The sequence below is a fragment of the Momordica charantia genome (assembly GCF_013281855.1).
Source record: "Momordica charantia cultivar OHB3-1 chromosome 9 unlocalized genomic scaffold, Mcharantia_2.0 BLBB01000009.1, whole genome shotgun sequence".
In the NCBI taxonomy this organism is placed as follows: Eukaryota; Viridiplantae; Streptophyta; class Magnoliopsida; order Cucurbitales; family Cucurbitaceae; genus Momordica; species Momordica charantia.
The window spans coordinates 20729981-20802069 of record NW_028275167.1 but is presented as its reverse complement, the minus strand read 5'-3'; the positions used below and the strand labels follow the sequence as shown (position 1 = coordinate 20802069).

The following is a 72089-nucleotide window of genomic DNA, read 5'->3' as shown; positions in this document are numbered from 1 at the left end:
TTTCCTTCTTCTTTACTATTGGTGGGAATTGTCAAAGGAAATTGTTGTTTTTTCGTATGAATCTCATATCATTGGTTTAAGTTCATATTTAAAAAGAATCTTGCTCTTGTCCTTTTGTTACATTATAATATTATAATATAATAGTAGTTCATGACTTTTAAAAAGCGCCTATAATAAATTTCTGAACTTGTAACTTATTTAATAATTAAAGGTAAAATACATTTTTAGTCCTTAAATTTAAAAATAGGTTTTTATTGGATGCCTAATAAATGTGGAGTTGGGAGTATTTATGATCTCCACCGAACTCCCCATTTGCTAGCTCCATACTTCAAACCACAACTCCCTCCTGAGTTCACGCTTCATAATCCACCAAGCGTTTTCATTCGGCTAGTCGGGCTTAAATTAGAAAATACAGTTAATAATTAATTACAATAACCCACCTTCATTGTTGAATAGAGTTGAAGCAGTCAAAACTTGGACGTGGATGAAATCCAACCTCCACCCTCAAATTGAAGCTTGGTATAAAGGTGTTGGGAATTTCCAACTTATGCTAACAACGCCTACTTCAGAAAATATATAATATATACTAAGTTTCAATAATAAATTTAACGAAGTAAATGAGTAAGAGAGAAGAAATGACACACTGATTTAGAGTGGCCATTTGATCAACATGATCTACATCCTGTGACGACCCATTCATTCCATTCATATCACCAAGAACAACAACAAAATGGGTAGTCAAAGCTAATATTTGACATCCATTTGCTTGAGGTAAGGATTAAAGTGGGTAGTCAAAGCTATTATCCCCCTTATCATGTCTGAAAACTTGTGAGAATATTTCATTATAATCTTCTCCGATTGAGTTACCGAAAAGGAAAGTGCACCTTGTTAGTATATGTGGTGACTATCAATTCTTTTAAGCATTTCTTAAACATTGTCCCATGATCTCAGGATCTCTCTCATTCAGATGTAGTATCGGTTCATTCATGTACCCCTTCTATCTACTCGAACGTTACACGAGGTCTACTTTACCATACTTCGTCTGTGGTCTAATGGTCTTTCTCACCTTGTCTCTAACGAGGTTATAATCACTCAAATCAATCTGCTCAGTCCCCTGTGCTTCTGATTCCTGATCACTGCCATCATCCTCATCAATAGGCCCAGTACTAACTTCTGGTTCAGTACTTGTTGATGTGCTTAGTATGTTGTTAGAAGTGACTTGCCTTTGAATTGAAATGAGCTCTACCTCAATCTCAGATGTATCTAAGCCTTGAGATGTTTCCTCTATTGATATGTCTTAGATTATGAGTATGCATACTCCATTCATCAAACTTAACATCTTTGCTTATTATACATTTGCTTATATTCGGTTACAAACACCAAAGTTTGTAGCCCGTTACTCCTTCTAGATAGCGTATAAAGATACATTTTAAAGCTCTAGGTTCAAGTTTGCCTAGATTTATGTGAACATATGCAGTACATCCAAAAGCTATGAAGTGAGAAATGTCTGGTTTTACTCCAGACCACATTTCCTCAGGCGTTTTGATTTCAACAGTTGATGAATGCGTTTTATTTATCAAATAACACGTTGTGGTTGTTGCTTCTCCCTAAAACAACTTGGGTAAGTTTGATTGAGATAGGAAGCACCTTGCCATTTCCAAAATGGTCCTATTTATGCGTTCAACAAGGCCATTTTGTTGCAGTGTATAACCAACTGTTAAGTATCTAGCAATACTATGCTTCAAGAAAAGTTCATCAAACTCTCAATTCACAAACTCAAATCTTCTATCAGTCCTAATTTTCTTCACTTTCTTCCCATTCTGATTCTGAATAAGCCAATCCCTGAACTTCAACACTTTCTCACTTTTATGCTTTAAGAAATAAAGTCACAATTTTATGCTATAATCATCCACAATAGGTAGAAGTACTTGGCTCCTCTACGAGTACTCACATTTGCTGGCCCCCACAAGTCTTCAGGAATATAATCAAACTTTTCTCTCGTGCAATGTGTTCCCTTTGTGAATTTTACCCCTTGTACTTGCCAAAGATGCAATGTTCACAAATAGGAAAATCACTGATTAGCTTCAAGTTTAAAATCTATTAATTATTAAGTTCTTTCATGCCTTGCTCACTAACATGCCCAAATGTGTATGTTAGAGTTTTGTAGCTCTAATATTTCTATCCATATCATCTGAGACAAGTGAGAGATTTCCTGACACCGTCGGACTACTCAACACATAAAGCTCATTTTTTAGCTTTCCCTTTAGCTTCAATTGTGAGCCTCTGTATATTTTCATCTTATCATTTGCTATCTTGCTAGTATAGCTAAGCTTATCTAAAGTTCCAAACGAGATAAGATTTCCTTTCAAGTCAGAGACATACCTCACATCAGTCAAAATTTTCACAAATTATCATGAAGTCTCGTCTCACCGTGCCAATATCTTTGATCTCACAGATCTGATTGTTAACGAAATAAACTTTTCTAGCTTGTAGTGGTTTAAAGTCACTCAAGTATTCCCTGGAAGGCATCATATGAAAAGTACAACTTGAGTGCAAACCCCAATCATCTGACCATTCATTTTCTGAAACCAACAAAACCTCAACTGATCATAACCATCCAATATATTTGCTAAACTCTCTCACTCTCGACCTTTTTTTGGTTAGATTGTTTGGTTAGACTGTTTGTTCTTTCTCACTCTCTTAAAATGTCATTCTTTCTAACAATTGTAACACTTCTTATGTTTGACTCTCGATTTTGACTGTGATTTCCCTCTTTGCTTGCTATAATTTTTCTTCTATGATCTACCCTGAGTATACAGTGGTTCACTATCCTTCTTCTCTAGCTTGATCTCAAGTTCTTTTGACTTTTAAACATTTAGAATTATCTCAATATCTAAGTTGTCCCTACCGCACTTAATTAATTATTGTCTTGATTTCTCTATACAAATCAGACAATGAATTCAACAAAATTACCACGTGATTTTATTCAGACATTTTCTCTTCAATGTTGGCTAAATCAAGAACAATTTTGTTAAACTGATCTAAATTTGCATCTAATGGCTTTGAAGGATCCATCCTAAAAAAATAAAAAAAATCTCCTTGAGATATATCTTATTCGACAAACACTTGTAAGATATAACTTATCCATTTTTTCCCATATCTCTAAGGTTTTGGTGGCATCATCAACCTGTCGTAAGACATTATCCGACAAGTAAAAAATCATTGTACTAAACGTCATCTCAAGTATTTGTTCCTTCTCTTCTTCCATCATTTCAGCTGGGTATTTTTTTGGATCATCAATAAATTTCTCTAATTGAAACTTAGTAGTCATTTTCAAGATTCACCAATAAAAATCTTTCCAAATTTTATGATAAAAGCTTGCTGTAAAAAATGCTCAAACAAAGTTCTGATACCATTTGTTGAGAATTTCCCACTTATGCTAACAGCACCAACATTTCAGAAAATAAATAATCACAACTAACTAAGTTTCAAAAATAAATTTAACAAAGTAAACAAGTAAGAGAGAAGAAATGACACACTAATTTATAGTGGTTCAATCAACATGATCTACTCGACCACTGTGACGACCCATCCATCTCATTCATATCACCAAGAGAACAACAAAATACATGGAGTCTTTTCAACAACAACGAGCAGAAAAATTACAACAGAAAAATCTCAATATAACTCACTAAAACTATCAATCCACCTTCACCAAGATGAATACCATTAGTGAGAAATATATCCAAAAGTTTCTACTATTCACAAACTAACCGGCGGCTCATTCTCTCACCAATGACCCTCTTTGTTTTTCTTTTCTAGCTTGCTAGAATAAGGAGAAAAACCCAGCCCTCAAATTTCTCTTCTGCTCTTCACAAAAAGAAAAGAAGCTACCTTAGGCACGTGTTGTCTTTAATAAAAAAAAAAAAGAGCAACCAGAGGAGTAGCTATATTAAATAATTCGATTTGAGGAATGACCAAAAGAATCAGATATCATAAAAATGGCTAAAAGTCGGTTAGGGTTGAACTGTAGAATTTTATGTGGACAAATATACCCTCCCATCAAAATAGGTAAAATTATCCTGACATTACCCTACAAATTTGTGATGAAAATAACCTTAAAACAAATCTTTAGTATACCTTAATTTTAAGAAACAAGATAGTGAATCAAAATTATAAAGTTCAAAATTTTAAAATAACACCTAGATCTAGAAATTTTGAAATTTGTAAGATAAAATCTGTTAAAAATGCATACTTTCAAATAAAAAAATATTAAGATTGAATCAAAATGTAAAATGGACTAACAAAAATATCAAATAAATTTCAAAAAGCGGAAAATGAATAAAAAAAAGATTGAAAATTCGAAAGTAGTGTTTTTAAAATATGGATGTGGTAATAGCATTGGAGAATATGAAAATTAATACAATGACAGGTTCGATTATGGAGGGGAAAGCAACCGAAAAGACTCCTTCTTCCGATTTTCATTTTATTTCACTCTCCTTTTCATATGCCCTGACTTCATTGATGTAGCAACATTTGAACCCACACGCCACACGCCTTTGAAACTTGCATATCGCACGCCTGCATACAAGCGTAAACTGTAAAGCTTCGCCTCCAAACCTCAAGCTCCATTCGAACGACAGTATGTACTCCATTCTATCTCAAGGTCCAAATTTTTCCAACTGCATGTCTTCGATTCTTCCCCCAAAATTTACTTCGATAATAGATTTGCGATTTTATTCGAACGACTCTGTACTGAATGTTCCAAGTTTAAATAATAGACTGTTTAAGTATATGTTCCTTTAAATAAATGTCGATTTGTACTGAATATTTCTTAATATGTTAACAACCTCCTATTTTGAGGGAATTTTGTTGGACACAACTGATTTTGTAGGACACTGTGTAGATATGGTCGCTTGGGGGGAGACTTGCGATTTTATCGTTAAGATTAGATTGCAATAAATTACTATTAAAGTTAGATTGTCGAATACCGTATTGCTCCCTTTATAATATTGATGAGTAAATTTTTATGCCTTTTTTGTTGGCTACTGTTTTTGAGTTGCAGGATCAAGAAGTTACTACTTGCTGTAACTTTCTTTATGCTTTCTTTTGAAAATGGGGTAACTACATACTTATACTATGTATCTACAATTTAATCCTATATCTGGTTGCATTTTATAATCAGAGATAGAATTCTCTTATGTTGATTTCACCTGCTTCCCTTTTCACCATGGAGTAGCTATATATATATATATATATATATATATATATATATATATATACTGTTTAGTTTAATACTATGTTATCAAAATGCAACTTATATAATGTAATTATTTGTAACGACCCTATCCGACCTCCAAATTGGTGATGGTGTAATTGTTGACTGGAAAATAAATAATAAAATAACTCTCACTATTTATTATAAAAAAGACAGTAAAGTTTACAAATAAATAAACAAATCATTGTCAGAGTGTGTTTTTACACTATCTCAGATTGTGTCCTAACCAACCACATCTACCACACTTTACTGTCGATCTCTTTTCAACAAGAGCAACAAGTCTCTTTTTTAGTGTCCTACCAACAGAGCGCTTTACATTTGGAGGGAGGATGTTTAACTCGTCTTAACCAAATGTTGAGGCAATGTTGTAAGTCTGACCAATTGAATGTATGTCGCCTGGTATACTAATTGCAATGTTGACATTTGATAGAAATCATGAACAGACGTATTTAAATACAACCCTCTCCGACCAATTGCAAGACATGCATGTGGGCATGAGATCAAGTCTAAGTCCCACCGTCTACATGTACATGTACGATTAAGAACATTAACTTCATAGTGGTTGCTCCATACTTGGATTTCGAACTGATGATCATTGACAGGGTATATCTATAAAATAACATATGAAATATATCAATACAAAACAAGAAGAAAATACATAATTAGTGGATAAAATGACGTGGAATTAAATCTTACATCCATTGTGCGACTCTCCTCCAAGGATGAACGTAGCGCTTTCACAACTCATGGGGTGATATCAACTCGTTGAAAATTAGAAAACGACCTTCGCTGACAAAACCACTTTTGCAAAAGATCTCTTATACTTTCTAAAAGAGATATAACTAGCAACTCGCGAGCTTCTTTTAATTGTTGTCATCAAAACATACCAGTTCTTCACTGAGAATGAACGAGCCCACTTACGATAGCCTATTTCTTGAAGCTCCCGTCTAATAGATGGTACTATCTGTTCTAATTGTCTCATATAAAATTTAAAAACGTCAGATGTATATGACTTCACACACTTATGAAATAATCGGTCAATAGGTTTACATATGTGTTGTTGTTTAAGGTTTTTTAATAAATGAGATACACCGATACCATAGTGTCCTTAGGATTGATGAAACTTGTGTAAGAATATTTAAGAGACACAATATTTAAAATGGTGATTGCAGTTACTAACTAATTAGTTAGGTTTGTTAAAAATTAGATTTTATTGGAGACAAATGGTTAATATTTTAAAATAGTTCGAATGATATAGATAGATTTGGTAGTTTGATTGAGTAGAGAACTTGCTGGTTTGGTTATGGAGAGATTTTAGGGATCTCGTGCTTTAATCATGTGATTTCTCGGATGTGGGTCGCTGAAAACATGTAGGGGAAAATGAAGAAAGGATGCAAGGGCAATATGGGCATCAAATGTGTCGAGGGGTAAATATAGAATTCTACCCCTCTCCTAAATTTCGAAAAATCAAATGTGGTCATGATATGCAATTTACGAAAACTTTGGCCATTTTTCCTAATGGTATCTTGTACGTAGTCATTCCTAAGGATTTCCCAAAAAAACCCCATATATACATACTAGTGCTAGCCCAATCAAACATAATTTTCAGCATATATTAATTAAGTCCAAAGTTGACCCACGACCCAACAAAAGGGTTGTTAGAAATGACCTCGTTGGGTGAAGATAGAGCTTGACTCGAGGGTAAGAAGAATCACAATTGAGATTGAATCATTTTCCATCGATGTTGTTAAATATAGAGGAATAATTGCAATTGAGAGCATGGGTCGAATTTTGAGTAATTTTTTTCAATGAAGTTTCTTGGAAATGGGAAAATAAATGGGGAAAGGTGTTAGAAAGAGGTAACTATGAGGTGAAGTGGAAAATGGAAAGAGAGTTAAACGAAAGGAGGTGAAAAATTAACAAAAGAATAAGGTTGCGTGTATCATGTACCTATATTGTCTCCATGCAGTTTTAGTTCTTTAGCATACTCCTTTGCATAGATCCTATATTAAAGTTTTTTGTTTTCCAACAAGGGGTATGAGAGCTAAGTTTTGCATGGTTGTTTGCTAAATATTTAATTGCTGTTTATGAATAAATTTGTTGGTTGTTTCCTTAGTCAAATTTATTATGAAACAACATGAAATCTGAATTATTAGAACTATTTGGATTGATCCGACAATTTTAAATTATTTAATTTGGAAATTGTTTGAATTGATTGTCGATTGATTTGATAAAGGTTAGATATATGTTCTTCCTAATTTTATCAATTCGATCATACCACAATCCAATTAGTTACTGTTTAAAAGAAAATAAAGTGGCCTGAAGTGCTGCATTTAAAGAATCTGTTATTGTTAAAAAAAAAAAAAAAGTTTGCGGCACTCCATGAAGAATCTGTTATTGTTAAAAAAATAATAATAAAAACAAATAAAGTTTGCAGCACTCCTGGAGTGCCCCATAAGGTTACTCACCCTAGCACATAACAATTGTTGCAGTGGGCTAACTTAAGGTTATTTATTTTGTTTTTGTTTTTGTTTTTTTGTTTTTTTTTTCCTGTTTTTTATTAGTATTTTATATATTTATAATATGTTATTAATATTTTGGGCATAAAAGGTATGGAGGACTGTTTATTTTTCCCTTTTAAATTGTGCTAATTAAAGGTTGACTACTATGGTCAATAAATTTATATTTCCTTTATTAGTAGCACAATTTATCTAATTTCTTTGAATATTTTGATGTGTGAAATATGCTACCAAAGTAGTCTCTATTCTATAAATTGAAACATTTAAAGTTCTTAGATGTAGTGTATTTGTTGTTTATGCGGATTGTGATTGGCTCAAAGGAAGGTTGCAATTTTGCCAAACAACAAACACACATGCAATAATAAATATGGATAACATAAGGTTGTGTCCTTGAAGTTGTTAGTCGGCCCAAAGGAAGGCTATCATCTAAAAGGAATGAGATATTAATGTTTTATTATTGTACTGAGAATATCACTAGCAAATTAACATTTTTTGTTCAAAGACTAAATGTAAATATTGCATTAGGTATCTCACTTGTCCTCATAAAGTTTATTTAGAATGACATGAATATTTATATATATCTGTGTGACATTACTTACTATATTGAGCTTGTTTTCTTTATACAGTTAAGGTTGCTAATTTTGATAATATGTCCACTCAAGTCAACAACATTCCTAGACTGAATGAGGCTAATTTTAAGGACTAGAAAGAAGACATCCAGATAGTACTTAGGTGTATGAATTTTGACCTTGCATTAAGGGTATACCGTCCTACTTCAACTGAGGAAAATCTTAATAAGGTTGAAATTGAGAACTGGGATTGGTCTAATCGCATGTGTCTAGTGATCATGAAGCGCTCAATTCCAGAAACATTTAGAGGCTCTATTGTTGAGGGAACGAATGCCAAAGGCTTTCTAAAGGAAATGGAGTAGTACTTTACCAAAAACGATAAGACAGAGGCGAGTACCCCTATGGCAAAACTCACATTTTCAAGATACGTTGGTAAAGGAAACATAAGGGTATACATAATGCAAATGTCAAATGTTGCAACAAAACTTAAGGCATTGAAGTTGTAAGTTTCTGAAGACTTTTTAGTGCATTTGGTTTTGAACTCTCTTCCAGCAGAGTATAGCCACTTCAGGGTAAGTTACAACACTCAGAAGGATAAATGGTCCCTGAATGAGCTAATCTCCCACTGTGTTCAAGAGGAAGAGAGGATGCAACAAGAGAAGACAGAAAGTGTTCACATGGCTTCTACCTCAAAGAGTGTAAAGAGAAAGAGGGTGAATAATGCTACAGAATTTTCTAAGCAGATAAAGGAAAAGAAATAGGATTCAGGACCTATTTGTTTCTTCTGTAAGAAGACTAGGCACATGAAAAATAATGTGCCAAATATGCTGCGTGACTATTGAAGAAGGGTATGTTTCTCTCCCTTGATTGTTCTGAGATTAATCTAGCTTCTGTACCTATGCATACGTGGTGGGTAGATTCAGGTGCTACTATTCACAGAAGTGTATCAATGCATGGTTGCATTTGGAGCTGACCGCCAAGTGATGCTGAGGTTTTCATTTACGTGGCTGATGGCAATAGGGCAAAAGTATAAGCAATAAGAACATTTAGATTATCTTTAGAACTGGTTTTCATTTGGATTTGTTTGAGACTTTTGTTGTTCCGTCATTTAGACGAAATTTAATTTCTATTTCTTCATTGGACAAATTTGGTTATTCTTGTTCATTTGGAAATAACAAACTATGTCTTTTGCATAATTCAAATATTATTGGTACTGGTTCATTGATTGATAATTTATATATGCTTGATAATGTTCCTTTTGATAATGAAACCTTGCATGTTTCATCATGCAGTACAAAGCGAAAATTAAATGAAAATTCTGGTACATTATGGCACAAACGATTAGAACATATCTCTAACACTGAATTAAGAGACTCGTGGATGAAGGAATTCTTGATTCACTTGACCGAACAAATCTTCAGGTTTGTGTTAATTGTATCAAAGGAAAAGAAACAAACAAGAGAATATAGGTGCTGAAAGAGCTAAAGAAGTCATAGAACTGATACATACTGACATATGTGGACCATTCCCTACGGTTTCATGGAATGGATAATAGTATTTTATCACGTTCATCAACGATTATTCAAGATACTGCTACTTATATTTAATTCATGAGAAATCTCAAGCTCTGTACATGTTCAAATCTTTTAAAGTAGAAGTTGAACTTCAACTTAACAGGAAGATTATAACCATTAGATATGACCGTGGAAGAGAATATTATGGTCGATATGATGGATCAGGTGAACAATGTTGAGGACCCTTTGTGCTTTTCCTTGAACAATGTGGCATAGTTCCTCAGTACACGATGCCTGTGAAACCTAGCATGAATGAAGTTGCTAACAGGCGAAATAAGACTCTTAAAGATATGGTAAGAAGTATGATTGCTCATTCTTCTTTGCCAGAGTCTCTTTGGGGAGAAGCATTAAAAACCGCAGTCTACATACTTAACAGAGTGCCTAGCAAAGTAGTAAATAAAACCCCATATGAGCTGTGGATAGGAAAAAGACCCAGCCTAAGGCATTTACATATTTGGGGATGTCCAGCGGAAGCAAGGCCTTATAAGCCAAATGAAAAGAAACTAGACTCAAGAACCATAAGTTGATACTTTGTTGTGTATGCTGAGCGCTCTCGGGGCTTTAAGTTCTATAATCCCACTTCATGAACCTTTTTCGAGATGGGAAATGCTCGATTTCATGAGAATATTGAGTTTGAGGGGAGAAATAAAAGTAAAGATGTTGTCTTTGAAGAAGAAAATGCTACTATCAGGAATGATGTGGTTACTTTACCTACGATTGTCAGTAAAGTAGTTTTAGATAATGACACTCAAGATGAAGTTCCAATGTTTGATGTCATTACCTCTCAAGACAACACTGAGGACACATCACCCTTCCCTATAGATCAACCTCAACATACTCAATAAGTGTCATTGAGAAGATCCATTAGAGAAAGAAGAAGTGCGACACCAGATGATTATATTGTATTTCTTCAAGAACATGAGGATAGCATTGGCCTTACAGAAAATGATCCTATCAATTTTCAACAGACAATGAAAAGTTCGAAGGTCGATAAGTGGATTGAGGCTATGCAAGATGAGATGAAATCCATGAGTGACAATGGCATCTGGGATCTAGTTGAGTTGCCTACAGGAAAGAAACCTATTGGTTGTAAATGGATATTTAAAACCAAAAAGGATTCAAAAGGCAACATTGAAAGATATAAAGTACGTCTTGTTGCAAAAGGTTTCACTCAAAAGGAAGACATAGATTATAAAGAGACTTTCTCTCAAGTTTCCTTGAAAGACTCTTTTAGAATTATTATGGTACTGGTAGCACATTTTGACTTAAAGTTACATAAGAATGTTAAGACGGCTTTTCTCAATGGAGACATTGTTGAAACCATTTACATGGAGCAACCAGAGAACTTTGAATCAGGAAATCCAAAGTCAATGGTTTGCAGACTAAAAAAATCCACAAATGTCATTACTTCTTTTGGTTTTGAAGCTAATGTAGTTGATGAATGTGTGTATCACAAGAATAGTGAGAGTAAATATATCTTCCTAGTATTATATGTAGATGACATCTTATTGGCTTGCAGCGATTTAAACCTGCTACAAGAAACCAAGAACTTTCTGACAAAGCATTTTGAGATGAAAGATCTTGGCAATGCCTCTTTTATCTTGGGTATACAGATACTGTGAGATCGTTCTCAAGGTATCTTAGGGATATCACAAAAGAGTTACATTGATAAAGTATTGAGTAGGTATGACATGAATGGATGTCAGCTAGGAGATATACACGTAGCTAAAGGAGACAAATTCAGTTTCAATCAAAGCCCTAAAAGTGATCATGAAAGGAGTGAGATGCAAAAGATTCCATACTCATCAGCCGTAGGGAGTCTTATGTACGCTCAAGTTTGCACCCAGCCTGATATAGCTTTTATAGTGGGAATGCTAGGCAGATATCTGAGCAATCCAGGTATGCAACACTGGAAAGCAGTCAAGAGGGTTATGAGATATTTGCAAAGAACGAAAGATCACATGCTCACATATTGGAGATAAGATAATATCGAGATCTTTGGCTTCTTTGACTCTGATTTTGCTAGATGCCAAGATAGCAACCGGTCCACATTTGGGTATATCTACATGATGGCAGGAGGAGCCATTTCATGGAAAAGTGTCAAGCAATCACTTGTAGCTCCTCAAACAATGACAGTAGAGTTTGTGGCGTGCTATGAGGTGTCGAATCATGGAATATGGCTTAGGAATTTTGTCACAGCACTTAAGATAATTGACAGTATTGAAAGACCATTGAAAATTTACTGTGACAATAATTCAGCAGTGTTATATTCCAATCACAACAGGAGCTTGACAAAGTCAAAACATATGGACATAAAGTATCTTGTTGTTAAGGAAAGAGTTTAAAATAATTTGATAGCTATAGAATACATAGGAACACATAACATGCTAGCAGATACACTTACCAAAGGCTTAGTACCTAAGGTCTTTCATGATCATGTAGCCCGTATGGGTGTCATTTCAGTAGATAATGCCTTGGTTGAGTGGGAGTAATTTTAATTACAGTTATGTTGTTCTATAATTTTTCTGCAGAATAAAGATGATGGTTTATTTGAACTCACAATGAATATGTATTTAATACATGTGTTTATTGCGTTGATCTCTATAAAGTATGAATGTAATTCTCATGCTGCTCTTCCATACTTGATCTATGTTATCAAGTATATTTGGTGTGGTGATCATTGAAGGTTGAGTTGCGCTTTTACATGTGACAAAAGCCGTTTTGGTCCCACATTGGTATACAAGATGGACCACATTGTAATTAAAGGAAGTTTTTTTGAATAATATTTGGTTGTGCAAAAGTTGAAACTTATATGATTTGTCGTAGAATTCTGTTACCCAAGTGGGAGATTGTTGGAATTAATTTAATTAATTCCATTAAATGGGTAACAATTTATGATAAATTACATGTACTACTATTCATGGGAAAAATAAGTGGTCAAATTAGGGCCCATAAACTTCCTACATGTGGTGTGGCTCGCTGGACAGATACCAGCCCGTTGATCCTAGGGGATTATGGGAAACCCTAGAATCAACTTATAAATACAGGGTTATGGTCCCCAATATACTATGCTCCTTTTGGTCTTCTTTTCCCCATCTAATAGAGAGTATTGCCCATCTTTGGTCTAAAGTTGCATAGTTGAGGAAGACCCAAACCACGCAGATATTGCTACAGGAATTTGGAATCTCTACTCATGGATCCAAGTAATTTGAAATAAATTATTCTTTAGCCTACTCTCATGCATAGATTCTATATTAAAGTTTTTGTTTGCTAACAAGAATCTCACTATCTTAAGTCGTCTTTCACCTTCGTTCATCATCGTTCACCATCGTTCGTCGCCGTTCCATTTGTTCGTTGTCGTTTCCCTTTGTTCGCTGTCGTTCGCCTCTATTTGCCTTTGTTTGTCTCTATTCGCTTATGTTCATCGTCGTTCACTTTCGTTCGCTGCCGTTTACCTCTATTCGCCGCCTTTCGTATTTCGCTGTCGTTTGTCTCTCGCCACCCTTCGTCTCTCTTCGTTGTTTGCCTCTCGCCGCTGCTGCCACCATTCCCTTCTGTCTACAGTCGTTCGCCGCTCATCCCATCCCAACCCTTGTTTGAAAAGGAAAATAGAAAGTAAAGTAACCAGAGGACCCAACCGACCCAACCCAATAAATATAGGGTTGGGTTGGGTTGAGTTTGCTAGTATAGTCGATTTCATTGGTTCCCTTACCTGTCCAACCCGAATTTTCGGGTTGATCCAAAAAAAGTCCCTGAACTCGACCCAACCCAACCCATGATCACCCCTAGCCTATAGAGTTAATATAGTCATTCATTTTTTGGGAAATTAAGTAATTTGTTCATAGATTCAATAGGGAAAATCAATTCCGTAGGACCTTTCCTCCCATTAATTTTATCTTTTCTATTGCATGTTTGTTTACTTTCATATATATTCTCTCATTCGATTTTGATTCTCTAAATAAAATTAACGATTGTATCTATAGTACTTGAGTGAGCTAGAAACCCAATCCAGATGACGATATTAGTATTAACTTACCACTTATATTAAAACTTGATATGTACACTTGCGGTAAGCAATTTCTGCAACTATGGGAATGAAAAAATCATTGGTATCTAGCTCTAATCGTAGGGTGTAGTAAAAAGTATATGAAAAAATTAGCAAACAGAAACTCAAGTTACACAACTCCAAATTTAGTAACATATTGCCTTAAACAGAAACTTCATAACTCCAGCATAAACAACTCTGCAACCCAAGCACAGATTAAACAACTCCAGATTAATTAACTCCTTAGATTACTCTCCAAATTAAACAACTCCATACTTAATAACTCCACTCATTCCCCCAAACACCCTTAAATTTTAAAAAGCAATAGTTTTGACATCTGGTTTTTAGAAAATAGTTCTTAAATGTTATTGGAGTCAAACTTCTATTAGTGTCACTAACGGAATGCTGACGTGGCATTGGTATGTTTAATATTTAAGCATTTATATTATTTTAAACTTAGGTGTCTTTTAAAAAATCTTTCGTCCCCTCCTCTTCCTCTTGCCTTTTTTTTCTCTCTTTTCTATCGTACTTCTTCACTACTCCTCTGGCAGTTGAAATAGTTGAAATTAAAATCCTCACTAAGATAATGAATTTTGTTCCTTTCATTGTCACTGTCCTGCGTTATTAAGAATTACAGCAATGTTGAGGTTCACTACTTCAATTGAGGTTTTTCTTAACCGAAAAAACGTCGGGAAAGCACACTTTTCCAGACTTTTTCTCAAGATGTCGAGAAAAATCCCAACGTTATAGTAAGCATCGGGAAAGAGGCGTTTTCCCGACAACTTACGAGACGTCGGGAAAACTTCACTTCCTTGACATTAGGTAAAAGGTCGATAAACGTGCGTTTTCCTAACATTTTTTTATAAAAGTTGGTAACTTTTTTTTTAATTCCTTTTCTATTGACAACGTTTATATATAATATTGTACCTAAAATTTTTATATTCAAGACTAAGGGATGCATTACACAAGAAAATCGATCAATTACGAAAAAACAAATGTCCCAAACATGTTACACATTGAAAACCAAATATTTCTACACAAAAAAAGAACATGTCCTAGAAAAACCAACTCATAAAACTAGACTATTACAATTATTTTCTTAGGTAGAAAATAGAAAAATATTAAATAATACAACATTAATACTCATGAAACATTTGATATTTCAAAAATAATATATCCTCAAAATTAGTTATCAACGATCTTTACACATGTAAGCATGTAAAATACATTACCCCTAAAGAACTTCTTTTTCATAATTTAACAAATGTTATAGAGAACAAAAACGACCCGAAATGAGACAATAGTTTGAAGCCCAAGATCATCGACTAGGGAAGACCGGCCCATGATGTAACAGACTGGCCAATACCATAAGACAACCCGACGCCTCGGCGTCGACCCCACCTCGGCGTCGAGGCGCCGGCTTCTCACCTTGGCCTACGAGCAAAGGTACAATTCGACTTCCTCCGCTCAAATCTAACATCAAGAGGTTAAAACACACCTGTTCGGGGCTGAGCCTAACATCCACCCTCTTTTGTAGATTAACACTCGTTGGGCCTTGCAACTCCGAATTAGGGCTCGATTACAGAAGGTTCTGAAACCACCCTCATAGTTATAAATAGAAGTGCAGCCTAACCCTGAGGAGACAAGTAACATACTCGAAACTCACTATTTATTAACTTCTCTTTGCTAACTTTGGCATCGAAGCCCGTGTGACTAAGGTCACACCGGCTTAGATCAGTTTGGTTTTTCAGGTATCAGTTCTCGTATCATCGAGTTAGGTGTGTGCGAGGAGGAAAATTGGAGGGTCGAAATCCACACATCAACAATTGGTGTCGTCTGTGGGGACCAATACATCAAAGCAAGCTTAGTCGAAACGAAATCTCAATCCGAGGTGAAATCCCGATCCGAGGCGTGTAGAGCGGAGCAAGACGACATGAATCCTGGTGAGAGCCAACAGTGTTTCGAAAAGAAGAGCCTGAATGAAGTGACCGACCACTCGGGTGAGGCGAGACCGAGCCCTGGTCATCGACTTAATTCGACCACCCTCGACAGGGGAAAACAGGCTGAGGAGGTAGAATCTGTCCTTCTGACAGCCGAAGATCGACGAGTCAACATTGGAACCAGATTTGGGAATGACAAAAGAGAAAGCCTTATAAACTTCCTCAGAAGCAATGACGACGTGTTCGCATGGTCACATGAGGACATGCTGGGAATCGATCGAGGAGTTATGGTACATCGGCTCAACATTGACGAGAGCTGTAAGCCAGTGAAACAGAAGCGTCGCGCGTTCAACCAAGAAAGGAATGAGATCGTAGCCGAGCAGGTGGATGAGCTATTGAAAGTAGGCTTCATTCGAAAAGTACATTATCCCTAATGGATATCCAATGTAGTACTGGTAAAAAAGCCAAACGGCAAATAGAGAATGTGCATCGACTTCACATACCTAAATAAGGCCTGTCCAAAGGATTCTTTTCCCTTGTCGTGAATAGATCAACTCGTTGATGCCACTGCAGGACATGAAAGATTGAGTTTCATGGACGCCTATGTTGGGATTTTCTCTACCTTTAAAAAGATTAGAGACTTGTGCAAGCGCACACGGTCAAAAGTAATACTCGGAAGTAATCCAAGGTCGAATCCTCAGGGACTTGTTGCTTTTCAAAATCAAGTAATGCAGTGAAATAGTTCAACTATGCAATTGTGATTTAGGAAGAAAATAATGGTGAAATGTTGTTGTTTGGGGTTTTAACTATAAGGCAATTTAATGAAACTCAACCTCCTTGTCTCCTACCTTAGTTTTGATGCAAAACATGGAAAACACACTATGTTGGGAAAATGCACCAGGCGCAATTCCTGACTTTTCTTGGGATTTGAGTTCTACTCTTTCACTACCGCTTTTGGTTGCTGTAGAGACTAGGGTAACCTACAATCATATTCCTATGTGTGATTACAATCCTAGAGAATATCTACCAACTCATTTCCATTATGGGTCAGAGGGCCTATTCCTGGGACCATATTTTATGCGCTTATTCCTAAGTCACATCCCATATTGGTTTCGTATTGTTTTACCTAACTCACCTTTCCCAAGGTTGAGCTTTGGTGTATAAATCAAGTTCCCACTGGCCAAATGGAAAAAAGATGTAAAGAGAAGTTTTTAGAAACCAACCAAAAAAAGTGTCAGGCGCAATCTGGCCAAAATCCCGAGCGTGTTGAAAATCAAATCTTTTGAATAAGGCATTCCACAAGGAGGTTGATAACTAATTTAGAACATAATTAAATGAAAGTAAATGCACGAAAACATAAAGAAAGTATTTTTCATTGAATTTAAATTAATAAACGAGCCGTACAAGGAGTTCTAGCTTAACCATCTTCTCTCTCGAGCGTGAGGGGAGTTGAAACTCGCTAAAGAACTTTAAAAGAACAGAATAAACAAAGAACGGAAGTAAGAACTCGAATTAAAAGCACTACGAAAGGTAAAAGCATGAAAAACAAAGAAATGAACAACTAGAACATGAACATAAACCCTAAAAACGTGTTCTACAACTAGAGAGCATCTAGAAGAAGATGAAGTGAAGCTTGGAAGGGATGATTTGCTGAGGGATCGATGGCTTCTTTTTATAGCACCATAGGTTGGTTGAAACTCCCCTCCATTTTAGGTGGAAAAGGGTTGAGATTCACCTAACCACCTCTCTTGGACTTGGACTCACGGTTTTGAACATGTGGGAAATGTCCTCCTTGCCCTTCATTAATCAAAACGTGCGTTTTGACAAATTGCCCTCCAAAAATGCGCCAGGCGCAATTCTGCAAAAGACAGAATTCTGTTATTTTCTTCCAACTGTGACAACATTTATCTCATATTTTTCCTAAAGTACCATAGTTTGACTTTTATGCATAAATAATCTATGTATGTTCTACTTTAAGAATATATGGTTCTTTTTGGCAAATAATAATGAGAAATGGGTCAAAAACGTGGTCAAACAGGGCTACTGAAACATGTTTTTGCAGTAAAAAGTCAACCCTAACACACCCCCAAACTTAGCCATTTGCTTGTCCTCAAGCAAAAACAACAACAACAAGTCTAAAACAATCAACATGCTAGAAATATGAATGATCAACAATCCAAATGTTCTAAGTAAATGAATCATATATGTCTCAGGAAAGGCTCCACAAGCTAAACGTCCTAACTTTACTCTCAAGCCAACAACCATAAACCATCCTTTGTTTTGAAAATAAAAACGATTCTAAATCTTCTTCTTTTCTAAAACACAAAACTCTTTTACAAAACCATGGAATATGCACACTTCCGTTTTGATTAAAAAAATTTAACATCAATTGAACCGACTACTAGCCCCTGAGGTTTTCAACACACTAACATTGGTTTCAAACCACAGCCACTCATAGAAACTTGTTAGGTAGCAACCCGGCATAAAATGATGTCGACAATAGTTTTCACGAAGTCACCTTAATATGTAGGCTACCACCCTCCAAGATGCTAACGCCACCCATTTAAACAAAATGAATGTCTATAGTGGGACTCGTGAAAAAGTAAGTGCATTTTCTTTCCTCTCATGTTTCTTACCACTCTTTTCTTACTCTCACTTTTATTTCTCTTTCCCCCACTCTTATTTTCACTCATGACACTTTTTTGACTTGCTTTTCTTCTTTGGACTCTTTTTCATACTCTTTCTTTCGAAAAAAATTTTCTTGCATATGACTCTTTTATTGCTTGCATTTTCTTTCTTGACTCTTTTTCCAAAACATAAAATGCATTTTCTTTCTTGAAACAAAAAGACACACACCGTCCCCCCCAAACTTAAGGGAAACAGTGTCCTCACTGGGGAAAGAAATTTTGAGAGATACAAAATTTTGGCACAAAAAGGACAAGGACTTCCAAAGCAATGAAAAAGTTAAGGTTTCAAAACAAAAAGAAGCAGAACACAGTTTTATAATCAAAACAAAAAGAATGGAAAATGACTCATGGCTTGATCATAAAACTAGGAAATCTAACCTATTCATGCCTTTAAGAATCCTCATCGACAAGATAAAAAAACAAAGAACAAAGGAAAGCATTTCATTAAAAAGATGAACATGTTGATAGCTTAGAAAAGATGCATTAAAGAAGCTAAGGACAAGCTAGTAGCTAGAACAAGGAAGCATGCAAGCTTGAACTCTAAACAGATGCAAAAACACAACATGTATACCTTCCTAATAGCACAACATCCCAACACTAACCTAAAACAAAAAATAAACTAAACAACCTATCATGCAAACTAAAAGAACAAAAACAACCTACACAACCTACACAACCTACACAACCTAACATGCAAACTAATCTAAACAACCTAACATACAAAATCAAGATCAAAATATCAAAACAAAGAGAGTGAGATACTCCCCTATTCATCATCGGAAGACTCATCATCGGTGGAATCGGTAGGAAGACGGGAAGAAGATGGTAAATCGGCCGTCAGCTCATCGGGGAAAGAAGGTGCTTCATCACCGTATATCTTCTTGAGGAAAGCACATGTGGCACGTTGAGTAACTAACAGAAGCTCATAGTTGTGCCTAAGCTCATCATACTGCTCCCTAGTCACCACCCCTCGGGTCTTGGGATCCGCGGCGGTAATGGGAGAATCTTCCTCTCTAACAATGGAATACCCCCGAACTCTTCTTAGAGATGTGAAAGGCTTCTTGGGCATCACAACATTGGCATCATCGGCCTCCACTCCCGCCTGTAAGCATAACTCAGTTATTAATCCAGGAAAAACAAGTGGGCCTACCATTTTCTTCGAGCAACTCCGTATCTCATTTCTTATGAGTTCCCCAAAGTTGAACTCAACGCCCTTCATGAGAATGTACACCATCATCGCTCTATTGCGCTTAATGGAGGAATCGTGGGAAGTGGGTATCAACCGGTTCTTCACCACATACATCCAAACTGTCGCTTGGTCATTAATGTCAAGGGGCTTTAAGGAAAGCTTCCTCGTGGTTGAGATAGTCCATGTCTTATGTGGTCTACAAATAAGTCTACGCGCCTCCTCTACTTGCTCGTCCGATGGATGCACCAAAATGTCATTACCTATGGCATTAAAAACATCCAACAAACCATAATGAGTATTAATAATGGAAGGCGAGAATTTTACCACTTTACCCCATACTCTCACTACAACTAGAACATGAACATAAACCCTAAAAACGTGTTCTACAACTAGAGAGCATCTAGAAGAAGATGGAATGAAGCTTGGAAGGGATGATTTGCTGAGGGATGGATGGCTTCCTTTTATAGCACCATAGGTTGGTTGAAACTCCCCTCCATTTTAGGTGGAAAAGGGTTGAGATTCACTTAACCACCTCTCTTGGACTTGGACTCACGGTTTTGAACATGTGGGAAATGTCCTCCTTGCCCTTCATTAATCAAAACGTGCGTTTTGAAAAATTGCCCTCCAAAAATACGCCAGACGCAATTCTGCAAAAGACAGAATTCTGTTATTTTCTTCCAACTTTGACCGCATTTATCTCATATTTTTCCTAAAGTACCATAGTTTGACTTTTATGCATAAATAATCTATGTATGTTCTACTTTAAGAATATATGGTCCTTTTTGGCAAATAATAATGGGAAATGGGTCAAAACTGTGGTCAAACAGGGCTACCGAAACATGTTTTTGTAGTAAAAAGTCAACCCTAACAGCCTACTCCAGATATAATCAAACCAATATGCATTTACTAGATCAGGAGAAAACCTCTTTTGTCACGAGTCGAGGTTTGTATTGCTACACGGTGATGTCGTTCGGATTGAAGAATGCAGGAGCGACCTACCAACGAATGGTGAATCAGATGTTTGCAGTTTTAATCAGCAAAAACATGAAAGTCTATGTAGACGATATGCTAGTAAAGAGTCGAAAGAACAAATGACCCGAGGAGAATTTGGCAGAAGCATTCAACGTTTTGCGAAAGTACAAGATGAAGCTGAATCCTACCAAATGCACATTTGGAGTGACTTCAGGCAAGTTCCTAGGATTTTTAGTACACCAAAGGGTATCAAAGCCAATCCAGATAAGATCAATCTGGAGATGGATTCACCTATAAATCTAAAACAACTACAGGGACTCAACGGAAGGATAGTAGTACTCAACAGATTCGTTAGCCGTTCAACTGACAAGTGCCTGCCAGTCTTAAAAATCCTGAGGAAGAAAGGACAATTTGAATGGACAGAAGAGTGTGAGGCTACATTTAACGAGTTAAAGCAATACCTGGGGGCCACCTCACTCCTCTCAAAGCCGATCGTGGGTGATGAACTCTACTTATACTTAGTTGTATCTGACACTACAGTGAGTTCCGCGTTGATAAAAGAAGAAGATGGACGATAATCTCGAATCTACTACACAAATAAAGCAATGGTAGATGCAGAGCTTAAATACCCGCAAATGGAGAAATTGGCGTTAGCACTGAACATACTGATACTCAGTGATTCACAACTGATTGTAGGTCAGGGGAAAGAGGAGTTCCAGGCTAGAGAACCGCGAATGGAGAAATACCTTTCTCAAGTAAAAGACCAGCTCGACTAGTTCTCAAAATATGAGATTCGATAAATTCCACGTACTCAAAATGTCAACGCAGATGCGTTAGCTCGACTGGCTGCAGTTTATGAAACCGACCTAGGAAGAACTGTATCGATCGAGATTCTACCCGAGCCAATCATAGAAGCGTAGGAAGCAATGGATATCGACGAACAAGGGTAACCAGAAGAAAACGGGATGAACCCTTTGATCAAATATTTGAGAGATGAGATTTTGCCTACTGAAAAGATAGAGGCCCAACAACTACAATGACGAGCAAAAAGATATGTGCTTAAAGGTGACAATCTGTATAAAAGAGGTCACTCATTGTCGTTTTTAAAATGTCTAGCGCCCGACGAAGCTGACTGCGTCATGAGAGAGATACATGAGGGCGATTGTGGGAACCATTTTGGAGCACGGTCCCTAAGTCACAAAATAGTTCAATAAGGGTACTACGACCGACCATGCTAAATGACACAAAACAGTTCACCAAAAATGCGAAAAATGCCAATGGTTGCAACAGTACCTAGGCAACCGCCAAAGACTCTAACAAGCATAATGAGTCCTTAGACCTTTGCTCAGTGGGGAATAGACCTTATAGGACCCCTCTCACTAGTAAAGGGTCAGACCAAATTTGCAGTGGTGGCAGCTGACTATTTTAGTAAGTGGGTCAAAGCCAAAACCCTAGCAACAATTACTGAGAAAAAGGTCACCGACTTTATCTAGAAGAACATAATTTCCCACTTTGGAATGCCCTACATCATTATCAATGATAATGGAAAGCTGTTCGACAATGCTACCTTTCGAGAATTTTGTAAGGAGTTGGTCATTAAGCACATCTGTTCCTCACCAGCACATCCGCAAGCTAATAGGCAGGTTGAAGCAGTCAACAAAAACATCAAAAGAACTCTGAAGACCAGATTAGAAAAGCTTAAAGGGTTGTGGGCAGAAGAACTTCCCAATGCGTTATGGGCCTACATAACAACACCTTGTACTTCGACGGAAGAAACGCCGTTTTCACTATCATTTGGCTTTGAAGCGGTAGTGCCAGTAGAATTGGTCTCCCCTTACCAAGGGTAGAGCAGTTCTGTCTACTCGACAACAATGAGTCCATGCAGCTGAACCTCGTCCTATTAGAAGAACATCGAGAAACAGCACGACTACGAACGGATGAATACAAAAATTGAATAGCTCGATACTAGAACTCGAAGGTTAAGAAACGTGACTCTAAAGAAGGTGATCTAGTGTTAAGAAAGATCATACCCAGTACCAAAGATTTAACTAGTGGGGCGTTCGGGCCAACGTGGGAGGGCCCATACAAAGTCACTAAAGTGGTTCGAACAAGCACTTATGCTTTAGAAGACCAACGGGAGAAGTCCTTACTACACCCATGACACGCTCAACACCTCAAAAGATACTACCACTAGTTCAACACATTGGTTATAGACATTTTATGTTTTTCCATTATTTTGACCAACTAAAGTTATTTTAACTAAATCTTCAACAGGATGATCTTCCTACTAATAAAGTCTCCGACATTCAACGTGATACTTGAGTTTTTTATGTTCATTTTGAAATAAATTTCTCAAGCAATGAGCATCATATGTAAATATCTACATATCTATGACCAATCAAGAAACTCAAAATTGGGATAGACCTAGAAGCAAGCCAAAAAGGCAAAAAGCCAGTAACGACTTAGCATGGTCAAAACTAAAGCAGAAAAATACAGGATATAAAACTATTTGCCATAAAAAGCCAGACGAGTTAGAAATCCAAAGGTATCAACATTAATTCTGTTAAAGTTAGATCCCAAGGTCAAAAGTAAATGGTTTAAACTCAGATGAGAATAAAACCAAGCTCAGGAGACTTGATCATGACCAACGAAAATTGGAAAAACTTCAAATTCATGAAGTAGTATGGACAAGCTCAAGGCACAAAACCAGTAGCAGGAACCAAGCAGCTAAAATCCAAAATTAGATCAAAAGCTTTTTGTAGAAGCTATGTGCATTAGAAAGCATGACATAATTAGCCATTGATATACATATGAATTAGGCTGTGTTATAGAATGATCTCGTGGTAACGACAAACGACATGTACTCTCAAAACAAAGATCTTGACACAGTTATTCGTCTTCTGTTTTGAGAATGGGGACCATTGTTATAGAGAACAAAAACGACTCGAAACGAGACAATAGTTTGAAGCCCAAGATCATCGACTAGGGGAGACCGGCCCGTGACGTAATGGACCGACCCATGCCAAAATACGACCCAGTGCCGAGACCATCATGGCGTCAAGGCGCCGACCCCACCTTGACGCTGAAGCGCCAGCTTCTCACCTTGGCCTTCGGGCCAAGGTACAATTCGACTTCCTCCGCTCGGATCTAATGTCAAGAGGTTAAACACACCTGTTCAGGGCCGAGCCCAATATCCACCCTCTTCTGTTGATTAACAATCGTTGGGCCTCGCAACTCCGAATTAGGGCTCGACTATAGAAGGTTTTGGAACCACCCTCACAGCTACAAATAGCAGTGCAGCCTAACCCTGAGGAGGCAAGTAACATACTTGAAACTCACTATTTTTCAAGTCCCCTTTGCTAACTTAGGCATCGGAGCCTATGTGACCAAGGTCACACCGATTTAGATCGGTTTGGTTTTGCAAGTATCAGTTCCTGTATCATCGAGTTAGGTGTGTGCGAGAAGGAAAATCGGAGGGTCGAAATCGACATATCAACAACAAATTTACATATGTAAACAAAAGGAATCATAACTTGCACAATATTTTTCAAACATTCCTAAAATCATATCCAAAATATGAGTTCACACATTTTGAAAAACACTCCCCAAACTATTTAAATAGATTAAAAAGTTGCATTCCCTTTCTCCCTCCACCAAACCGATTAAATTCTTTCAAATTCTTATAAATTCCTTTATCCTATCCCTCCAATGCCTTCAAAAAACAAAAACAAAACAAATTCAATAGTAACTCCTAGATAGTCACACAATTATTCCACACAATTATTGGAAAAACGTTTCAAATCCTTCAAACAATACGAAACATAAATATCCAACAAGACTTTGAACTATATGCATGGCACAAATATAAATAGTAAGTCTGAATTAATTGGCTACCTTTGTTGCAGGAAAGCCACACAACTATTTAACTAGACTTTAAACTACATGCATGACACTAATATGAACACCTAGTAGTAATTAATTGGCTACCTTTGGTGCAGGATAGCCACACTAATATCAACTAGACTATAATTTATATGCATGACACAAATATGAACATTGAGTCTTAATTAATTGGCTACCTTTGCTGCATGATAGCGACACAATTATCCAACTAGACTATAAACTATATGCATGACACAAATATGAATACCAAGTCTTAATTAATTGACTACCTTTGCTGTAGGATAGCCACATAATTATCCAACTAGAATATAAAGTACATGACACAATATGAACACCGAGTCTTAATTAATTGGCTACCTTTGTTGCGAGATAGCCACATAATTATCAACTAGACTACAAACTATATGCATGTTCAACTAAATACTAGAAGTAGGTTATTCATAACTATTCTGAAAATGGCATGTTCCTAATCCCTATTGACTACTAATGAAATCTTCAAACATGTTTCTACAGGGAATCTAAACCAAATGCTCCACAAAAGCCTTAGAATCTGTCCTGCGTATATTTCCCAACCAAATCTCAATCCCAAGTAATGGAATAGAAGAAAAGAATCGCTGAAAGAAACCCATGAAGAATAAAGATGTGTTAGGAGGAAAACAAGTTAAAAATCAGTCAGATCACATCAAAACCAAAAAAACATGTTGCCATGGTTGAGAATAAATTTGTTTCTCTAAATTGCAGTGGTGAAAGAGAAATGACTAAAGAAATGAAGAAGAGTAAACAAAAACAAAAAAAGAAACCTCATCCCTGTTTTCTCCTATCGCCCCCACAGTTTCAAAAGGATGAGAGATTTGGAACAGTTCTGCTGTGTAAGAGTAGTAGAGGAGGGGGGAAGAGAGAGAAAGAGAAGATGGAGAGATAAAAAGAAGAGGGAAAGATAAAAAAAAGTGTCATATAAATTTAAAATAATATTGTTGGGTCGTGTTTAGCATTGGGCCCAAATGGAACATGTGATGAAAACTTAAATACGGGCTAGCAATACATGTAAAGTTTTTTTTTTAAAAAAAAAAAAAACAGACACGTGCCTAGGGTACCTTGTTTTGGGCCGTGGAGACAAGGACAAGCTTTGGTCATTTTTTCCCTCTACTTCTTGCATGCGGCTACAAGAATTTCTTTGAGTCTTCTCCGGAAAGTAGTTCTAGCAAAGAGATTAGGAGAAGATTGAGACATAGTGAGCTATAATTTTCTTTTCCATTTTTATTGTCACTATTTTTGCATTTAGTGGAGGGGAAGAAGATTTTGATGATGTAAATTTTATGTTCATTGTTCCTTAAAGGCTCCATGTATTTTGTTGTTGCTTTTCGTTATATGAATGGAATGGATGGACGGTCATAGTGGATGTAGGTCACATTGATCGAACCACTAAATCAGTGTGCGTTTCTTCTCTCTTTACTTCATTTATTTGTTAAATTTATTGTTGGTACTTAGTTGTTATTATATATTTCCTGAAATTTTTGGTGCTATTCGTGTAATTGGAATTACCCAACAAATATAAAATAAATAATTATCCAACTCAGCAAGGCCACGTCACTCCATTAGTGAGAGAAATTTGACTCCAGGTACCTTTTAGAACTATTTTCTAAAGGTCGGGATCAAACTATCGCTTTTTGAAACTTAGGACCGAATAGAAATTTATGCTCAAACTTAGGGACAAAAAGTGTATTTTACCAAATAATTAATATATCAATAGTACGACAATATACTAACCTCGATAATGCATACGATCCTGATGACATACATGTGCACATGACCACAAGGGTGTGGTACGTTGTATAAGCTTCCAAAGTCTTCACTAATATATTACTTATAACCTGGAAATCACATTTATCTATATTCAGTCTTAATCATTTTAAGCACTTTTAAAACATTTCAATGTTGAAATTTATGCCTTAAAACCTGATCAATAAAATAAATTTGATTATTTTCATGTGCAATATGTAATATCCATCTTATGATAATTCAAGGTTGCTAGTGTAAACTTGAACAGTGTGCAACATGTTGAAGTAAATAACCTAAAGAGTATACGGTTGAGTGTCTTATCTTGATAACAATGTTGATATAACCTACTTTGTAAATGATACAAATGATTTGATCCTAATCGGTCATGTAGAGACATACAAGTTGGGATATCATGTACAATGAGTTTTTATAAGACTAAATCACGTTGTATCTTATATTTTCTTATAAAATCAGTATAGAAATTGCAAACACAACACTAGTATGATTATATGCTCATTTAATCTTAATCCTAAAATGTGTTATAAACTTCTGCCTATATGAGTGTTCTTGGATTCATATGGGTGAGGGTAACCAAAGTGTTCGGCTAATAAGCCTACTATTTGGGGACATATTCATTTGAGATGTTGGAAACGTTCACAAGATGGAATTTACAGCCACTCATTTACTGGATAGTGCAAAGTGTATACTTCTCCTTAAGTAAGTACATAATTGATTTCCTAAAAGTATTGGTTTGGGACTTGGATAACAAGGTACCCACCTTCTTGATACCTTCAGAAGGATTAGTACATGATGAGATCGTGGAAGACTATTCATTATAGAATCAGTGGAACTTAAAAAGTAAGCTAGAGGTGTGACTAGGGGTAGAATGACAATTTCGTCCAGTTAGGACCATGAATCACTTTTTGAAGGATAAAATGAACGGTTATAATTATATTCATAAATGTAACTCATCTGTAGTGCATAAATTGAATGCAAACCATGGTCAATAATGGAGTCATCATGGGTTAATGGTAAAATTGTTTAAATAATCATTTGTTGAACATTTGAGCTCAAAGTTGTAGGTCCATAAGGTCACATACTAGCTTGTTGACTTCTACCGCAAACCATAAGTTGGGAGAACATTAAATGATGTTGATTATTTTATTTAGAATTAAAATGGCTAATTTGGCTTGTAATAATAAATTGGATTTATGGTTAATTAATGAAATATGACTTAGCTAGTCTCAGTAAAAGAGTCCATAGACCTAAACCCATGAGATGGAAGCTAACACATTAAAAATATTAAAAATATATTTTTTAATTTTCTTAATTAGTTAGAGAATTAATTAGCCTATTAGGGTTTTAGTCCAAAGCCTAGATAAGGAGACTTTTTTTTTGGACCGAAGATAAGGAGACAACTTATAAAGGCATAATGTTGAGAATTAATGACCATTGAATTTGAAGGAATAAGTTCGGTGAAGGCTAAATCATAGGGTATGCTAGTGTAACTTTCTCCTTCTCCTCCCTGGTAGCCACCCAAGAACTTTCTCCTAAAATATGCCAACACACCAGTTCATTATAAATGTAGGATAGTTGGGAAGGTTCTATGGAGTCCATCATCTATGCTACCTTTTGTTATCCCAAAGATAAGCGATTCAATCATCTAATTTCTTTTTCAAAAATGCTTTAAATTAAATAAGTTGTCATCGAGATCAGTTAAATGGATTTCTAGCACGTACTTCCGCTTCGACAGTAAAAATCAATCTGGCTTCTAGAATTTAAAACGTTATCATTCTTATTAACAATATGGTAAGGTACACATCTGAAATTATTAATCACATTGACGAGTGCAAGACCCATTAGATAATATCCCATTAGGTGCATCCAAAATCATTTTTTCTCGACACTAATTTCTCATCAACAAATCAAAATTCACAACTAGTATTTACAATAAAAATGACATCAATTAAAAGTGTCAATTGATAAGAAAAATGATTCTTACTTACTTTCGAAGAATGAATATAGGGTAGACTAAATAGCAATTACAGGAAGAATCAAAAGAAAAAAAGAAACCTTAGAAACCCTTGTCTATTAGAACAAGGAAACTCTTACCTATTAGAACCTAAATGCAGGGAAATAAAAGTTGATGAATAAATGTTCTCCCTTCCCACCTTGCTTACTAAATGCTTGAAACTATTGTGTTGAATTATTTTGTTAAGGATATCTACTATTTGATTATTTTCGCACAAATTGAGTACATATGAAGCCGTTGTCTAACTTCTTTTTTATGGAGAGTCTATCACTGTAAGAAATTTTGTTTTATCATGTTGAACCAGATTATGTGTAATAATGATGGCACACTTAGTATCACAATAAAGTTTCATAGTCTCTTCCCATGGAATCTTCAAATCTTCTCAAATAATTTATATTCAGAGTAATTCGCAAATTTCTAACGCCATTGCTATAATTTTGCTTCTGAACTTGATCTTGCAACTACATTTTGCTTTTTATTTCTCCATGTCACGAAGTTTCCACCCAAGAAAGTACAATAGCTAGAAGTTGATTTCTATCATCTGTCGATCTGACATATAGTCTGCATCTATATAAACTTCTAGATTGAGTTTCTTGCCTTTATTAAAAAAAATAATCCTCTCCCAATGGAGTTCTTTAAATAGTGAAGTATCTGATACACTGTTTGACGGTGAACTTCCTTTGGACTATGCATAAATTGACTTACAACTTCCATGAAATAGACAATATTTGGTCTTGTATGAGAGAAATATATTAATTTTCCAACTAAACTCTAGTAAATGTTTATTGGAGGACTCTCTTCAATTGATACATAATCTATGGTTTTGATCAATTGACGTTCTTATTGTTCTGCTATCAAGCTTTTTTGTTTTCAGAAAGTAAGTCAATCACATATTTCTGTTGTGACAAGAATATGCCTTATTTAGAATAGAAGACTTTTGTCCCAAGAATTTGCAAGTTCTTTAATTTCAAACTCATGGGTCAAACAATTTCTCAATTTATATTGTTCATTACCTTCATTGCCAATGACAATAACATTATCGGCATAAACAATCTGTGATGTCACTCCCCCCATAGCATAATGTTTTATAAACAATGTATGATCTTCTTGACTTTTTTTTTTGTCCATATTCCTCATAACATGAGAGAATCTACCAAATCACACCCTATGAGATTTATTTAATTCATACAACGCTTTTCTCAGTTTACAAACCTTATTTTTGCTTGCTCATACCCACGTGAAATCTCCATATAAATTTCATCTTCAAGCTCACCATGTAGAAAAGTATTTTTTACATCATATTGTAACATGTCTCATCCATTATTTACAATAAGAAAAAGAAGTATGTGTATCGTCTTCTTCTTGGCAACATGTGCAAAGGTTTCAAGATAATGAACTTCATAGGTTTGAGTATATACCTTAGCAACCAACCATGCTTTGCACCTCTCAAGTGTTACACCCTTTATACTTTATAGTGTATACTCATCGAAAACCCTATTGCTTTCTTATCTTTAAGCATAGTTACCAACTTCCATGTTTTATTTTTTTCCTAAGGCCTGTATTTCAAGATTCATTGCTTGTCTCCATTCTTCATGTTGTACTGTCTCTGTATATAGTCTTTGGAATATTTGCTTGAGTAAGGTTAACAACAAATCTTTTATACTTGAGAGTTTGTCATGGGATACAAAGTGAAAGTATAGATATTGAGTATAAGCTCTTTTTCCTCTCCTCAAATTAACGGGCAAATCCATATCTGACTAATCAATAGCAGATACTATGATGTTTGACTAATCATTGACTACTTTCTTGTCAATTTCAGTTCCAAAGATATGTTTTAGACTCTTGAACTTGATTATTTTTGTCAGTATTTTCCTTCTTGAATAAACTTGCAATGGTATAGTAGTAGGATGATTAAATGACCCTGATGAGGTGTCTATGATTGGTAAAGATGAGAATTGACTAGAGTCATTTTAATAGGGTTTGGTAAAGATTGCACTAAAAGAGATGAAAAAGAAATGTGTGGTTGGGAATAGGTGTAAATCCTTATCTTCCAATAATACTTCCTCCTAAAGATACGGTGAGGTAAAGAAATTGGTGTCTTCATAAATGGTAACATCTACAAAGATGAGAATACCTTTTTGAAGGAGGATGGTTAGTATTTATACTCATTTTGAGTATATGAACAAAAATACATTTGAGTGCTCATAGATCAAATTTACCTCTCTGATAACTATGATCATGAATAAAGGTTACACATCCAAACACTCGAGGAATCAAGTTATATATATATATATATTCGGAGAAATAAGAATCACGTTATTTGTCATGTGGGAGCCATGATAAAAATTTGATAGGATATTCATAAGAGTTTTTTATTTAGGATACCAGAGGTCAAACAATTGATTAAGTAGCCATTAGCGTAGCTTCCCCCAGAACGATTTAGGAACATTTCTTTAAAAAAATAAGGGCACAGGTAACAAAAAATATATGATCAATTTTTCTTCCCGCTACCCCATTTTTGTCGAGGAGTTTCCACACAAGACAACTCATGGATGACTCCATGTTTTTTAAAGAAGGATGTTAAGGTTTGATTGAAGTAATCTCAAGCATTGTCAGAACAATTGGATTCAGAATTGGTTTTTTAATCATATGAAAGAATTTTTAAATGGTAGAACCAAATCGGACTTTGGATTCAAAAGATAAACCCATGAAACTAAAATACAGTCATCAACAAACATAATAAACCAGCAAAATTTTGAAACATTTGACATTTTGGAGGGGCCTCAAAACATCACTATGAATAAGAGATAAAGGGACTGATACTCGTTTATTATTACCAAGAAAAGGTACACGCTTGTGCTTAATGAATTCAAAAACATCACACTAAATTGCATCAAAATTAAAGTTCTAAAGCAAATCAAAAAAGAAAAATTTAAGAGATCTAAATGAGAGATGCCCTAGTCTCCAATGATTTAACCACAACTTATTTGGTATGGATGAGTTCGTGAGTTAAAACAAACTTGAATATCCTTCCCAACACTATCCTGAATAGTAGGTTCATCAAGATAATAAAGTTCATTTTTTCTTAAGAAAGTCCAATGGTCTTCTCATTGTCCTGGTTTTGAAAAGTACAAGAAGAATGAAAAAAAAAAAAGAGTTCTTATGCATCCCAAATATTTGATGAATTTTTTTTATTAAGATCAAATCAATAGTTAAACAGAATATATGAAGCACATTCTTTAAAGTGTTATTTGAATTTATTTGGATCTCTCTTTGATTAGTCACTGTTACTAATGTGTCATATCACTACAAGAAAAATGGGTTTTAGAGACATCTAAAAGATGTCGCTGAAAACCCAATTTCGTCGCTAAAACTTTCAGCGACGAAACTCGGTTCGTCGCTACGGACGTCGCTGATACAACGTCGTTTAAAGTTTCAGCGACACGAGCTGTTGTCGCTGAAAACCATTTTCAGTTACTTCTAATATGAAATGTGGCTGAAAACCAATTTCAGCGACAACAGTAGATGTCGTTGAAAAGAGGGTTTCAGCGACAAAAGCAGATGTCGCTGAAAACAAATTTTTAGCGACATCCGCTGTTGTCGCTGAAACTGGTTTTGAGCGACAATTGCTTTTTTTATTTTTAGCGACATCTGCTGTTGTCACTGAAAACAAGTCCCACAATAGGCAAAATCCTGTTTTCTTTCCAATTTCGCCATCAATTTTGTTCAATTTCTGTGATCCAAAACGACACATATATAAAACGTCGCTGAAAAATATTTTTAATATTAAAAAAACATAAGGTAGATTCTCCAAATGTGTAACATCCTATCAAACAAAAAAGTACTTTCTAGCTACAAATAACAATTTGTATAAGTAATTCAATTACATATAAGAAAAGAAAATATGTTTTGTGCACGAAGTTGTTCTTCTGAATGATTCAGCACAACCGCTTTTGATGATATAGTTTATCCTGTAAAAAATTAATAACATAACTTATTTACATGAAAATATAATCAAAAGAGTTTTTTGACCTACTAAACCAACATATATATATCTATTATATCCACACCAACTTACTAAATAATGAAAAACGTAGTGAACAACACTAAACCAATCAACAAAAAGTAATCTATTAGATAATCCAATCAACACTAAACTCCAAAATCATAGTTTATAATTCAAACAACTTGTTATTAAATCATTTCTAAAACAAAGAAAATTGCAACACTACAAGAGAAATAGTCATGTTATATCAACACTATAAACAACCCAAAATGCTCATAACTTCATAAAATACATCAAAACTATATATATAACACAAGTGATGACGACCATAACTGCAAGATCATAAACAACTCAAATGCTCCTAACACTTGAATTTATTAACAAATCTATATTAAACATAATATAAGCTATGACTATCATAACTGCAAGATGGCCACAACACTTAGCTACGTAAAAACTAGTATTTTATAAGTACATGCATCAAATATGTAGCTACATTTCTATTAACATCATGAACAACTCAAATGCTCCTAACATGTGAATATACTAACAAATTCATATTGATATAACATAAGCCTTGACTACCATAACTGCAGGATAGTCACAACACTTCAAAACACATCAAGTCCAATATCTATTATAAAGTATCATCTACTTAAATACTCATCTACTGTGGACAATATGTATGAGTACCTTTTTATGCATCATTAGACGGTTGAGAATTAGTTCGTTGTGACGATCCTTCTCCAGCATTGCTTAGCCTGTTTACAGTTTCTTGTAACTGACTCAATTGAGCCATTGCTGATTCAAGCAGGCTTGGTTGCGTCTGTACAACAGATTGCAATTGAGCGATCTGATTTCTTGACTCTCTATTTCTTTGAGAACTTCGTTCATTCTGAGTTGTCGTCGTCGGTGGTCCCCATCCAAGTGCACCTTGCCTGCCTAGTACTTGAACACTGATTTGTCGAGCTGAAGGAGATTCTGCACCTTCTTCCACTGGTGCATTTCTCAGTTCAATCATTTGTTCCTACAATGTCCATAAATAATATGAGTACATGTCAAATAATACATAAATAAAAAAGGTAGTTTTACGTACATGTTTTTGACCAGCCACCCGGCTCACCCACTCGTCGTTCATCATTTTGTGTGTTACTTCGAACAGTTCAATGTCATCTACCTCTCGTCCCTCTTTGTTTTTCTACATAATTCAAACAAGATTATGAGCAGTGAAATCTCTTTGAAGTTATAACAAGAAAAGATATACATACAATGTTTTCTTTGTGACGTAAAAATGCGATCGTTCCTGCTGTATGACCGTATGGTACAGACGCTCGAGCTCTAGTGTTTGTTTCAGAAATTTTCTGACATATATATAATATTTAGTAGCAAAATACTTAGAATAAAAGTAATTCATAGCACAATACATACCTTAAACTTCTCTGTTTCCCAACGATCGCATAAGCAATGCCAATCTTCATCTCGTGCAACATCTTTGTGTTTGTGATGTCGTGCTTCTTCTGAGGAATATTGCATGTAATGCTTATGCAACCTGTACCGGAAATCTCTATGTCTACTACTCATCTCATGCTCCAGATAATGATAAACAATTGGATCATTGAGATCGAGAATGAATTGGTTCTAACAATAAACAACAAAAAGACGACGTGTTAATGATAATCACAATATAACAACATTTGACCAATGTTCACAATTCAGAGGAACGATTGACCGCACCCATACCCCAATTTGAGAGACCAATTTCGAACTATGGCTACAAACTGCCTTGCCATCCTCTTCTTCGATATTAATTTCTATCAGACAATGATTTTGGACATGTTTATCAACATTCAGTCCTCTAGTGTTGCGTCTACCTTTTCTTTTAGTCGTGCCAGAACCTACACGAAAGATATCATATATTTATATATTTAAGTTTAACTTGGAATAAAAAAACATTTCTATCTAAATATCATACTCTGTGCTGTTTGATTAGCCTCTCCGGCCGGTTGAGTGCTTTCTATTCTATCGACATTGCTTGTGTAACTCCGTCGGTTTCCTGGTCCAAGATTTGAAGACGACATCCTGTAACATAATAATGGACAAAATCAAACTGTAATTAAATCACTTATAAACTTCATATCGTCACAACAAAAACTACATAGTCAAAGCATCAAATCAAACAAAAACTAAATTTTATGCCAACTTCAACTTATAAACTTCATAATCAAAAACTCATAAACTTCAACTTCTGAATTCATATCCAACAAAAACTTCAAAATTCATCATGACTCCCACAACTTCAATGATAATCAACATAAACTTCGAACTCATATACTTGATAATCAATATCCAAAAACTACACTTCAATGTCCATCACGAAATTAAGTGCTATGACAAAATTCAAGAATTCAAAGCATCAAATAAACCGAATAACTCACAAACCATGCATATAGAGGTAATGGAGAATGTGAAAATCAAGAGTGGGTTACCTTCTTTTATATATTACAATCCATTCTTTCATAGACCCAATTCAAAATCAAGTGCCAAGAATACTCACAACCACTAAACTCTTTAACTTATATTCTAACACTCAAAATCAATACTCAAACTCCTAAATGGACCAAATGTTACACTCACACCTTGTCATAAAAAACTACGAGATGGGAAGGCATGTTACGAAAACACAAGAGAATACAAGCTCAACTTGGTCTCGGCCACTGCCAGTTATCCTATTATTTACTTTTGACTTTTTTCTTTCGTTTTGTTTACAGAGAAAAATGCAACTTCCTTATTTCATCCAAGGTATCTAAATTAACTTTAGTGCAAATGTATTCGAGAAAATCCATCCAACCCACAAATTATTACGAATGATATGGCAAATTGGCATTTTCTTTACACCCTATTCAGCTACAATGTCACAAAACAAACTACAGCAAAACCTTAAAAAGGCAGCCCACGGAGGCAAGAAATATCCAAGCAAACATTTATTCTAACATTTATATCCACCAGAACCACAGCCACAACGTATATATCTTCAAATTATCTGGATATCGAAACATACATTATAATCTAAAGGGGCACTATAATTCTAATGAAATCTAAAGTACGCACAATCGTAGAATTATCTCAAAATTGATACCAACTCGAAAGCCCTACAACTCTTTGCGGAACTTCAAAAACAATTCCGAGGGCGTCAAATTGATGCTGCAAAGGTCTTCCCAAGAAGTGGGTTCCCAAGAAGGCGGCGACGGACAGCGGCGACGGAATGGAGGGGAGAAGAAATATTGGGACAGCGATGGAGGGCGGCGACAGAGGGCTTTTGAAGCTCGGCGGCGACGGAGGGCGGCGACGGAAGGCAGCGACGAACAGCGACGACGGACAGCGGCGACCGGAGGGGAGGGGAGAAGAAATTTGCGGCGGGCGACAGAGGGGAGAAGAAAAATCGCGATTGGGGGCGAGGGTTTGTAAAATCGTGAATTGGGTTTGTAAATTCTGGGATTTTTAGCGACACATACAACTTATGTGTCGCTGAAAATACCTTCAGCGACGCCGTCAACTTACGGCGTCACTGAAAGTACATTTTCAGCGACATCTGCTTGACGGCGTCGCTGAAAAGGCACTTTCACTTTCAGCGACATCGTAAAGGCACTTTCAGCGACATCGTCAAGATGATGTCGCTGAAAATGGTTTCAGCGACACTGTAAATGTCGCTGAAAATTACTTTCAGCGACATTTACTCTTCGCGTCGCTGAAAACATTATTCAATGACATCAGACAATGTCGCTGAAATTATGTTTTAGGGACATTATTGCTTATACGTCGCTAAAAATGTGTCTCTGAAAGCTCCGTTTCTTGTAGTGTATGCAGTAGATATTTTCTTTTTGCTCGTGCAAGAACTACAGGAGATAAAATGACAGCTACTCTTTGTAAAGGAAGATCAACTATATCTCAATGAACCAACAACATCAGCAACATAGTAGGATAAACATGGTCAACCAAGTCAACCCACGTCAGTAAAGGATAGTCCCACCAAAACTCCAACAACTACAAATCAAGCTTGACAAGACATCTAATTTTCTCCTTAAATCAAAGCTTACATATCTGCACCAATTTGTCCCTCAATCAAATTAATTTCTTACCTCAAATGAATATTGTCCACAATTATAGCATAATTTTCTTCTTCCCATTTTGTGAATTGAGCCCCTTTTTTAATTCTTTTCCTTCTTGGCATTTTCGATAAGTACACTTACCTTATTCAACTATCAAAATTATCTCATTCCTTGTTATTTTGCTCTCTACGTGTTGTATTTAAAGGGGAATGTCATAACTTCACAGATCAATCCATCTTTACCCTGTCACAGCAATAAGGTTGTGTTCTTGGCCAAAAGTTCTTACATTCTCTTTACTCTTCGTTATACGGTATGTTGCACCAAAGTCATCTAGGTGGAGAGTTTATGGTGAGAAGTTGTACCTGAAAAGACTACCGAGCATGTACCTTGATTATGAGTCGTTTTCAAAGTTTCTATTTCAATCTCATATGTGTCCAGCTCTCCTTTTTAAAAAATCTTGTTAGTCACAAGCCTTTCTATCTTGATGAAATATGAGTTTGTCTATGCTCTTTATTTGCATTACCTTTATTCAACAAATTCTTGAAATTTGAATTTTGATAGTTTGCAAGTTTTCCATGTAGCTTCCAGCATTTATCCTTGTTGTGTACTGATTTCGTGCATACCACACGGTCTTTATTTTATGATTTTTCTCTGTCCCAATTGTTAGCTTCACACGTGCATTGTACTTTTACATCAGTCATTTTTGTATTTCCTCTTTTCATAACTAATCCTCCTATTTGTGGTTCTATCATAAAATACCACGATGAGATTCTTCACTTCTAACCATACCAATAATCTCATTTAAAGTTGATAAAAGATTTTTGCTCAAATTTGTACTCAACAACATTAAATTCTACATTGAGACCTATCAGAAATGTATAAATTCGATATTTTTCAATAACTCTTGAGTAGCAGCATCCTCACTACACTTCATTTCAACTTAGTGATAGTGATCCAGTTCTTGCCACAAGCTTTTGAAGAATTGTAGAGTATTTTGTCAATATTCGACTGCCTTGTTTTGTTTCCCAATATACGAGTCTTGATATCATATATTTGTTCAACATCCTTCACTTTTGAATAAGTTTGCTTCATTGTTTCCCATATATCATCTTTGGAATTCTCAAGAAACATATATGTATCACAAATTGGCTAGCTGGAGTCATTGAATTCCAAAACCAAGACATGATCATTAAATTTTCTTCATTGGAACACATCAAACTTCAAATCTGTTGGTTTGGGTCCTATCCCAAAGAATGTGGTTGAACTTAAAAATGTTCGAACAAGTTGACACCATTTTAGATGAAAATTTTCCATCAAACTTATAACTAGGATAAATGTTCTACGGATCTCTTGTGGAAACTTTATTAGTTTCTTCCATAATAGGTTGATTAGGAGCAAAATACACTAACTCATAAGGAATACCCACACACAAGGTGTGGAAAAGGGAATAGAGAAAGGGAATTTGGACTAAAAATATTGAGCATAACTGGACCAAACCGAATAGAACAAAACCGATTCGGTCCGAGAATAAACAGAATCAAACCGAACCCAAACTACATAAACAAGATGTGAGCTGGACCGAACTGAAACTCTAGAACCAAATCTGAATCAGACAAACAGATCATGTCTCCTACATCTCACCTTTTAAACCTAGAAGAAATAAAGAAGCCAAAAAAGAATCTTACGAGCGACAATGGAATCTGACAATGGAACAAACGGCACACTCCACAACGACAACAAGAATCCAAAAAAATCTGAATAACAAGCCACAGTCTGGCACAAACGACATGAAGAAGAACCCGAACTCGAACAGCACCGCAAACAGAGAAGTCGACGGTAGCGGCAATATCAATAGAGCAGTCAGCAATCTTAACGGCATCTAAACAACAGCAGAGAAAATCCATGAACACACAACACGCAAACGAGAATGAAGATATATCGTACTCGAGAAATCGAGATCCGAAGTAGCAAGAAATTGATTGACAATAAAGGACAATCTAAAAAGTCCTAAAAGGCTCTCATACCATGTCAGTGGATAAAAAAAATAATTCTTACATACATTTAAAGGAGGGATACATGGTACACTGAATAGCAATTACAGCGAGAATCAAAAAGGAAAAGAAACCTTATAAAACTTTGCCTACTAGAACAACCAAACCCAACCCTTACGTATAAGCAAACAGAGAAATAAAATAAAATTAACTGTATAATATAAGTTAACAAAAAAAAAGAATGAAGAATTAGTGTACATGAATTTGAGAGAGAATATAAATAACTCACTTACTCCTTTTTTTTTTTGTTAATTACAAAAATGAGAAAGAAAAAGAGAAAAAAGAGAAGAAGTAATTATCTGTGTAAATACCTGATATATATATATTTTCAAGAGGCCTAGAAAGTGATCAAGTCAGGTAAATCTAGTTTATAGTTTGGCTTAGAATTAGAACAAGCTGTAAAAGGGACTTGAAAAGTAGTAGCAGTAGTTGATGAATAATCTCCATCAAATATCTCCCATTTGTCTGTAATCACAGTCTTCAAAACCCTTTTATAGCCATTTCTAATCTCTCCTCCATTCTCTCTCTCTCTCATCACAATATTAATATCATTACTGTTGTTGTTATTCCCAATCTTCTCCTCTTTAACTTCACAACTTTTCCTCTTCCCATTCACACTTCCATTGATGATCTGCTCAAGCTCTTTAATGTCTGCCTCTCGGATCTTCTCCAGTTTTGGACACTCAGGTGCCTTCAAGACTCCCATTGCTTTGCATAGGGCAAAATATTCTGACAAATCTTGAACTTGAGCTGCTGCTTTTTGAACGATTTGAAGCGCCATGGACGCTTCGGTTTTCGGTGAGGACGAGTTAATCTGCAGCAGAACTTGAGCGATCCCATTGCAGATCCTGCTGTAAACGTCGCAAACTTCGACGACGAGATTGCTCATGGCCTCCAAAACTAAACCCGCCTAGAAAGTGTGTCAATAGAAAGGTTAGATTTTTCATAATTTACTGGAATGGTAGTTTAATATGGTATCAGAATTAGGACGTGAAATAAAAGTTTAAGAGTTAAATTATGATTTTGATCCTTGTAGTTTTAAAAGTTTCAATTTAGTCCATAGGTTTCACCTTAGTTTCTTTTTATACTGTCCAAATGGAAACGTGTCAAAGTTGGTTTATTTTCCATTTACAAACAATGAGCTGATTGTTTTAATTATTTTGGTTGAATTTGTTTGTTGATTGTGTTATATTTTAATATATAGTATGAAACAGAGAAAAATAAGTGAGTTTTCAAGTTGACAAAAACTAGTTTAATATTTAGGGATGATTGATAAGATTTAAACATAATTAGAAGTTTAGTTCCTAAACTGGTTGTGTCCTGTTAGGTCCCTTAGCGTTAATAAGTTCTTGAATTTATAAAATGTCTAACAGTTATGTGAAACTAATTCCAATTTCGTGTCCAACGAGCAGTAAAATTCACATGTCCAAAATCCAATTACATAAAAAAAATTGAAACTTCGTTCCATTAGACAGAAGATCCAATTTTGTAAGTAAGAATTTCAAAAAGTGGTAAATACGTAATGAGAACCATTAGAAACTAAATTAAAAGTTGAATAACGTAATAGGACATTATTTTAGTCTATACTAGATAGGTGACAGAAAATTTAGATATGTATTAAATACTTTTTAAAATTAGTCTATTTGACACCTTCAAAATATTTAATTACGAACTTAAAACTAAAGGGAACATATTAGACAAAAAAAAAAAATTGATCTAACATATAATTCAGGCACTTATTAGACACGTTTAAAGTCCATAAATACCTTAGATACGGATCATGCAAGTTCAAAGATTAAAATTTTGAAACGAATTCTCGCAATCGAAGACAAACCTTGATGTTTTGATCCAAAGGACGAACTTGAAGCAAGACATCGAGCATGGACTGGGAGGTCTGAAGCTTAAGGAGCTGCTCCAACAACAAGGGCGGGGTGCGGCCGCGGTTCTTGGCCTCGCGAGAAAGAAAGGCCGACTTCTGGTCCAAATACGCGTAGTAGCTCCGAACAAAGGCGTCGTAGCCTCGAGCCTGAGCGGAGCTGGAATAGGCGTCTTTGAACCCCGAGAGGTCAAAAGGCAGGCGTCCGATCCGCTGGACGGCCGGGATCTGGCAGCAGAGGACGCCATGAATAAGCATGAGGCCCTTGAGCGCCACCACCCAGCAGCGGGTCTTGTCCATGCGGGAGGACAGCCCCCAAGCCAGCGGCTTCAGGTAAATGGGCGAGGTCCGGATCCACTCGAACACGCGCCGGGCGTTCCGGTAGTCGATCCGGGACGCGTCGTGGCTCGTGGCTCGGATGATCGCGGCCTCCAGGTCCGGGTGCCGGTACGGGGTGCGGCGGGACAGGCTGGCCAGCCATATGCTATTTTTGTCTTTGATAGCTCCGGCAGCCTTCCGCCACAGCTTCATTCCTCTGCCCACGCCCACCCTATGTAACCCCTTTTTTCTTCCCTTTCTTCTTATTTTTGTTTTGTTGCGTTTTTGCTTTCTTTTGTTATGGGGTTTGACAGATGAGAAGAGATCTTTCAAGGAATTTGCCTGTTTTAGGATTTCTATGTTTAGAAATTCATCAATTATTATTGTGTTTGGTTGACTTTTGTTTCGTGTTTTTCTTTTGCTTTTCTGGTGTGAAATATTCAACGCCACAATTATTGATCTGTCATTTTGCTTGCAACTTGGAAGGGACCACACGCTTTCTACGATTCACCCATTTCCAAAGTCTTGAGTTTTACTTTGTGAATGATGTCCCATTTTAGTTATTATATTCTATACAAATTTTGTCATTGTGGGTTATTTTCTATGGTTTTAAATTGGTTCTTATTTTGATTTCGTCTTTTATGTTTTCAACTTTTTTTTCCTTTAATTTAGTCTCTCTAAGTTTCAATTTACAAGCTATCGTCTCTATTATTTTCTATATTCGGTGTATATATTTTTTGTGGTACAAAGATAGTGTTTTCAATTTGGCTAACTTGGGTAATTGGTTGTATAAATACAATTTAGGGTTGAGTAAATTAAAAATTAAAAGGAAATAAGTGAATTTTTCTAGTGGAAAAATACAATTTAAAGATGACAGGTGATGTTAAATCCAAATTGAAAATTTTAAAATTATAGGGATCAAACTGAAACAATGACTTGAGAGCAAAAATTACCATTCAAAAGAACGGATGTGAGAGCTTTTACTAGAGTAAAGTGGTTGTGATTTTACCTCCTAAAACCTTCTCTCTTATCTCCCCTAAACCTTCTCTCTTATCTCCCCTGAGTCCGTGTGAGCTTTAATAGACAACTTCTCAGGAGTAATCATGAGTTAAATCCTAACACTAAAATAATTTATGGCTTTTCCGACGTTACTTTTGTCGACGCTCGAAAAGTCGTCACGATAAGCGATTTTGCCGACGAATGTTTCTCGTTAGCAGGGATCACTCCCAATGTTTTAAAACGTTGGGAAAAATTAAAATTTTTGTAGTGTAATTTGAAAAAAAAAATGTGTGTATTCAATTATCCAACATGTTGATGCATTAATTTTGCTTATCAAAATTATCAAATTTGCACCAATCTTCTAGAATAAAAAGAATTCGACGAAACTTGCAAAATAGAAAGATTGCAAACTGATGTGGTGCAAATTGAGATTTTATGTGAAGCGTAGCAAGGAATAACATTTTGTAGCGTACCTTGATTATGAATATTTTCCCTCTATTCATAGAGGGAAAAGCCTAAAGTTAATATGATATATCTTCTCCTAAATAGAAGGTCAAACGTCCTTAGGTCATCGAGATATCTTCGCCTTTTGAATTCCTTAGATGAGATAACGTAAGATCAGATATCCTCTTCTCGTTAGGATATCCTTTTCTTTTCATATGGTTGAAGTTTATAGACCATCTTATCTAAATTGGTTGGACTTTGGCTTCTATGGATCGAATTGGAGATCAAGAGCCAAACTAGGCCGACGAGCTGCTTGGCCTTGACCTAGCACTAAGTCGCCAAGGCACTTGAGGCATGGTCTTGGTCGACTCGAGACTAGCAGCAAGCTGGTTCTTGGCTGGTCAACTTTGTGGTCAGCTCAGCCATGGCTTGGCCGAGTTAGCCATCCGGTCTATTGGTTAGCTTCGTTCTTTGGTTCTTAGGTTAGATCCACTTCTTAGATCTCAGCCTCCAAGTTCTCGAGTGCTCACTTGATGTTCGGGTTTGGTTTGTCGAGTTTTAACCTTGCTTTACTTTACCCATAACACAAGACTTCAACCAGCAGTCAAGAAAATCACTTAGCTAGTCTTTTCTAATATGGAAGGTGTCACATTTACACTTTCTATAAACCTATCTTAAGATAAGAATTCTCCGAATTCCTTTATTTAGTCATGTTTTTAAAACATTATGCAATTAAATTAAGTTACGTCTCTTAAATAGATTCTTAGTATGTATCATATATAATTAGTTTAGATTCCATCCAATAAGTAACTATCATGCTTATCTATGCGATAAAATAATTATCACCTGCTAGAGAAATGACACTAACAACAATAATGATCTCATTCTTCATCTAATTACATGATTTGCTATCAAGGACCTTGGACTCCTCAACAACTTCTTAGGCTTGGAAGTACACCACACAGGCCACTCGTGAAATCTATAAGGTACTTTTAATTTTAACATTGTATTTGCAAAGGCAGTTCCCTCCACCTATCGCAAAGCAAATATGCCAAAGATATCATTGAACAGACTAACATGACAAATTCATCTTATCTGATCATGCCAATGGCTGTGACTCCCTCACAATTATAAGAGACCAAATAAAATGATCTGTGGCACCTCAACAATCTCATCGTACATGTCAGCACAATTGATATATACAAAGCATCAGATCAGTAAAATATTATGCCGTTCAATATACAAGACAACAAAATATCTGGAATCCTCTCAATTTTAGGAAAGTAGTTGGTGTAAATTGTCAATCTTTGCCCAACTTTCTCCCCTCCTATCTCTCATTTTATTATTGTTTTCTCCTTCCTTATTTTAGCCACGACAGTAGCTTCAAACCCCTTTTGTATAAGTTGAGTTTATCTCTACTCTTATAAAAATCAATTTTTCAAGTGAGAATTACTTTGTGATTTATCTATTAAGGTTGGTTTGTTCATGGTATCAGAGCTTGTTGTGCTAACAAAATAAACCACCTCATCAGACCTCAAATTTATTCTAATGGTAAATACAGAAAACGCACTTACCATTCAATCCTTTCACCAATGCACCAGCTTGTGATCTCAATTAAGCTAAATGTTGGAAATCATCTATTATGGAAATCTCAAGTATTGCCTTTGATCAAGAGTATGGAAATTGACCATCATCTCACTAAAGAAGAAGGGCTAGAAAAGGAGATATATGACAATGATGGGAGCTCAGAGATCAACCTTACACACAATGTCTAGACAACAAACGATGGACTCCTCACCTCTTGGTTGTTGGGGATTATATCCGAAACATGTTTTGAACATGATTGAAGGGACTGAGACATCCTACCAGGTTTGAACATCTTTAGAAGAACGATTACTTACACTGACTAAAGAAAGTGAGATTCATGTAAGGAAGCTCTTTTAACATTAAAAAATGAATCCCAAACTCTTGATGAATATTTGAAAAAGTTCAAACATTTGTGTGATATGATCTCACTATGATTTTTCATCTTGCTAGAGATTTTTTTTTTTTTTTTTGGCTCTTAAGACACATGACCAAATGCTCTCTATTGAAATTGAAGAAGATAAATTGTCCCTTATCAATCATAACCAAGCTTACTATAGTCAAAGAGGAAGGAACATAAGTCGTGGTGGGTATTTTTCTTCTAGAGGGAGAGGATTTCCTCAAACAAAACCACAAGGAGCAAATCAGAACACTCACAAAGGACAACAACTTACTGAAACACAAGCCTCATTCTCTCTTAAATCTATAAGTCATGTAATTTGTCAAATCTGTGGAAAAGCAAACCACATAGCTTTTGATTGTTGGAATAGGTTCGATCACTCTTATCAATCTGAAGATATATCGAAGGCTCTAGCTACTATGACCCTTATGGAAGAAGTAGACTCCATCATTTATGCAGATTTTGGCGCTGCAGCACACATCACCAACAATACTGGTAAGATGAGTCACCTAAAAACTTATCATGGAGAAGATAAAGTCTTTGTAGGAAATGGAGAAGGTCTAAAAATCACCCACATAGGAAAAAGTTCTACTAATTATGAAAATAAACAATTGATGTTGAATGATGTGTTAGTTGTTCCTGAAATTAAAAATAAACTCTTATCTATTAGTAAGCTTACCTCGGATAACAATTGTTCTATTGAATTCTTTGCTGATAAGTTTATTGTAAAGAATCCACAGGGACAGACCATGGCCAAAGGAATTAGAAGAAATGACCTTTATGCTTTAAAAGAACAAGAAGATGCTGCCAGCAAGACTATTACTACTTTCTTTGTCTCAAATTCTGCTATTACTTCAAATTTTGCTTTAGTTATTTCTAACAAACATTCCTCATCTATTTGGCACAAACGTTTGGGTCATCTACATGAGAGATCTTTAAACTTTCTGCATGAAAAATGTCTTACGGATGCCTCTAGTTGGAAAAAGCTTGAATCTATATGTACAAGTTGTCAAATGGCAAAAAGTTGCAAACTCCCTTTTATTTCCAACTTGAATTTAAGTATGTATCCTTTAGAGAAGATCCACTGTGATTTAAGGACCTGCTCCTATTAATTCTTGTCAAACTATATACACATGGATATACCCTTTGAAAAGAAAAACAAACTTTTTCCAATGCTTTCTAAGGTTTCAAAAAGAAGTAGAAAATCAACTTGATAGGAAGAACAAAATTTTTTAAAGTGATGGAGGTGGAGAATTCACTTCCAGTGACTTTAAGGCTCACTTAGTGCAACATAGAATCCATCATCAACTCTCATGTCCTCACATACCTCCACAAAATGGCGTGGTTGAACGAAAGCATAGGTATAGTAGAAACTGGATTGACTCTCCTTTTTCAGTCTAATGTTCCTATCAAATATTGGGTTGATGCTTTTTGTACTACCGTGTTCTTGATTAACCGCATGTCCTCAAGCACCTTAAAAATGAATTCACCATTTTGCCAACTTTTCAAAAAGGAACCAAATTATAACAATCTTAAAGTGTTAGTGTTTTCCCTATTTACGTAACTATTGTCCTAATAAATTTGCAAAAGGAACGTATCCATGTGTTTTTATTGACTATAGTCTCATTCATAAAGGATATAGGTGTCTTGATCCTCAAAATCATAGAGTCTATATTTCAAGACATGTGATCTTTGATGGAGTATTTCCCTGTGAAAAGCACACGCACAAATGAAGATTTAATCTCTACTCTTGAAGTGGCTGAATATGTAGGAATGGAAGAATGGGTTGACAATCATGCCTCAAACTCTCCCACAAAACCAACTACAAGTAAGGAAAGACAGTTAAACATTATTGCTAGCTGTCCAAATCCAAATGACAGATTTCTTTTTGAGGAAGAATTGCCTACTATTGATGATGAAGCAATTGCATCTCAAATAGCTACAAACATTGCACCTTTGCCAACCATATTAGTTGTGCAAACACACATAAAACCAAATCTCATATATAGCAACATAGATTGTACTAACTTCACTCACGAACAAGCCATAAATACAATACCTACCAAGGATGAGGCTGCAATACAGGAGAATTCTAATCCCTCAATGTTTTCTGATTTAGTTGTATTAGTGATCAAATTTACATTGACTTATCTCTCTCTCCTACAGGTACTTCTAATTCAATTCCAATCCAATCTCATCAAAACATACACCATATGATCACCAGAAGCAAAATGATCACTTCACATCAACCTCAATCCTTTCTTGCCATAACTCCTATAAGTGAGCTAAAAACCTATAGATCAGCCTTAAAGATCCCTCATTGGTACAATGCCATGAAAGAAGAAATGGATGCTCTCCATAAGAACCACACATGGGACCTTGTCCCTTGTCTTCCCAATATCATATCATAGGTTCCAAATGGGTCTTCAAAACCAAGGTCAAACAGGACAGCTCAATAGACAAAAGCCCACCTAGTAGCTCAAGGTTACTCTCAAATAGAGGGAATTGACTACGCTAAGACCTTTAGCCCAATTGTTAAGCCCTCTACAATTCGATTAATCCTGAGTATTTCTGTTACATCAGACTGGTCCCTACGTCAATTAGACGTTAAAAATGTTTTTCTTCATGGAATTCTCAAGGACCAAGTCTATATGGCACAACCCCAGGTTTTCAAAACTCTTATTTTCCCAACCATGTGTGTAAACTAAACAAGTCTCTCTACGGTCTAAAACATGCCCCTCGAGCTTGGTTTGAGAGACTCTCTATCAATCTTATGAAACTTGGCTTTACATGTGGTCACTCTGATTCATCCCTTATTATCTTTAAACAAAATCATATCACAATTATTATGCTCATTTATGTCGACGACGTTATACTTATTGGAAATGAGACTATCGAAATTTAAAAACTCATCACTACTCTTGAGCATGAATTTGCTTTAAAAGACCTTGATCCCCTTCATTACTTCCTTGGAATTGAGGTACTTCAAACTTCACATTTATTTTTGGGGTTTTTGGGTTGAGTAGCCATTTCCATAGGCTCACTTTGATATATGTCTCCACCCTCAAAATTTATGTTTTCTAACCAGTACTTACTGACATCATTTTTGTGTGAAATTATGTATTTGCCATTTTTTTTCTTGTTTCTCTCTTTATTTCCTACATGCAACTGGTTTTTCTTTCTCTCCTTTCTTCATTCTCTTCCATCTGAGTTTCTCTCTCTTTTTTGTGTGAAATTATGTATTTGCCATTTTTTTTTCTTGTTTCTCTCTTTATTTCCCACATGCAACTGGTTTTTCTTTCTCTCCCTTCTTCATTCTCTTCCATCTGAGTTTCTCTCTCTTTCACCCATCCTCCAAATTTTTATCTCTGCAATTCTTCTTCCTCTCTCCCTGATTTTTTTTTTCACAATCAGATTTCTCTCTCAATGTATTACCATTTGACATCTCCTCTTTTGGATTTTTTTTTCCTGGATTCTCTCTTTTTCCTCTGTTTTTTCTACACCCATCCTCATTCTATTTTTGCGTGCACTCCTCTCTTTTTCTTCCATTTTTTCTACACCCTAATTTAGAAATGCGTACACAAAATAGCATATCCATTTGATTTTTGTTTCCAAGAATCATAAACGCATATACATAAGTTTTAAAAGCTTATTTGAAGACGAGCGCGGAGAAAATATAAGTTTTAAGAGCAAATCTGAAGACGAGCACGGAGAAAGCATCGGTCTCGTTCTCGTTCTTGGTTTCGCTCTCACTCTCGGTCTCGATCTTGCTATTGGTCTCCCTCTCGCTCTCGATCTCACTCTCGCTCTTGATCTCGCTCTCACCATAGGACAATCATGGATATCAGTTTAAAAAAAAAGAAGAAAAAGAAGGGGCAGCTGAAGAAGATGAGGAGAGAAAGAGATATAAAATTTAGCAGTTTTTTTATGAATAAATAAGAGAGAAAGTAAGTTTTTAGTTTTTTCGGCAAGTAAATAAGAGAGAGAATGTGAGTTTTTGGTTTTGTTTTGTGAGTAAATAAGAGAGAGAAAGAAAAAAAAGAAGATGAGGTGGTGGCTGAACAAGATGAGGAGAGAAAGAGATATAAAATTTATGGTTTTTTAGAAAGAGAAAGTGGTTTTCTAGTTTTTTAGTGAGTAAATAAGAGAGGCCCACCTCTCCCTCTAAGAATAGTTTTTCCCTTTTTGTTTTTTTGGTCTTTAAGAACCATATGCTGACCATTTTGTTTTAATTAATAACAAAAAATTTTGATTATTATTATTTTTAGATAAAGACATTTTATTTAATAAAATTTGAAACTATTCACTTTATACATTTGTATAGGGGTAGAATTCATAAAAATTAATTGAATTAACTAATGATTTATAAGATTTATCCTTTCATAAATAAGTTTTGAAAAATTATTCATTTGACTAAATTAATCATGTGGAGTATTTAATAAATAAAAACCAAGTTAGAATAGTTTAAATGATTTATTTAGTATCTTTAAAAAAAATGTTTTATTTAGTTCAGGCTGGAAATATTTAATAATAATAAACAATTTTGGAATAGTTTTTCCTTGTTTCGGTATAAACACTCCCTCCCTAAAGATAATGTTTTTTTTTTTGTTTTTTATTCAGCCCTCTATCTTCCCCTTGTACCAGACCCATCTCAAAGCCTTTTCTCTCTCTTCTTTGTTTAGAATACACAATAAATACATATATGAAAAAACTCAAAACCTTCTTTCCTCACTTCTTTACTCGTTAAAAAAACTCAAAACTCACTTTTTCCCTCTTCTTTAATCACTAAAAATACCCTAAAATTTATATCTCTTTCTCTCCACATCTTCCTCAACCGCCCATTCTTCTTTTTTTTTTCTTTTCTGCCATCTATGATTGTCCTCTAGTGGGATCAAGACCGAAAACAAGAGCGAGATCGAGAGCGAGACCGCAACTTTCTCGACGCTCGTCTTCAGATCTACTCTTACAACTTCTATTTCCTATACGCTTGTCTTCAAATCTACTCTTAAAACTTATGTATACGCATTTATGATTTTTTGAGACAAAACCAAATGGATCTACTATTGTGTGTACGCGTTTCTAATTTTATTGGGAAACAAAAAATCGAATCAAAAAATCAAATGGGGAATGGCCGTAGAAAATAAGGTAAAAAAAGAGAGGGAGAGAGAGGAGTGCAATTCAGAACAAAACAAAAAAAAATCCAAAATCCGGTGAAAAGGAAAATGGGGATGATGTGTAGAAAAAAACGAAAGAAAGAGAGAGGGAGAGAGTGCACGAATTGTAAAATACTGAGAGAGAAATCTCATCAAAACAAAAAAAAAAATCGGGGGAGAGGAAGTAAAATTGCAGAAACAGAGAAAAAAAATTAGAAGGGGAGAAAGAGGAAGACTTAGAAGAGAATGAAGAAGAGAGAGAAAGGGAAAAAAAATTTGTACAATAAGAAACAAAGAAAGAAATAAGGAAAAAAAATAATTAAGGGCAAATACATAATTTCACACAAAAGTGATGTAAGCAAATGATTAGAAAACATAAATTTTGGAGATGGGATATATAACAAAGTGGCCCTGTGAAGAGGGCTATCCAAACTCAAAAACCTGCTATTTTTGTGCCAAAGCAAATATGCAAAGGACAACCTTGTTAAGAACCATATGCTAGATGCCCCCCAAATTGGAACTCCAATGGCGGTTACCTCTTCTGATCCAGATCTTTCTCATGCTGTTAATCGAGCTTGTCAAAAGCTCCAGGCTCCAACTAAGGGAGACTTGAGAGCTGTCAACTGAATACTTCGATACATTAAAGGCACTATAGACTATGGTTTTCAAATCTTGAAAAATAGCACCTTTTATCTCTATGTTTTTTGTGATTCAGATTGGGTTGGATGCACTACAACGAGACACAGCAATATTGACTTCTGCGTCTTTCTTGGGTCAAATTGTATCTCATGGTCTTCGAAGAAACAGACAACTATGGCCAAGTAGAATGCAGAAGTTGAGTATCGTGCTATGGCAAGTGTTACTACTGAACTTACATGGATCACCTTCTTGTTCCGTGGCCTTGCCATGCCACTTTACTACACTCCCCAACTCTTTTGCGAAATCTTAGTTCTCTCTACATAACTGTAAATCTGGTGTTCTATGCACGAACCAAGTACATAGAACCTGATTGCATTTTGTTCGAGAAAATGTGGCAAATGGCTCTCTCATTACTCGCTTCGTGCCTTCCAATAAACAGTTGGCTGATATTTTTACAAAACCACTAATGAATGCATGCAACTGCGAAACAAACTTGGAGTTCAAGCTTTGCAACACTCCAATTTGAAGCAGGATATAAGAGACCAAATCAAATGATTTGTGCCACCTCAACAATCTCATCGTAGCACAATTGATATATACAAAGCATCAGATATTATGCCGTTGGAATATGCAAGGTGGCAGAATATCACCAAAATATTATACAATATTTTGCTTCCTAATTCATAGTTGGAATCCACTTAATTTTAGGAAAGTAGTTGGTGTAAATTGGCAATCTTTCCCCAAATTTCTCCCCTCGTATCTCTCATTTTATTATTGTTTTCTCCTTCCTTATTTTAGTCATGACAGTAGCTTCATACCCCTTTATATAAGTTTAGTTTATCTCTGCTCTCGTAAAAATAAATTTTTCAAGTCAGAATTACTTTGTGATTTATCTATTAAGGTTGGTGTTTGTTCAACAATTTCCGAACAATTAAGAGTCACCAAAAGCTACAACTTACAGGAAAATTGTTGGCTCAACTAGTCCTACCAGCTATCAACAAAGTGTGTCAACACGTAGAGAATCAAACTGTGCAATACATGAGAACAGTGAAACACATTTTGCATCAAAAGAACTACTAACTATGGTATGTTTTCTTACAAAAGCAGCTCTACAAATCTCTATGGTTTCTACAATGTAGAATGGGGAGGATGTCCATCCACCAGACGAAGTACTACTCGCTTTTGTATATTCCTTGGGCTAAATTGCATCTCCTTGACCTCCAAAAAGAAACCAACCGTGGCTCATTTTTTATGTTTTAAAATTTTCCTCTCAAGTCACTTATCTTCTTGTATAAAGCAGTAAGGCAAGCTCTTGTATCATATATTAAGAAGTCTTATTCTTTGATCCTAAGACAAAGACTGAATCTCATTGTTCTTTTTCTTCTCCTAAAGGCGTTTAATTTTTCACTTCAATTTTCTTGAAATCTTTTTAATTTATTAGACAGCCTTGATTAAATCTTCTAATTGATTGATTAGTGCCACCAATGAGTAACCATGTTGGTGCAAAAATATTGCTTATTAAAATTATCAAATTTGCACCAATCTTCTAGAATGAAAGGGATTCGACAAAACCTGCAAAATAGAAAGATTACACACCGATGTGGTGCTAACCACACACACTCTGATGCTTAAGTTAGAATCGAGATTTTATGTGAACCGTAGCAAGGAATAACGTTTTGTAGCATACCTTGATTATGAGTATTTTCCCTTTGTTCATAAAGGGAAAAGCCTAAAGTTAATATGATATAGCTTCTCCTAAATAGAGGGTCAAACCTTATGTCACTGGGATATCTTTTTCTTTTGAATTCCTTAGATGAGATAAGGTAAGATAAGATATCCTCTTCTCGTCAGGATATCCTTTCTTTTTATATATTTGGACTTCCTAGACCATTTTGTCCAGATTGGTTGATTGAAATGGAGATCGAGAGTCAAACTAGGCCGACGAACTACTTGGCCTCGAGCTAGCACCAAAGTGCCAAGGTGCTTGAGACGTGGTCTTGGTTGACTGGACTAACAGTAAGCTGGTCGGGTTCTTAGCTGCCCGAGTTGACCAGCCAACAAAAGGCTGGTCGACTTTGTGGTCAGCTTAGCCATGGCTTGGTCGAGTTGGCCATCCGGTGTATTGGTTAGCTTCGTTCTTTGGTTCTTAGGTCAGGTCCAATTCTTCGATCTCAGCCTCTAAGTTCTTGAATGCTTGCTTGATGTTCAGGTTTGGTTTGTCGAGTTTTAACCTTGCTTTACTTTACCCATAAGACAAGACTTGAACCAGCACTCAAGGGAATCACTTAGCTAGTCTTTTCTAATATGGAAGGTGCCACATTTACACTTTCAATAAACTCATCTTAAGATAAGAATGCTCCTAATTCCTTTATTTAGTTATGTTTCTAAAACATTGAATTAGATTCTCGGTATGTATAATACATAATTAGTTTAGATTATATCTAGTAAGTTACTATCATGCTTATTTATGTCGATGACATAATTATGACTAGAAATGACACTAACAACATCAATGATCTCATTCTTCGTATAGGTACAAGATTTGCTATCAAGGACCTTAGACTCCTCCACTACTTCTTAGGCTTGAAAGTACACCACACAGCCACTGATCTCTACCTATCGTAAAGTAAATATGCAAAATATATCATAGAAAATGGACTAATATGACAAATTCATCTTATTTCGTCACAACCATGGTTGTGACCCCCTCACAATTTCCCAATAATCAAAAGTCAACATAAGCTACAACTTACAGGAAAATTGTTGGCTCAACTAGTCCTAACATAGCTCAAGCTATGAACAAAGTGTGCAAACACCTACGGAATCCAACAATGCAACACATGAGAATTGTGAAACGCATTTTGCGTTATATCAAAGGAACTACTGACTATGGTATGTATTATTACAAAAATAACTCTCTAAACTCTATGGTTTCTGTGATGCAGAATGGGGAGGATGTCTATATACCAGAAAAAGTACTACTAGCTTTGGTACATTCCTTGGGCCAAATTGCATCTCCTGAACCTCCAAAAAGCAACCAATCGTGGCTAGATCAAGCTCAGAAGATGAATACAGAGCAATGACTAGTGCAACAACTAAGATTACATGGACATCATTCATTCTTAAAGACCTTAACATCTCACTTCAACAACCACCTCAACTCTTCTGCGACAACCTTAGCGTCCTCTATATGTCAGTCAATCTCGTCTTTCATGCTTGCACAAAACATATTGAAACAGATTACCGATTTGTTCGAGAAAAGGTGGTTATAGGCTCACTAATCACTCCCTACATCCCCTCACCTCCACAAGTTGTAGATATCCTCACAAAACCTTTATCTAAGACACTATTTAAAATTCTGAGAAGCACACTTGGAGTTCATGCTAACGCCCACTCCGATTTGACAAAAGATGAAAGAGAAGACACTACATTATTGGCAACATCACAGCTACCAGATTGCAAGCTCTTCCTTAATCAAGATCAAAATTGGAGTTTACTGATTTTTTTTAGGGAGTCTCAGCTCATTTCATTGATCCCCAATCAGCCTCAATTAGCTCTCAGTTTAAGGGAACAAATATGAAAATAATCTTCTCTTAATTTCTTCTTTTACGGTTGGCTACTTGCCTTCTATTTCTCCTTTCGTCATCTACGTAATGTATCTACTTATTACTATCTCATTTTTTCCATTTTGAGTTTTTCATCTCAAGTCACTTATCTTCTTGTATAAAGCAGTAAGACAAGACCTTGTATCAGATATGTAAGAAGTCTTATTCTTTGCTCCTAGGACAAATCCTGAATTCCATTGTTATTCTTCTTCTCCCAAGGGTGTTTAATTTTTTACTTCAAATTTCTTGAAACATTTTCAATTTATTCGACAACTCTAATTGAATGTTTTCGATTTATTGATTGTTGTTACCAACGAGTAACCATTTATGCTCTGTAGGCTAATCAAATAATGCATCTTCCCACTATGATATTTAAAATGTGAATGAATGAAAGTGTGTTTAGAATGATTGAACGATTTGATTTATTAAAAGCTTTGATGGTTATTTAATGTTTTATAAGGACTTTCCCAACCTCATTTTGTTTGTATTTCTCCTATGTTTGTTTTGAAGGAGAAACGAATTTCAATGTTTGGATATGAAATTGCTTATTGAGTATTTTTGCACAAATTTTTGTTTTCTAATTGTTTTCAGATGAAGGTTCGAGTGGCTGCTTGGACAATGAGGAATAACTTTCTGGCATGAGCAATTGGAAATCTTTAGTCTTTTCCAATATTTTTTGTTAGATTCTGAGAACATGGATTTTGAGAACTTATTATAGTTCTTCTAGTTGTTCTTTTGTTTTGTTACAGTATAGGTTTTCTGTTTCAAAACTGGATTGGTCTATATCTTTATTTTTAGCTTTAAGGTTTAATAAATAAGTTTTTTCTTTTATGTAGTATTTAATTATTTACGCTTCCATATTAATGTTAGAATGATTCTGTTAGAAAATACGAGTTGTTACAATATCCAATGAAAACACATAGATATATTCTTTTTGAAAATTTATTTTTACTATAGTGTCTAAGATAAGGGAAGCATTTACATCCAAACACATTAATGTCACTATAATTAGGAGCCTTTTTAAAAAAAATGAAAGGGAATTTGATCATTAAGAGGCTTGGAGGACATTCTATTAATAAGATAGATAGTAGTGAGAAATGCATCCACCCAATATTTCAGAGGAACATTAGATTGGAAAATGATAGTGAAACCTATTTCTACGATATGGCGGTGTTTCTTCTACCACCCTATTTTGTTGAGGTGTAAATGGACAATAAAATTGATGGTGTGTCCCACTTTCTTCCAAGAATTTCTTGAGCTCCAGAGAGGTGAACTCTCCACCTCCATTGTTTGATTTTCCTATCAAATAACATTTTGAACCTTTTAAAGTAAGTGAAAAAGTTTGATTTCCGTTTAAGAGGGTACATGATACGCGACAACTCAAACGTATTGGACTACTCGAGCCACAAGCCACTTGAACACAATTGTATATATATGGTTCAGTCCAAAAGGCTAAAGGTTATATGGGTTACCTTTGCTGTCGTTACCTTGAGCAGACAGAATACTTACTATGCTCGAGGTCGGAAATACTCTACGAGTTTGCGAGTTTGGTGACCAATCAAACAAGCATGTTCTGAGAGGTAAAATGTGAGATTCTAAGTTCAACTACGCAAAGGGTGAGAAAAATCTTAACTCTATTCAATGAAAGATGTTTCAAAGAAGAGGGGGCTAAGGCCCATAGCCTTTAAAAGGAAAAGGCAAAATAAAAAATAATCCTAATAAAAATAAAACAAATAAATGAAAAGATATTTCCCTTAAATTGCCAACTTGCTGATCAAGTAACGCAATCCTTTCCTTAAACTAATTTTAATAAAATAAAATAAACTAAGAGAAAATCAAATAAATATCTTTTTCCTAAATCAAAATACTTGCATAATCTAAATAAAATAAATCTCACCATTGTTTTGAAACAAATTAGGAATAGGGAGATTCCTAAAATTTCGTGGAGTGGGTGGCAAGTCACTTGTTTTGGCGACAAGGATGGGGTGCCTATGAGGGCTGGCGGCATCGCATGGTGGGGCATCCATGGGGGGCCGCAGCTTGGCGCGCGCATGAAGGCAGGTGGGCGTGTGCACGTTGGGTGTAAGCAGGGGCGTGCACTGGGTGAAGGCGAGGGAAAGCGCGCAAGGGCTGATCGACGTGCGCTGGAACACTGGCAGCAAGTGGGGGTGTGCGAGTGGCATGGCATGGGCGTGCGGGCAGCATGGCGCGGGGGCACGAGTGGCATGTCGAGGGCGTGCACATGGAGCTAGCAAGCGCGCACTGAGGGAGGCGCTGCTAGCCTCTTGCAAGGTTAGCGTCGCAGGGGCGCGCGGGGGCTGACGTGGTAGAGAGAGGCACTTTGAGGTTAGCGCTTGGCAGGGACGCACGCGTTGGCATGCCCTTGTCTGGGTGTACGTGCGAGTGCTTGCGTTCATGGCTATGCAATGGTTCAGGCGTGCGCGCGCTGACCGTCTTCTTGTTTGTTTGGCGCCTAGCCTTGGTTCTTTCTCGATCTTCCTCTTCTTCTTGATATTTGATGATTTCTTTTAGTCCTCCAAGTTTGTCAAAATTTGGTGATGGGTCTAATGTAGCTTCCTTTTTTTAGGGGGTCTATCCCTTTGATCTTCCTCTTTGTTGACGACGTAGTTTGATTCTTGGAGTTCTTGGCCAATTATGATCAGATCAGTATAACCAAATGAACCTTGAATAATCGTTGATAAAACATGCATAAAATTAAAAGTTTTGACGAGAAATAATCAGAGCTGGTCCTATTGTATTTTTTTTTAAAGGAAGTTAACTTAAAACACGAAGGATCTAAATGATAATCTGCAGCTTTTTCTCATTTGACAAGTTTCACAAATTCTCTTTGGCTCTTTCCAACAAGACACATTTGTCAAACTAGTTCACTCAAAATTTTGAGGGAGTTGTGATTCACATTTGTTTGGATAATGGAGCCAAAACAAAAAAACTCATGTCCTATGAAGAAAAAGATTTTCAACACTATTACCAATTCCTACATGGAGTATGATATTATTGTCTTATAAGGATTACAATATTGTGTTTTACTATAAGAATTAGGATATTTGGCCTCTTATAAATTAGAGCTCTTATGTTAAGATTTCATTTGTACAGAATCCAAATAAAAGAGACTTGAGTGGTTGTGGGCAGTGTTGAAAAGGAGTCTATATCTCATGGGTTTAGTGAGTATTTTTCATTCCTGTACCTAAGTAATTGTATTAGATTACTTAGAAGCTAGGGGGTTTTTGTTAGGACCTCTAGGAGATATTTTTTGGGAGAGTTGTTGTAGCCAATCCTTAACAATATTAGTGAATTACCCACATCTAAGTAGAAGATTCGACATAGTCTTTAATGGTGAACCAGTATACTTTGCTGTGTTGTTTTATTGTTCTTTACAATTTCTTCCTTATTTGCATATTATGGTTGTGTGTGAATATTTTCTGTGGAAGGGGAAATTATACAGGATCGTTAATTTTCCAACAAGTGATATCAGAGCTGTAGGGTTGCAACATCATGGGAAACAAATATCACGCACACCATTACTATGAAGGAGTTCTGAAGTTCACCGGGGAGAATTTCAGTTTTTGGAAGATGCAAGTAAATGATCTTTTCACGTTCAAGAAGATACACAAGACTTTGGGAGAGAGACCAGTAGGAATGATGGATAAGGATTGGAATGAGATGGATGAGCAGACCGTTGGGAACGTCAGAATGTCGTTGTCGATGAATGTTTGTAGTTTGGTGGCGAAAGAGACTACAACAAAGGAATTGTTCAAGGCCTTGCAAGACAAGTATAAGAAACCTTCTGTCAACACTAAAATACTTCTATGGACGAAGTATTTTAATATCCACATGGAAGAGGGAACCTCGGTGAATTCCCACATTAATGAACTTGCTGATATCTTGTATAGACACCGTATTTGGTTCGACTTATTTGTAATTCTAATTTTAATTTAATTTATTTTAATTTTTATTATCATTTTATTAATTAAGTTTATTTTAATTATTTTGGTTTAAAATAACATTATTTGCTTTATTATTAGTTTTAAGGTAAAGTTTAACTTAATTAATCTTGTTAAAAAAAGGGTTAAGATTTGGTTTAAATAATTTGGTTGGATTTGTTTTATTATTATTGTTTTGTAAATAAAAAATGATTTATTTTCATAAATAAAAAGGTTTTTTAAAATATAGCTGTTTGATTTTTTTCCTCTACCAACATGGCTTTTTTCCTTGGTTTTCTCTAGATCTCATTTAACTCTTCCATGTTACCATTATCAATTTTGTGTATTCAAGAGGGATGTTGCACAGAGTAGAGGGGAGAAAGACAGAGGCACAAAGATACAGATAACTACTGTACATTGAGAGAAAAAACAAACAAAAGAACCTCAATCTCTCTAAGGAAAGTCCATCTTTCTCTCTCTTCGAGCACCCATTTCCTTTCCCTTTTTATTTTGTTTTCTTTTTCTTTTCTCTTTTTATTTTGTTTTCTTTTTCTTTTCTCCTTCTTTTCTTTCTCTCTCTACAATTCATCTTCTTCCCCATATCTTCTTCCTCCATCTTTCTCTTTTCAAACACCTAGTTTCCCTTTCCCTTTTTCTTTTTATTTTTCTTTTATGTTTCTTATCTCTCTCTGCCATTCATCTTCTTCCTTCTCTTTTCTTCTTCCTTCTTTCCCACTCTTAAAGCCCTCTCCCAAACTCACCCATTATACTCACAGTTCCAACAACCTCCACGAACAGCGGCCACAGCAACAACCTCCGACGATCCGACTCCCTAACCAACAATCTGTTTTTCGCAGACCTTGTTTTTGTTTTTAGGTGACCAATCACACCTCGTGGATGGTTGGTGGCGACTCCAACCCTTATCTCGAAAGAGACCCTTCAGGGGATGACGTCGGTCGCTCCGCGTCGCGATGATGTTGCGACACTTTGAACAAATTAGAATGGATGGTGTGTCAAGATTGAGGAAGAGGTGAAGGCTATGAAGCTGTTAACATCTTTGCCTGACAGTTAAAAGATGATAAAGACCGCGGTGTCGAATTCGCTAGGGGAAAATAGCTTGAAATTTTCAGCTATTTGTGATGCCGCCTTATCTGAGGAAGCCTGGAAAAAATTAAGAAAAATGTCTACATCTACTTCAGGGGCAAAAAACAGGGTTGAATCAGCTTTAGTTAGTCAGAACAAAGGGAAGGCAAAGATGAATTACAATGGGAATCAGCAGCAGAGATATAACAGGGGTAGTGGGAGTTCCTGTAGGGAAGTGAAGTGTTTTTACTAAAGAAAGGAAACGTGAAATGTTTTTGTAGAAAGTTCAAAGAAGATTTTGAGAAGGAAAACAATTCTACAAACGTCGTAATAGAAGAAGATCAGGTTGAAGAATTTCTTGCTTGTGCTCAGAGGGACATATCTGTAGACGAGTGGGTAATGGACACTACAACATCGGTTCATGTTACCTTAGATAGATGTTGGTTCTCATCTCTTGCAGTGAGGATGGGGAATGAGAGTATCTCAAAGGTGAGAAGAATTGGAGATGTTTGTTTGAAGACAGGAAAAGGGGCCGAGTTGGTGCTACGAGGCGTCAGGTATATTCCTAGCTTCATATTTAATTTGTTGTCCACAAGGAAGCTAGATGATGATGGCTACAACATTGAATTTTTTTAAGGTTGCTGGAAGCTCAAGAGGGAATCAGAGCTATGGTGACATGCCACAAGAGATTTTCTATTTATGTCAAAGTTTGAGGTTGCCAAGGGTCCACTGAGAGAGAATGCACAAAGAAGCTGTGACGGTTTAGGGCGTGACCTTAGAGGACTGGCAAAATTGATAGTCAGAACAGATCAGAAGAATCTGCCATTAGTTCAAATTAAACAGTTGAGAAGTACAAAAAAGGGAAACGGAAATTTGATAGGTCATCGAGTTCATACCTCAGATGTCAGATGTTCAGGTGAGCTGGTGAAGTCGCATAGGCGAATTAGTACATCGAAGGGTACGAGTTCTATTTCTAGTGTGGCGACATACTTGGGTGGGAGTGTCAAGCTTAATGTAGAGAGAAAATCTTCTTTCAGAGGTTAGTGGGTTCGATCGAAGAAAGAAACAGTGGGAACCACTTAGATCAAGTGGGATTACGTGGCTATGTCTCAAAGTCTGGGGAATAAGACCACGTAGAGCTGCCTAGTCTCGGGGCAGAATCAGACAGAACTTGGGTAGGGTCGTGTAGTATGGATCAGTTCGTTAGAGCAGTCAGAACTGTGCCTTGACAGAGGGTGTCAAGAAGATGGGACACTGTTAGTGCAGTGGGAGGCAAGATCGATGTTTTGTCTCCAAGTGTTATTGGGATAATGGAGCCAAAACAAAAAACTCATGTACTATGAAGAAAAAAGGATTTTCAACGCTATTACCAATTCCTATAAGGAGTAGGATATTCTTGTCTAATAAGGATTACAATATTGTTTTCCTATAAGAATTAGGATATTTGGTCTCTTATAAATAGAGCCCTTATGTTAAAGTTTCATTTGTACAGAATCCTTGTACAGAATCCAAATAAAAGAGACTTGAGTGGTTGTGGGCAGTATTGAAAATGAGTCTGTATCCTGTGGGTTTAGTGAGTATTTTTCATTCCTGTACATAAGTAATTGTATTAGATTACTTAGAAGCTAAGGGACTTTTGTTAGGTAGTCTAGGGGATATTTTTTGGGAGAGTTATTGTGACCAATCCTTAATAATATTAGTGAATTATCCACATTTGAGTGGATGACTAACGTAGCCCTTAGTGGTAAACCAGTATAATTTGCTGTGTTGTTTTCTTCTTTATTTGCATATTGTGGTTGTGTGTGAATATTTTCTGTGGAAGGGGAAATTATACATGACAGTTAATTTCCCAACAACATGTACCATTTTCCTATGCCATATAGATACAACAACCTTATTTTGAGATGAAATTGCAACCAGAGCTTCTTGTCTTTGTTGCTGCTGATCCCGTCCATACAGCCCACCTTTCCTTGTTCATTCAGCAAGAATCAGTCCATGATTGTTCTTTATAACAAATTTATCAGCAAGGTAAATGATTTTGCAGTCATTATCTTGTGTGAGTTTACTAATAGAGAGTAGATTTTTTTTTTCATTTTTGGCATAATTAGAACATTTCCAGCTTAAGATCTTTGTAATCAGTGATTATTTTGTCTTGTCCAATATGTGATATGTTAAGTTGAAACCATTTTCTACAAATACTTTTTCATTTCCTTTATAAGGTTAATAGGTAAGGATCTTACTTGGATCATTCAAGATATGAGAAGTAGCACCTGAATCAGCATATAAGAGTAAATATGTTCCCATATTCAATTCAATGCAGCCAAAGCCTTGGGAACATCTTATAATTGGAATGAGTGATCAAATCTATTCTAGCATTCTAGTGCAGTATGGTTTCATTTTCCACATATTTGACAAGTTAGTTTCTCATTTTTGCGAAAAGTAGAATTAGACAAACGTGAGTTACCTTAGGAAGAATTGGTTTTCTGACTTGTGTAGCCAGAATATTGAGGGGTTGTTTGTCTGTCGTTTAGGAAACCTCTTACTCTAGAAGATAAATTGCTTCCCCTGCCTTTGCCTTGTCCCCTTTGGACATAAAGTGCTTGGTTGTGGTCAGGCTGTGATCTCTTTTCTTCCTTATTGTATGTATTTATCATTATCTCATGTGCTTTATGTAAGGACCGTTTGACCTTTTGACGGAAAAAAAACAAAAAAAAAATTTGGAATTTTAGTTTGGAAGGATATTTTGGTCATTTTGCATAAAAAAATGAAGAAAATTCAGATGTGGGAATTTTAGAATTGTGTAAGGGTATTTTTGTCTTTGGCCTTAAAATAAAGGAATTAAAAAAATTTGGTTTTGGAGGTAATCTTGAGGGACACGTGTGAAGAGGGTTTGGCTTAATGGTTATGTGGCTAAATAAGAAAAGATAAAGAAAGGAAAATGAAGGAAAAGAAAAGGAAAGAAAGAACACAGAAGGAAAGTAGAAGGGAAAGAACGAAGGAAAATAGAGGAGAGATAGTAAGGATCTCACAAAGAGTTGTTGAGAAAATCTTGGGTTAATGTTGATTTTGAGAGCTTCACCATGAACAATACCAAAATTTGGTAAGTATACTTGTTTTCTTAGAGGACTCGAAAAAAAAATAGATTTTGAATAGGGTTTATGGATTTCTCTGTTTATGTGCAAGAAATGAATTGAAACTTGGAGATGGTAGATTTACGTTCTCTATTAAATGCTAAGCAGAGAAGACAATGATTTAATTGTGAGTTCCTCCCCCAAAGAAATCCTTTGATTTGGGGTTTTTCAGGAATTTGTCAAGACAAAGAAGATTTGCTATTGTGTTACTAGTTGGAATAGAATTGTTAAGGTTAAATTGTGGTTTGTTGCAACAATTAAAAAGAAGGTTGTGTTGGTTAGAAAAGATAATAGAAAGGAAGAAAGTGAAAACAAAGAGATTTGGAAGTGAGGAAAGAAGAAGAAGGGAGAACTCGTGGGTTTGGTTGGAGAAGAGAGAAGAAGAAGAAGGGGGGTGTTGAAGGGAAGAGAGAGATAAATTATTGGTTTTAAATTGAATAAGAAAATAAAAGAAACTGGATAAAAAAAAAACAATTGCCTGTGGTGAATTGAGTGAGAGAAATGGTGGGTCTCACTTGTAAGTTTTATGAAAGGGAAGAAATGATGGTTTTAAATGAAGAGAGAGAATGGAGTTGTGAATCTGTATAGTTCATTTATTTTGAAGTTATTCTGATTTAAATTGGAATTAGTTTATGTTGAAATTAAGAGAAACAATTTGGTATTGAATTGGTATTTCAGGTCAAACAGAATTTGGAATAGCGGACGATCCAGTTTAAAAGATTTGTGAGTGGTTACTTTATTAAACATTTTGAAATATTATTATTGAGACTTCTGAGTGGTTATTTTATTAAATGTTTTTGGATATTATTATGGAATTTCTGAGAAATTATATATATTAGGTACGATTTAGCAATTCTGCTAAGAATGAAAGAAAATGTGTTTGTTTGAGAATTTAGAAGTGTTTATGAGAATTTAGAAATATTTTATGATTTCAAATAAACGTTCGAGAAAGTTATGAAATGTTATTTAGAAAGAGATTTCAGAAAATAATTTTAGAATTTTATGAAATGTTCTTAGGAAGAAATATTTTAGAAATCATTTGAGAAAGTTAGAAAAGTTCTTAGAAAGAAGAAAATAATTTTAGAACAGTTTATGAGATTGAGAAGAGTTTTCAAACCACCATGTTATTATATCCAAGTGATTACCCGTATGCTATAAGAATGTGTTTCTATAGTATACTCATAAATAAAAGGTATTTGGGACCATTTGACTCGCGCGTTGAGAGAATTATTCTGCTGTGTATATTGAGATTACTCTATGTCAGTAGACCAGAATAGAATATGGATGCATGTATGATGTTTAGTTTTATCTATCTGTTTTGTGTTTGAAAGAATAATGTTTTATATGTTTTAGAATGTGTTTTAGAACATGTTTAAAAGTTGGTATAACTAGGTCGCAGGGGACGCAGGGGAATGCCGGGGCGAATAGGGCCAAATTCGGATTCCAAATCCTGGTCCAAATCCTGGACTTGGGAGCGCTATCTTTTTCAATTTGCCTAGAAAGAAATTGTTGTTGCAAGTTTATTATGAGAAAGTTTACTGAGTTTTTAGTTGCTCGATTGAAATGAGAAAACTTGCTACTGTAGTTTATGAAGTTTGTTTTAAGAACTGAATTTCAGTTGTTTATCAAAGAAGTTTTACGAGAATATTTTCTTATTAACCTACCACTCACTGAGCTTCCCAGCTCACTCTTTATCCTTTGTTTTTCCCCTCAGGCCGTACCTGAGTTTCTGATTTTCTGAGTTTCTGAGTTTCAAGGAGATAGTAGTTCAGCGTCTGCCACCTAGAATAGTTCAAAGTTGCATGACATTCTGTATGTAAATTTTGTTGGTCTGTAAGAAATTTTTATCTACACCATTTTGATAAAAAATAATGTATAGAATGGATGTAAGAATGGTTGTTCTATTGAGATTATTATTTTATTGTGCGTCCATACAGAGATTGTTAGTCAAAGATCAGGTCAAGGTTAAGAAAGAAAGTTGATCGTGGACTCCATAGCTAGTCAGGGTCTGTGGTCGGCGTGAATCATTCTAGGACAACTAGGTATTTTGAGACAGGTTATGTCACTTCAAGAGTTGAGATGAATTCATTATTGTATGTTGGATATGGGCGCTTTAAACAACATAGTAGTTTTAAATCGTTGGTATTTTGCTCCTAATCCTCTAGCAACATGGAACAGCTTTGTGAGATCATCAACTAGTTTCTTCACAGCAGCAAGTTGATCACAAAACGATTTAATTTTCTTCAAATACCATCTAAAGAAATACTTCCCCTTCCCAGACTTAGAATAGCCTCATTGAGGTGAATTTCGTTTTCTTTCGTCATGGTGAGGAATTGTTCTTCTAGCGATTTCCACATTTGGTATATTGAAGTTGTTCCTTCAATTGCAACCAACACATCCTCAATTACGATGCCTAAGAGTCAAGAGGTTAGAAGGTCATCATTATTGAGCCAAGTGTTGTATTGAGTATTTGGAGTCTCTTCTCAATCTTTGTCAATTAAGAACTCATCTGGTTTCTTGTTTTCCTTGAGATGATATTCAATTCCGACTTTAGCATTCTGGACTGTAATGATTGTCTCGTGTTTTGTCATCTCTAATGTAGAAGCATTTAAAGGATCGAGGTGTGAATTTGACTCCTTCGAACGTGCTCTAATACCATATCAATATTCATGAGGTTCCATCTCAAAATTAATGAGTAACAAGAGAAGTAGCTCATTTATATTATAAACCCTTGTTAGATCCCTTATCTTTTAAATGTGGGATCCTTAACATCTGATACTTTAATTTGACGACTTAAGAGATTTCCATTACTTAATTACTTAATTAGTAGGGATCCCATGATCAATTATACTTGAAAAAAGCCCAAGAGCTAGAAGTGTGTTGTCTGTCATGAGACTTGGGTGTGAGCACATGTTTAAGGTCATGCCCAATAATCCATGATGGGAAGGCTTTGTGATTATAAAAGTTTAGGACATAATGTGGACCCTTTGTACTTGTGTTGATACGATCTAAAGCCAACAACCATTTCACAAGCTCCAATCACAATATTTTCTGTTATTTGGTTAACCCATTTGTCATTTGTCAACTACAAAAGTTAGTCACATAGACTCACTGTGGTTAACTATTATTTTTGTTGGGTTTACTAAATTAATCATCTTAAACCTTTTAAAAAAATTTTGCTAGTTGGGTTAGGTGGTGAGTTGAGTGGTTGTGGCTCTAAGAAACTTTCTCATGTAGCTCTCTCGATTTCAACTAGAGCTCTCTCGATTTCATCTCTCTAGTTCTTCCATTCTCGAACCTTGGATAAGATTGTGCTCTAGTTTATACAATAATAGAGGTGGGCTTCGGTCGAACCACTTTAAATTCGTGTGCTTATTTCCTTTTTTTCTTTCTTATTGCTTCGGTTTTGTATTTGACATGATTTCATTTTCTTCAAAACTTTCAACCCATTGACACATAGGTAAAGAAGGATGGATTGATGGAAGGAGGAGAAAGCTCCGTACAAATTGTAGAAGGTGGAGCCTTACAAAGGAAATGGACTGAAAGAATTGGACAAAACAAGGCCCAGTTGACCATATGGCTATGTGGCCCATGTAACCTAACTTTTGGAATTCAACTCTTATGATTTGAACTCATATTATCAGTTGTGCAAGGGCATAAGCCCAAACCCTAAACCCTAATTTGAATCGATTTTAGGATTTCACTTGATTTTGAGTTTTGATTTTAGGATTTCACTTGATTAGATTTGAGTTTTGAATCCATAAATGGGGAGATACTGCAAGCAGCACCCCTCCTCATAGTAGGAATGTAGAGCGCATCAGAAAAAAAGTCAAGCACATCGTACATACGTACCAAACGCGGCTAGACATACTAACAAACTCTCCCTGTGAGACATCTGTAATATTGTTAGAAGCTTACCCTAGACGCTACTTCACTACTCTGCCCTAGCAAGAAAAGAACAGACAATGTCGGGAGGGGTCTCCACACTCCCGATAGACTATGATATACATTTGTTCCACACGTCTTTCCTTCCCTCCCTCCCTGTAAAAGGGAAAGGGCAACCTTAATAGAGGTGGAATGCATTTTCCAAATTAATAGCATAAACCCAAACCTGTAGTGTGATTTCTAAATTAGGAATTTTTTTTGTTTGTAACTCCTAAAATAGTTTTAGGGTTTATAGCTTCAAGGGTTTTTTTAGGATTGGTTTTATTCTAGTGTATTTAAAGAACATTTTGAGTGTTGAATCCTTTTGGCTCCAAATTAATTTTAGCCCCCTGCAACTAATGTCGCTTTTTTTATTGCACATCTCTTTAATTACTGTTCATTTTAGATTTTTCTTTTTTTTTTTTCCTTTTGTAAGATGGGGCTTTTAGTGTATGTGTTCATGGATTTGTATAGCCAAAGGGTTTCGTAGTCAATTCATTAGAGTTGTAAATCCAAAATCAAGTTTTTGAAAACTACATTTTTTTTATTTTAAAAAATTTGGTTTAGATTTTAAAAAGCTGAGCTAAAACAAAGAAATTGAAATTAGTAATGTATTTACTGATCTAATTTTTACAAACAGAAAACCAATAATAAAATGGTTATCAAACCCGCCTAAAAGATATTCAATTTTAAAGGGAATTACAAAAATAGCACAAAAATAATATACATTTATATATATGTAGCATTTAAGTTTAAATTTTTACAAAAATGACATAGCAAACTTATATAAGATGAACCTCAAAGTGACTTTTGTGACATTTTTGAAAAATAGATTATAAAAAAAATGATATTTTTATAAATGTATATTTATTTTATGGCATTCAGTATAATTCCCGTAAATATTTTTTAAAAGATGAATTACTTTAGACATCATCCACTCTTTAAAAAAATAAGATTTATTCACACCATTACAATAATAGATGACTTTGTAGGAAACTCAAAAGGTTTATCTAATTATTTTAGAGGAGGTCGATAGAAAAATTTTAGAATTTGAAATATCTATGTGTCTATTAAAATAATATATATTTTTGAATCCTTTAGCACGATGGTATTTAATTCTAGAAATATAGGAATTAATACAAAAATGAAAAAGCATAAATGGAAACATAAAATACACCCTTAAATCAATAGATTATAGATTATAAATATAAGTATAAGCTAACAAGTATACGTTAAATTAATTTATCCCACCAAAGCGAACATAATTCAACGGTAATTAGCATATACTTCGTACTAAAAAAAATTAGTTTATCCTAATTATAAAAATAGTTAATAATTATGTATGAACAATTATTTGAGATAAACTAATTAATATGAAAATGAAAATAACGTTTTCAATTTTCAAAATTAGGACGCGATTGGACGCGATTGGAAATAATTTATCATATTTTTCCTTAAAATTAAAATAAACGTAAAGATTTATGGAACCCAAATGGACTTATATATGATTAAATGCATTTTGGAATGGCGTAGTGACGAGGGCCTTGAGCCTTGTGGAATCAATTACTCTGAGATCTTGAAACTTTGTGTTGATCACTGTATTGTTCAGCTCAGATTACAAACTCGAATTATATAGGCATAATCAACTATTGAGATAAAGTATGGAAATTTGAAAATTGGCAGCTTAATTGGGGGGGGGGGGGGGGGCTTTGGGAAGTGAAATGGTCAAGATTTGTTGTGTTTGATAAATGTGGTGACATTGGTCCAAACTTGATCTTCCAACTTCATGATTATGTCTTTGTTTACCTTTGGCCCTTTTAATGGTCAAACAAACTTCAAACTAGTAGATGGCTTCTTATATATCCACCGATCACAGTGACAGCTAAGTTGCTAATAGGATTTTAAATTTTTACCGACATATTGATATTTTCATCGACAGTTTTATATGTTTGTAAATTCGATATCAACATGCAGGATGATCGACATTTTCATTATATCGTAAAAAAATCAAGAAAAATAAGAAAATGTAAACGAGATAGTTAACATAATATTAATCCTAACCAATTTAACCCATTTTAATGTGTAAAATAGTTCTTTATTAATTTAAATATATTTTACAGTGTTTATGATTATTTAAAACCTTACTAAAATTAAGGGGATTTTACGTTGTAAAATCCTCACTCCACAACTAAACAACTAAAGAAATTGTAGCAATCAAATCCTTAAATTTTCAATTTTATCAATTATCCTGCTAAACTTACGGAGTGCTGCAATTGAATCTTTAACTACCGCAAAATGTAAAAACAACATCGGAATCATAAGTATTATTACAATCAAACTATTGAACTATAAGATCACTACAATCCAACCCAAATTTTTAGTATCAATTTTTTTTGTTTTCTTAAATCGAAACATCAACTTAGTATCAATGAAAATCAAATTTGTTTACGGTTAATGTTGTAGTCTTTAGATCTTATGGAATTGGAAAAAAGAAAAAAAAATTAAATGGTAACAGTTCTATGATTTGAGAGTTTGATTGCAAAATCCATAAAGTTTAGGGTGATGAGTGCATTTTGAAATATCCCCGAGTTTAATTACGGTACTTTGTAAGTTTAGGAGTTGATTGGTCAAATTAAAAGTTTAATGAAATTAAAATCACCCTCTAGATTTATGAATGGTTTTTATTATTTTCCCTAAAATTAATGATTATACCATGAACAATAAATTTTATCGAATATGTTAACTAATTGATTGAGACATATATCTCCAATCAAAAGATTATGGGTTCTAATTATCACCGACACATGTTTATTAATTTAAATAAATAAATAAATTTTACAAAATATAATCAAATAAAAAATAAAAACAGACGCAAATAACAAAAATTATCTTGCTAGACAGGAATTAATGGGATTCTTAAAAACCATTGTTGACATTTTTGACCTTTATATATTTTTGTATAACTTTAACCTACTTTTAGTGATAGTTGACTCTTTTATTTATTTCAATATTACAAAATGTTACTGTATCGAAGGAATATTAATAATTTTTAACTTATTTAAAAATTCTGAAATGTTTATTTGTTAATTTAAATACTTGTTCTTATTCTGTTTTATAACTTTTTTAGCAATATTCATAACATCGACATTTTTTCGATAATTTCATAGACATTCTCAATTTGACATTGAGACATCGATATTGACCTTTAAAACCTTGATTATTTACAATATTTACTATTTAGATTATAAAATGAACAAGTAGGTAGGTTATTAAGATTTTATTAGTAATAAAAATCATTTAGTTAATAATTTAAAATCTCTAGGCTACTTCCTAGTAACCTCTCATATGACATGGGTAATTAAGATTTAGTCGTCAATGGGAGTATTAGATCCGCGGTTAAGATATCTTGCCTTCTTCCTCGAGAGTCGGGGTTTAATGATTGGATATTTTTCATCTTCACATTTATTATGCCAAAAAACAAAATAAAAAATTAGTCTTCCTTTTTATGAAAAAATTAAACTCAATTTTATTTTACATTTTAAAATATTATAGTGTAAGTATATTTTAAAAAATATATATTTTAAGGGAAAATTTTAAGCTAAACCTCCCAACTTGATAAGGTTATTTAATTTTCAAAAAAAAAAAAATGAAAGAAAAAAAAGAACTTTTAATTTCATCATATTGAAATTTTTATATTTGGATTATAGGTTGAAATTTTTACCTTCTAATATATAGATTCTAATTTTAACCCAAAAAAAAAAAACCACTCATTTCAACAAAAATCAATACATAAAATTAAAGGAAATTTACAATTGGTAGCCAAAGGTTACCATATTCAAAAATGTTCCCACCTTTTAAATTTTGCAACTTTGGCAAAAGATTTTTTCAAAATTTGTAGAATTCAAATTTTACCCTTCATCAACACTACATTGCAGGCATATTAGAGGTGTATCATCATATAATCATATCGAAAGTGTGTGTATATATATATATATATCAATGATATATCATCAGTACATCGACACACAAATATCATAATTATATTAATATATATAAATTGTTACAATACCTCAGTAAATAGTCATTTCTTCAATTACAGTCATCTTCAATCAAGGTATTAATTCCTTTATCCCTCCTATCTGTTACTGTCAATATTCTGTATTTATGTTTTGTTTCCATTCTTGTATAACCAATTTGGTAGCAGACCATGTATACATGGGAATAAGATCATTGTAATTACTCCCATGGTGGACTACATAGCACCCACATTCGCCTTAATGCAAAATGTGCAAAAGAACATTTTCTCTACAAATCTTATTACTTTTAGAATTATAAATTGGTATCAGAGCTAGCAAAGGCCTACGCCAACATGGCAAACGAAGGATTCTTCGGGTCAACCTCTAACAACTCTCAACAAGCCACTGCCTTTTCAGCCATCAACATGTCATTCAGCCACCCTCTAAGCACAGTTCTCACAGTAAAACTTGACGACAAGAACTACACACTATGGAAAGGAATGGTCCTTGCGGTCTTGCGAGGTCAAAAAGTCGACGGCTATGTTCTCGAGATAAAAACATGTCCTTCCAAATACACTAGGACAACAAGTGACACTGGGTTAGAACCAGCACTCAATCCGGCATACGAAGAATGGTTCGCTGTAGACTAGGCCCTTTGTGGATGGCTGTTCGGGTCCATGACACCATCCATCACTGCTGATGTTGTCAATCTCCAAACCTAAAATGAAGTATGGACTGCTCTAGAAATGCTCTTCGGGTCAACCAGCAAGGCACGCATCAATCAATTAAGAAACAGTCTGCAAAACACCAAAAAGGGAGCCATGAAAATGACAAAATATCTCGCTTTCATGAAACAGACCTCCGAAGATCTGAAACTCGCTGGTGAACCCGTTACGCTAAGCTATTTGTCATCATGCATATTGACGGGCCTTGAGGCAGAATATTTACCGATTCTTTGCACAATCGAAGATAAAGGTATACTATCTTGGCAAGATTTATATTCTACTCTTATAACGTTTGAAAATACTCTTGTGCGACTCAACTTGGTGAATACAAGTGGAGATCTAGGAAATGTCATTGCCAATTATGTTTACAGCCGATAGAGCCAACCCTACAACAATAGACAGCAGCAATATTCTTCAAATCGATTCCATGGACAGTCACGGGAAAGCAACAACAGTGCACGGGGGACTGGTAGAAACAGAGGGCAAGGTGAGGTAGAAACAATGGCTATAGAGGTAACAACTCACGACCCTCTTGTCAATTGTGTGGAAAGGTTGGACATATTGCTGTTGTATGCTACAATAGATTCAATGAAGAATTCAATAACCCCACCAACTTGGAGAATACAAGCAAGTGTTGCTGCTTTTATGGCTAATCCAGAAATTGTAGCTGATCCTCATTGGCTTGTTGATAGTGGAGCAACAAACCACATTACTCCAGATCTTGCAAATCTGAATATCAAAGCAGATTACAATGGTAATAAGATGTTGACAATTGGTAATGGCTCTAAACTTCATGTTTCTCATATTGGGCATAATTTCATTCATTCAAACCACACAAAACACACTCCTATTAGTTTAAAAAATATTCTTCATGTACCACATATCAAAAGAAATTTACTGAGCATTGCTAAACTCACTGCCGATAATCATTGTCTCGTTGAATTTTACCCTCACCATTGTTTTGTGAAGGACATGGAAACCAAGGGGTTGTTGCTGCACAGGGTCCTTAAAGACGGATTGTACCAGTTGAAACTCCCGTTAAAATGTCAGGTGTCTCCAAATAATGGCCAAAAAGCCCATATTGAGTCGAGTCATCATTTTCCTTTTCAAACCTGTGTCGCTAGTTCCAATTCAAGTGTCAGTAGTGTGTCTAAGAATGTATGGCACCAATGTTTGAGCCATCTTTCTGAGCGCATCCTCAATATTATTCTAAAGAGTTGTAATGTCCAATTTTCCAATAATGAAAAAGTACCCTTTTGTGATGCCTGCCAATATGAAAAATCTCATAGTTTGCCTTATTCTCTCTCTAACTCTACCACAAGCAAACCACTTGAGCTTGTCTATTGTGATCTTTGGGGTCCTGCACCCATAGCCTCGACCTCCAGCTTCCGCTACTATATAAACTTTGTTGATAATTTCACCCTTTTGACTGAGATATACCCACCCAAACATAAGTCTGGAGCTTTAACTGCATTCATTCAATACAAATCCCTTGTTGAAAATCAATTTGATTGTCGAATTAAAACTCTTCAGAGTGACTGGGGTGGTGAATTCCGACCTTTCTCTTCTTTCCTTCAACGACATGGCATCCTTTTCCGTCA

General features: G+C 35.4%; 1 protein-coding gene and 1 long non-coding RNA gene across 3 annotated transcripts; one reads left to right on the top strand and one right to left on the bottom strand.

The window, feature by feature from the left end:
• Positions 1-38220: 38220 nt before the first annotated feature.
• On the bottom strand, positions 38221-41196 carry LOC111023025 (putative clathrin assembly protein At1g25240). Of its 2 annotated transcripts, XM_022300367.2 has the most exons (3): positions 40485-41196; positions 38962-39560; positions 38221-38478 (listed from the first exon to the last, which is right to left on the bottom strand). In XM_022300367.2, the coding sequence occupies exons 1-2, from the start codon at positions 41055-41057 to the stop codon at positions 38988-38990; spliced, it is 1146 nt and encodes a 381-aa protein (XP_022156059.2). In that variant the 5' UTR covers positions 41058-41196; the 3' UTR covers positions 38221-38478; positions 38962-38987. The 2 variants fall into 2 exon arrangements, with proteins under 2 accessions (XP_022156059.2, XP_022156058.2); XM_022300366.2 differs by lacking the exon at positions 38221-38478 and having other exon boundaries at positions 38846-39560.
• A 20289-nt stretch (positions 41197-61485) lies between these two features.
• LOC111023032 (uncharacterized) lies at positions 61486-63482 on the top strand. Its single transcript, XR_015787047.1, has 2 exons — positions 61486-61792; positions 62502-63482. It is a non-coding gene; the product is annotated as an uncharacterized LOC111023032 (long non-coding RNA).
• The last annotated feature ends 8607 nt before the right edge of the window (positions 63483-72089 follow it).

What these genes read in the sequence shown, in the direction of transcription:
- LOC111023025 (XM_022300367.2), bottom strand. Translation starts at nt 41,057, where the DNA reads ATGAAGCTGTGGCGGAAGGCTGCCGGAGCTATCAAAGACAAAAATAGC. An exon ending in CTTTGGATCAAAACATCAAG is followed by an intron (nt 39,561 to 40,484) that starts GTTTGTCTTCGA and finishes CACACTTTCTAG; the next exon opens with GCGGGTTTAGTTTTGGAGGC.